The following is a 72,089-nucleotide window of genomic DNA, read 5'->3' as shown; positions in this document are numbered from 1 at the left end:
CCCCTACCTGGTGCTGCGATCGCCTCACCCGGCCTCATTGGTGGTGCGCCCCTGGCACAGGCTGTGGTCAGCCCTAACAGCAGGACTACTGAATGTACAATTCTGGCTCTAGCTCCTCGGCGCTGCCTGCAGCCTCCAATCAGATCGCTGGGACCTGCTGTGGTCATAGACTGCGGCAATCAAAAGGTTAACAGTTGGGATTGGCGCTACCTCCTATCCTGGTTGTAGAGCAGAAGGCTTCTCCAAGTTGTAGTTCATTCATAGAGCAGTAGGTAACGGGGACCCCGACCTTAGACTGGTAACAGATTCTGACAATTCAATTCTAGTAGGTGGCCTTTTTAATACTTAACTTTTAATAATAAATACATTAAAATAATAGCCCTAAAGGTAAAACATTAATTTACAAAAAGTGGCTCACACCAGTGCGTAAATACCAGTGCACAGACAAAAAAGGAGCGGTCTTACCAGATTTGCATCCTGAAATATAATATATAGTTTAGGTAATCAGGAAAGCAAACTAAAGTGCAATTGGGGTTCCACTAACTGGGTCTCTTCCCCTGCAATATCTGAGCTCGGTCCTATTGCCCAGGGAGCAAAAACGCTCATCCTCACAAGGGCGACCGCTCTGAGCAGTACTACCTTCCTGTCTAGGTATCCCTGTCTGTCCCTATGCAGCATTGATTGCCCAGCTTTGTCAGAGAGTGCAACAGGGAAAACCCTAATATTTGTTGAGTAAGACGTCCCAACGCGTTTCATTGGTTAAGTGCCAAATCACCAGGGGACTCACAAGTGCATTATCAAAAACCTCAGCTTTAGTTACCGACTTTGGTCTAATAGATGAAGGCAGGGATCCGGCATTGGCCATACACGATACATCCTTCTACCTCTGTCCACAAATCCATGTGCTGGTGAACATATAGCGGAACTAGGCGTCCTGCATGTAGCAGCTGCCTAGATACAGATAACAGATACTGCACCGATTCTGGTTCAGGCCAGTTTGATGGCAAAATCTGGACACCAATCCCATAGTAATCAGATAAAATTTAGGAAAGATAACATTTCATTTAGTCCTAGCAGATTAGGTTACGCTCACATCTGCGGCACCGGATCCGGCAGGCTGTCGCGGCAGAGCGCAGCCGGCAGGTTTTCCCCGGACTCTACTCATCACCTCCAGTTCCCCATTGACTAAAATAAGGATCTGACGGCGAAGCATCGTCTTTCCAGCATAAATGTCGGGTTTCGGACGGCAGGCAGCAGTTTTTGTCCTTCTGACAGACGCCATTTGTACCGGACCACAGGCGTCTGCCATTGACAGAATCTACAAGCCGAAAAGATGAGGAGACATCAGACACAATTACTGAATAAAGAGACATATTGGATATTCCTTTAATGTCAAGCACTTCAGTCACCTGTAGCAGTTACAAGTCCACACCAGGAGCTCTGCTTAACCCAGCACTGACCGTCTTTCATACTAGTATGAAATATTGGATATTCCGCCTCAAGTCCAGACACCCCCATGGACTGAATCTAAGCACAGAACTATTAATGTATGTTGTCACGCTCATGTGCCTTTCCCTTTTGAATCACGCTTAGATTTTGCTTCGCCGTCAGTGAGTCCATGAGGTGTCTCCGTAGAAGGGGATAAGACAATCGCACCTCGGGCCTGTAACCAGGAGTTATGTATTTCATCAAACCCTTTCTCCTTCTTTCTACACGAGAGATAATGGACTGTTATACTTTTTATCCTTTATTTTTATATTTTTATTTTTCTCCATTTATTAGATTTCTATATTTTAACTTTTATTACATGTATTTCTTCTTATATCTATGTCCGGGAAGCAGGATGTATGTCCCCATATAAAGGGGACTCAGGGCAGCCATCAGATAATGTCTGTGCACAGAGAAGCAGGGAAGACATGGTTGGTGTGTCCTCTGCCTGCCCTCCAGCCGCCTCTATTGAAGGGATTTCCTATGATGTCAGCAGTTCCCTCCAGTGCAGGACCCAGCACCATCTTCATATTCTTCTCCTCTTTGCTGAGATCTTCAGGTGAAGTTCATGGAGTTGCTGAGGACGCCATGAGGACCAGACATCTCATATTTCTCTTATTCGCCGGTGTCGTCATAACTGCAGCAGCAGAAGAACCTGAGGCATCTGCAGGAGATAAGACCGGAGGGAAGTCATGAGAGTGGACAGGTCAAGTGGTGACAGTGGGGACTGATGAAGAGAGGGGTAGTAGGTCCTAGAGATACAAGCTGATTACGGTGAGTCCTGCTGCTGAGTCCCCCCACAATTAGCTGGTATCACTGGAGGAAACATTTAGGGAACTCTTCTGGGAAAGTCAAGTGTTCCCCAGAGGGTAGGAAATGTCCTCTATAGCGAGAGTGGCCCTCTGTGATGCCTCTCTGCTCGGGATGATAGAGAGGATGCTGACGGGGGACCCTCAAATATTTTCTGCATTTGCCCTCATAGAAGGAGTACAAGGGGTCATGTTAATTCGTGTACTTACCTTGTTAGTCTGTTCCTGCTGCTCTTTCTGATGCTGCTTGGAAAAGTAAAAATAGATTTAAAAAAAGATTCCCTGCATCGGCAAACACAGTGGGGTCCTAGTGCCCCAAAAAACAATCTTGCCCCCCTCCCTAGTTCATGAACGTTTAATGCATTAAATCAATTATTTCTGTGGCCAATAGGGGGAGCTCATTGCATGCTGATGTATCATAGAGTTCACTGTGTAAACCCCTATGCAGTGAGCTCCTTCAAGTGGCAGTTACAGGTAGACTGAAGGTAAATTATCACTTACCTGCTGCTCTTGTTTTGTCTTCTCAGACAATTTGGTGTCCACCAACCGCGTCTTGTCCTAAAGGAAAGATTAAAGTAGATAAGATCAGCTCCATGTGATGACAGGATCAGTCTATACAGTTCTGTACACTGAGACTGTCCTGTGGACACTAAATGAGGCAGAGCTCAAAGCAGGAAAGTATGTGACCACTAACATTCAGTCTTACTTATTCTATAAACTTACTGGGTGGTCTCCTCAGTTGGTCGGACCGGCATCGCCTCTATGTCCAATGGTCTATAATGAAAAAAACAGCTCTGACAACAATGTATGGGCTCCGATGACATAGTTATATTTACCTATATCTGGAAATATTATCAGCTCATTATACATAGACTCTGTACTCACCTTGCTGTGTTCTCAGCTCGTTCCTCCACTACAGTCTCTATCTCCTCTACTTCCACCTTTTCCTTTTCCATTTCCTCTCTAGCCTTTTCCTCTTTCACTTCCTCCTCTCCCGCCTTTTCCTCCTCCGCCACCTTCTTCTCCTCCTCTTCTTCCTCCAGTTCTATTTCCTCCTTGCTATTAGACATAGAACACACATTATATCAGGACTTAGTTCTCACCATTATTAGGGGAGGAGTTTAGATGGGATATTTTTTCCTCTTAGAGAAAGGGATAAACCTCAATAATCCTCAATGTGATGCTCTATGGTCTGGTTCTAAGGTAAAAAAGTGTGTGCTCCCCCCCCCCCCTCCCCCTGTTGCCCAGGCTCCAGCATTGCCAGTTCCTCCCTGCCAGGTTTATACACTTACATAGTGTCCATCTTAAAGGGTGGCTCCAATTTCTTCACTGTCCGTATCCTATAATAGAAAACAGCTCTGGTTACTGGAACTACCCAATATACACCCCAAATATAAGATGCGGCAAGACTGGTGTCTCCAGTGATCATTATCACATTTACTAGTAATAATTAATATCCATGACATCACAACATAATTAACCCCTTGCATCTGGAAAGTTTTATGATGAGAATGTCGTCTATATAGCGAGTCTCTCAGATAAATATACTGATATTATATTCAGAAGCTTTCCTTCTACCTTCCTATAAAGGACACAGGAGAATTGTCCTTTCTAGAAATATACATGTCACATATGGTGGGGGACAACTCATCCATCACCTTGTAAGGCAGACGCCTATATCGCCCTATTATTCTATGATATAATCACCTTACTGGCAGCTCGGAGCCCTCCACCGTCCACCACCACCTGTTAGGGAAATACAACGAGATTATATTTACAGGTTAGGAATATTCTCATTCATAGACATGATACAATATGACATCATTTGAGATTTCCATAGTAACAGCCAATCAGATCTCTGTGTTGATTTTCCCGCATTTTTATGAATGAGGCCTGATGACTGTATGAAATGTTTTGTGGTTGCCTGATGTGTGTTTTCTGTGCACTCTGTGTCCTTTCCACTATGGACGTCTCATATATGAAGGTGGAGCTGTGGATGAAGAATACTTTTATCTATTAATATTCAGATCTAGAGATAGAAATATTATATATTATATATGACCTCTTGACCTTAGGGTGCTTTACCTATAGGTAGAATGTGGGGTGATGTTCAGGACAATACATGTTGCATGTTGTGGATCAGTGAGTCTTCTACACAGTGTGGAAGATTTATTAAACTACTGCAAGATCAGATTGTAGCTCTGAAAGCCAGTTGGAAAATGTAAATTGTGACCTGATTAGCTGCTATGGAGAACTGCTCCACAGGGTCTTTGCCATATTCTTGATTAATCAATTCAATCACTGTCCTAAATCAATATACAGAACTTTACATTGATGTACTTACATGAGAGCCTGATATTTTTCCTCCTCACTTTCTTCTTCTGGCTCTTCCTCTTCCACCACCGCACCTTCATTCTCCTCCTCAGTATTGATGACTTCCACCATCACTTCCAGTACTTCTTCTTCCTTGATGTTCTTCTCCTCTACCTCCTTGATTGTATTGTCCTCCACTTTCCCCTGCTTTTCAATGTTTATCTCCTTCTGAATCTTAATCTCTTCCTCCTCCCTGATCATAACCTTCTCTACCTCCTCGATTTTATTCTCCATATTTTTCATCTCCTCCACCTCCACGATCTTAATCTCCACTTCCTTGATCTTAATCACCTCCATCTCCTCGATCTTATCTTCCTCTGCCTCTATGATCTTAATCTCCTCCGCCTCCTCAACCTTAATCTCCTCCACGACCTCCCTGATGTTTATCTGCTCCAACTCCTCCTCAGTGTTAATCTCCTGCAACTCCTCGATGTTAATCTCCTCTATCTCATCCTCCATGGTTATATCCTCCAAGATGTTAATCTTCTCATTCTCCTTCTTGATGTTACCATACTCCACCTCCTCTTCGATGTTAATCTTCTCCATCTCCTTCTCCTCAATCTTAATCTCCTCCATCTCCTTCTCTTCAATCTTAATCTCCTCCTCCTCCTTTTTCTCCTCCTTGACTTCCTCCAATCTAAAATTAGATAAGACAGTGAGAGTCCAGGACATGCTCTATGTGCTCTATTGATATAGAAATTATGAATAGTCGTGCGGAAATGAGTAATGGACAAGCCCCATTTACCAGATCTATCCTCAACTGGTACCCATACCTCAGGACCTATAACGAAAAATGTCTAACAATATTTATGTATTATCTAAACTTCAAGACCTATCTTCAAATCTTCAGTCTTCACTTATTGGTCCTTGCATTTTATCCCTTATCCGACCATCAAAACCCTAACTTATAGCAGCGACTGAGGAACTCCACAGCACTCAAAACCCTAAGGACCCACTTACTGAAACCGATACACAAAAAGTACTGGGGTAATACAGAGATAATAAACACAGTGATGTCACAGTACAGAGACTCTGTATAGGTGAATAAATAATGAAGTTCAGGCACAGGAATGATGTACACAGCAGAGATGACCATGGGGCATCTATAATAACACTGAGGACGGGGCCACATTCTAATTTCCACACCCCCTTCCATCCTCTATAATCACCATTAACTGCACCTTATATCTCACTGGAAATGGGCCTTTAGTTGTTTGACCACATAGCAACTGAAATGTCTGCAAACCCAACAGTTATATTCCTGATCCACATAGCAAAACACAGAGTGTCCCTTCCAATTCTCCTATTTCCCTAACACAGCAGCTGGCAGCCACCACTAGGGGGAGCTCAGTGCATACGGATTTTTAAAACTACAATCAAACGGCATGTGAGCTGAATACAGTGAGCTCCCCCTAGTGACCACGGCAGGAAAAAACACAACAGGAAGCAGAAATAGCAAATGCATATAGCGGCCCCTGTCCCATAGCAGTCACCAAGTCTCCCTCTGCGGTAGGTACACCACTGCCACCCACATCCCTTCTACTGGGCCCATCTGTGAAGCTTCTACATGCAGTTATACTCAGGTGCTGAGAGTAATCAGACATATTGTACACTTACAGGAAAGATGGACTTACCTGACTACGCAATTCACCAACCAAAGCTGCAGAAGAGGAAAAGGAAAGAGGCGGCCATTACTGAAGAGGAGGAGACATGATAGAAGAAGATGACAGACACAACAGGAGCTGAGGACACAGAAGACTTACCTCCAGCACCAACTACAACCCTCAGGGGAATGTCCGCTCTGCAGCCCCTTATATAATGTGTGTGATGTCATAATGTGCGGGGGAGGAGCCAACAGCACAACATTCCATAACATCATAAAGAGGCCGGAGGAGGTAGCCAATCAGAATTTGCGGGGAGGAGCCAAAAGCACAATATTCTGTGACATCATAAAAAGGCCGGAGGAGGCATTCAATCAGAATTTGTGGGGAGGAGCCAACAGCACAGTATTCCGTGACATCATAAAGTGGCCTTAGGAGGCAGCCAATCAGGTGTAATCTATATTCAATGTATGTCAATTTCCCACTTTAGCCCTGTACAATGGAAGACAGTATATATATAATGTATATCTAAGCGGTATATAGACAGGACATTATAGATAATTCTACTGTATAATAGACGCTTGTTTCTGGACCTGCTGCTATTTCTCAGAAAACTTTTTTATGTTTGTCTTTTTTCCCCAAAAAAACTTTATTCATTTTTCCGCAGATACAATACACTGGGGCCTATAGGCACATACCATAGCGTCCCATAAGTGGGTCTTCCCCACGCATGATGGGAGTTATTTCCTATCAGCGGGATATCAGTGGCGGCACCATCCCCTCTCCATATATTATCATTGTATTGTATCTATCACTCTCGACATTGATACAATTTTCTCCTGATTCGTTATTTTGTGTCACTGACAACTGAACCAGTGATGTGTACCCTGCTGTTCTCCAGCTGATGTGTAACTACAACTCCCAGCATGTCATGGAAAATGCAGACTGTCAGCGTATGCTGGGACTTGTAGCTTCACAACAGCTGCAAGTTCCAAATCTGTAATGTTAACAAAGAATTAATATACCATGAAGGCAACAGCTATGGGGTCAGTGATGGGGCCATGGGATCTTGGATGTGGGGTGGCAGGGTACAGTCAGGTTCTGCTCCATGTCTTGCTGCTGCTGTTGGTGGGTGGTTTCTTCAATAGGTGGGTGAAGAAAAGTGTTCATTAGAGACTCCAGATTTTTGCTGCTGATGGAGCTGGTGCTGCTCCTGATCTCCCCCCTGCAGCATTCATTGCAGTGAAGCATGAGCGCAGAGTCCCCCCCCCCCCCCAGTCAGACCTTCATGAGGATGGGCAATGGCGCACATAGGCAGCAGCCAAGTGACTTACATAGGATGTCTCAATAGTAGTTAAGTTTATCCTCCCTCTCATCTGGTGAAAAAAAGGTCCCAATTTTTTAACCTTTAAGTCATCCCTAAAAGCATGCATCTGCCCATTTGTGAAAGGTACTTGGAGGGACTCCCTGCCTCCATCTCCACTGCATACTGCCATAGTGTCTCAAGGTCATCTGCCTGGTCTTCCTCATCGTCATCCAGCTCCTCCTGCTCCTTCTGCTCTATCCTGTCACTTGTGCAGAAAAAACAACAATTTCTGTATGCATTGCTTGTGCGTGAATGTTCTCCTCATCCAGTTCAGCACCCACAGGGCTCAGGTGGCCTTGAGATGTAGATGCCACGTCTCCTGTCCCCTGGTTAGCTAGATTTATCAGCATCTGCTCTAGGACATGAAGGAATTGAATGATGTGATTCATCTCGTAGTCCTGGCGGCTGAGAAATAAAGTGGCCTCCTCAAAGGGCCTCAGGAAACAGCAGTTGTCACACATGAGCTGCCACTGGCTAACTTCGAAGTTACACAGGGGAGTGCTCCTGTCCACCTGCAACATCAAGAAATGGTTAACAGCCTTCGTCTTCCTCTTCAGTCGGTCCAACATGTGGGATGGAGTTCCAACAGGCGGAAACATGGCATATCAGGCGATGTTGCGGAATGCTATTCTGCCTTTGCAGCTCAAGGAGGACGTGTTTTGCTGTGTAAGAGGGGCTGAATTGTATGCACAGTTTCCTGACAATTTGTTTGATGTCTTGTAGTTGGGTGGAAGACTTTAGGAACTGCGTTTGTAGTACCTCACAGCGGGCACTACCATTCCTACACCTTGCTACTGTCTCTAATGGCTAACCAATACGATCATCTGTGTATTTATTCCAGGTTCTTTGATATTGTGCTTTAATAACATGGCTATGTAACCAATGTATTGTAGTACATTTACTGTGCCTGATTGTCCAGCAGGTGGCAGTGTATCTGGCAGTGAGAGATCTAGGGGGAGATTCCATTCTCCCCTTTTGGGCAGAAGTGGGCTAGTCTCTTCCTACCAAGGGAGAGGTTGTGGGAAGCTATAGTCAGTCGAGAGTGAAGTTGAGAATTGGAAGGAGAGCAGACATGTCGCAGTAAGGGGATCTCCCCTCTCTTGCAGCAAGGCAAAGCACCCTGACTTGCAAAGCACCCTGACTCCTTACATTTTAAAGACAGAGTATAACAAGGGGGTCAACAGCCAAAGGCACCCCGCTCAAAGTTACCACTACTTTAAGAAAGTCCAGCTACCAGACCGAAGCCAGAGTCTCAGTAGACAGGCTTAATTCGTGCTGTAATTAAACAGATGTGCGCACCATAGGGTAATTCTGGATAGACAGGATAATATGAAATAAATTGCAAGGCTCACCTTGTTAAGTTGTGCTAGTTATAGGCACAACTCTAATGAAGGCTCATCAGAAGGGTCCTGAAAACCTGGAGGGTGGTGGTCTGCAGCCACAGCAAAGGTAGTCTTCTTATCGGAGATCCCTGGAATCCCCAAGAAGGTGAGTATTTGCAGAGATAAACGTCCCACGGGGCAAAGACCAACCACAGGTCACCAGGATCAGGAATCAAGTATTTTATTGCAGCAATACAACGCATTTCGGGGAATCACTCCCCTTCATCAGGTACAAGAAACTGCACACAGCAGAACAAAGAAAGATAAAGCAAGGTATCCAAGTTTGCCTGCTAGTTTACCTCAAAACCTGCTGGAGCCAAGAGAAAGACAGAGTTTTGTGTGGATGCAAGTTCATTCAAGGAAAGTTTTTGAACGTTTACCAAGTCTGGACTCTTACTCCACCAACTATCACTCTCCCCTTTACTGCTGCAGAGCCTAATCCTGGGGACCGATGGTATCAAGTTAGGAGCACCGTGACACACACAAAACTGTTAAGACCGAAATACCACTCAGCATTTCTAAAAACCCGGGACTCAATCGGCCCTGGGGGGCGTCACGTTGCACTTTACAACCAGATTAAAAATGTGTACCATGCAAAGCGCATGGCTCAGCCCTCTTTCACGCAGTGCCGACACAATATTCTTCCCATTGTCGGTCACCATAGTTCCGATTTTAAGTTGAAAAACAGAAAGAAAGGATTTGATTTTCTCTTGTAGGACGCGGAGCAATTCCTCCCCAGTGTGACTCTGTTCGCCCAGGAAAACCAGGTGCCGGACAGCATGACACCTCCGTGCTATAGGTGGTATGCTGAAGTAGCACTCCGAATTGTGCCTGCAGTGGAGGCTGAGGACAAGGTGGAGGATGAGAAGGCAGAGCAGGACATTGGCACAGCACTCACAGCTTGAGAATGTGTTGGCAGCAGTGCCGTAAACTGGCCAGGTTGTTGGTGTGGATGGGCAGGACCCACATTTACCCAGTGGGCCATAAAGGATAGCTCCACATGTCGGCGCTGCCGTGAACTTTAGCAGACACCGACAGGCTCAAGGACTATCCCATCTTCTGCTCAACAAACGTGTGTAGGGCTGGTACAGCCTTTTTGGAGAAGTAATGACGACTTGGGACTCTCCACCTTTTCTCAACATAAGCCATCAGTTCTAAGAACGGTGCAGGGTCCACCACATGGAAAAGGAGGGACTGTATGTCACGGAAGGTGTTACAGAAAGCTAGAAGACACAAATGAAGATCCGACTGACTTGATCCAAAACTAAGGAACATAAGGGTAAGCCCTGTAACAGCCCTAGATCTCTCCCTTACTGCTCAGCCTATGCAAAAATCTCTATGATAGAAAATTGCATACCCTCGTTCCTCGACTGTATGACACCTGAACACCCTATAATAGTGAGGGGATATGACGACCGGCTCCCTACACTTAATACGGAGGGAGTCAGGGTCACCTAGGATCAAGCAAACAGGAAAACACAAATAAATGAACAGACTTATCTGTAGAAGCATCAGCTGCAGCAACCAGCATGCACACACTCCAGGAAGTTGTATAAACCGCAAAGTGATGCAGTATGGGAGGGGATTTAAAGGGATGCAATCAGTGCAACTAGATGACAGCTGAGAGAGGGAAACGAGATGACAAAACAAAAGCAAAACAAAAGAACCTCAAGCAGGAGGATCTGAAGAACGTCTGTCAGAGCTTCTCAGATGTCTGGCGGTGACACTGTAGTACCAGCAACTTGGCCAGGAGCATGGTCAGCTTCTGCACCGTTGGATGAGTGCATGTATACTGTTGTCTTTTTAGCAATTGTCTCAGTAATCGATTGCTGACAAAACGAGTGATGAAGAGAAGGAGGAGGAGCAGGAGCATCAGGACCAGTAGATGATGGGAAGGAAACACAGCTCCCTTCTGCTGAAGTGGTAGAGCCTTGGCTGCTGGAGAAGGGGTGCAGGCCACTGGGTGAAGCAGCGGTTGCTGCATCAGACTGGACCGCTACATTAGTGCCATGGTTTTTCCAGGCCACTTTATGGTGATGCTGCATGTGTTGACACAGGGCCGTGCCAACATCTTGGCCACGCTTCACCTTCTGCCCACAGATTCTACAAATGGCCATGCTAACGTTCTCCGACGGCTTGATGAAAAATTCCTACACCGCTGTGTATGGCATTATCCCTTTACCACTTCGTGCTGACTGCCTGCTACTGCTGCCTCTGTGAACCAGTGCACCGCTAGTTCTTTCCGGACAGGTAAGGGCCTGAGTAGCAGGCGGTCTACACTGGGCATGTTTTTCTCCAGATCTCACACTGCTGCCACCCTGCTGATTCTCAGCCATGCTACCACCCTGCTGGCTCAGCCGCTGCCTCGCACACAAGCAGCCACCCTCATCCCCTGATGATGATGATGATGATGATGATGAAGCACTCTCTTCACCCGGCTCCCACCGGGATTAGCTACATCATCATCCACTACTGTCTGCATGTCACTGATATCACCCGCACCAGTCTTAGGTCCACGTGCCTGACCGCTCACAACACCAGCTCCCACACAACTCTCATCATCACTACTTGCCTTCCTACCAGAGGAAGCAGTGGATCTCTCCTCCACATCTTGGCTGAGCAGTAGCTGCTATCTCTCCTCTAGAAGCCCGTCCTTGCTAAAAAGAAGAGCCAAGCCGACAGCAAATAATACTACCCAAACAGAAGGAACTGAGAATTGAAGAGGCAGGTTCAGGATAGGTCGGGGCACAGAGCTTGTTCCCGGGCCACATCAACTAAGCGTGGTGTCAGTGGAACCCAACGACTCCTGGCTGGGGGTGTCTGATGGCACTTGAGATGATGTTGAAGACCGAGTCAACCATTCAAGGAAAGCTGGGTTGCTGGTGAAAACACGACCGCTGGAAGACACTGACAGCTCTGGTCTGTCGCTGCGACTGCTGCTACCACCAACCCTTCTTCAGGTGCTACTTCTGCCATCTCCAGAAACATTTTGGCTACTGCCCGTTCCCTTAGAAGGGCCTGTCACCTGTCTGTTCGACATTCTGTACTGTAATTGTGTTACTGTAAAAGAGCAGTAGTGTCAGGCCACAATTTTACCCCTGAAACAAGAATGAATAGATGTACTTAAATATCAGAAAATGAGCACCCAAAAATCTGTAGTATTAGGCTGCAATTTCACCCCAATTACACAATTAGGGATAAACAGATATATTTATGTATAGTAAAATGTGAGCACCATTTTTCAATTTCTCTACTTTTATAATAGATAATAATACCTCCCAAAATTTGTATTACTTTACATTCCTGATATGTCTACTTCATGTTTGGATCATTTTGTAAATAACATTTTATTTTTTGGGGATGTTAGCAGGCTTAGAAGTTTAGACGCAAATTTTAAAAATTTTCAGGAAATTTCCAAAACACACTTTTTAAGGAGCAGTTCAGGTCTGAAGTCACTTTGTGAGGCTTACATAATAGAAACCACCCAAAAATGACCCCATTTTAGAAACTACACCCAATAAGGTATTAAAAACTGATTTTTACAAACGTTGTTAACTCTTTAGCTGTTCTACAAGAATTAATGGAAAATGGAAATGAAATTTCAGAATTTCACTTTTTTGGCAGAATTTCCGATTTAATCTTTTTTTTTTGCTAACAAAGCAAGGGTTAACAGCCAAACAAAACTTTATATTTATTGCCCTGATTCTGTAGTTTACAGAAACACCACATATGTGGTCATAAACTGCTGTACGGGCACACGGCAGGGCACAGAAGGAAATGAACGCCATATGGTTTTTGGAAGGCAGATTTTGCTGGACTGGTTTTCTGACACCATGTCCCATTTGAAGCCCCCCTGATGCACCCCTAGAGTAGAAACTCCAAAAAGTGACCCCATTTTGGAAAGGTGCCAGTTTTGTTGGTACTATTTTAGGGTACATATGATTTTTTGTTGCTCTATATTACACTTTTTGTGAGGCAAAAATATTGAAATTCTGAACGTTCATCTCTATTTGCCATTAACTCTTGTGGAACACCTAAAGGGTTAACAAAGTTTGTAAAATCAGTTTTGAATACAGTACGTTGAGGGGTGTAGTTTCTTAAATAGGGTAACTTTTTGGGAGTTTCTACTCTAGGGGTGCATCAGGGGGGGCTTCAAATGGGACATGGTGTCAGAAAAACTGTCCAGCAAAAACTGCCTTTCAAAAACCATATGGCGTTCCTTTCCTTCTGCGCCCTGCCTTGTGGCCATACAGCAGTTTCAGGCTACATAGGGGGTGTTTCTGTAAACTACAGAATTAGGGCAATAAATATTGAGTTTTGTTTGGCTGTTAACCCTTGCTTTGTTACTGAAATGGTTTAAAATGAAAAATTTGCCAAAAAATAGCTGTTTTGGCATTGTTTTTCTTTTTTATTATTTACAGCGTTCATCTAACAGGTTAGATAATGTGCGGTTTTTATAGAGCAGGTTCTTACTGACGCAGGGATGCATAATATGTTTACTTTTTTTATTTATTTAAGTTTTACACAATTATATCATTTTTGAAACAAAAAAAATCATTTTAGTGTCTCCATAGTCTTTTTTTTTATTTTTTAGGCGATTGTCTTAGGTTGGGGCTCGTTATTTGTGGGATGAGATGACGGTTAGATTGGTACTATTTTAGGGTGCATACGCCTTTTTGATTCCTTGCTATTGCACTTTTTGTGATGTAAGGTGACAAAAGCCGGAATTAGTACTTACCGGTAATTCATTTTCCATGAGATCACCATGACGGCCATACAAGGAGATTGACTCCTGACCTCTGTAGGGGCAGGAAGCAGAGAAAGGTTTAAATGCTCCCCTCCCACCACCAAACACCAGTGCTTCCAAAATATCAGAGTAAAGGGTGGTGGATACACACGTGAAAGAATAAGCAAACAGGAGAAGATATTACATCATATCAACCCCCGGATAAACAATAGGGAGGGAAATACGGGCCGTCGTGGTGATCTCATGGAAAATGAATTACCGCTAAGTACTAATTCCGGCTTTCCATATCATCACCACGACGGCCATACAAGGAGGTATATCAAATATGAATCTATGGGTGGGACACAGACTGAAGGACTTTTTGTCCAAATGCCATATCAGTCTTTTTTAAGTGTTCCAACCTATAATGTTTGGCAAAGGTATGGATACTGGACCACGTGGCAGCCTTACAGATCTCCTCTAGGGAGACACCCGCTCTTTCTGCCTGAGAAGAAGACATTGCCCTGGTAGAGTGGGCTTTGATATTGCCTGGGCCCGAAAGATTCTGTAAGGAATAACAGGAAGTGATGGTAGCTTTGATCCATCTGGCAATGGAGGACTTGGAAACTTTCTGACCCTTGTTTCTTCCTCCAAACTGGATAAAGAGGCAATCTGATTTCCTAAAGTTTTTAGTGGTCTCTAAATAATCCAGTACTGCCCGTCTGACATCGAGTGAATGAAGGGTAGATTCCCGATCATTGGATGGGTTGTCAAATAGGGAAGGAAGGGTGATCTCCTGGTCCTTATGAAATTTCGAGACTACCTTTGGTAGAAAATACGGGTCTAGTTTTAGGACTATCCTGTCATCCAGGACCTGTAAGTAAGGCTCTCTAATTGAAAGAGCCTGTGATGGCAACCAGGAATGCAGTCTTGTTGGATTTGTGCTTCAAGGAGCAGTCACTCAGAGGTTCAAACGGAGGATGAGATAGTCCCCTAAGGACGATGTCCAGATCCCAGGAGGGTACATGAGGTCTTAGGGTCGGACGTAGCCTTGTTGTTGCCTTCATGAAGCATTTTATCCACCTATGGCCTGCCAGCTCCGTGTCGTAAAAGCAACTAAGAGCTGATATTTGTACCCTGAGTGTGGACGGTCTTAATCCCATGTCGAAACCTCTTTGTAGAAAATCCAGGATCATTTGGATGTTTGGGGCCGAGGTATTTGGTGAAGGCGAACCTGACCACGAGCAGAAACGCTTCCAGATTTTTAGGTAAATTGAAAAGGTCACCTTCTTCTTGGAAGTCTTTAGGGTTGAGATTACTGCATCTGATAGACCCTGACGCTTTAGGATCTGGGTCTCAGGATCCAGGCTGCTAGGTTGAGGAAGTCCGGGTCCGGTTGTAGGATCGGACCTTGGTGCAGTATGTCTCGTCTCTTTGGCAGGATCCAAGGGTCTTCGCTGGCAAGGTTCCACAGGATTGGGAACCAGCTCCTCTTTGGCCAGTAGGGTGTCACCAGTATGACTGAAGTACTGTCTTGTTCGATCTTCTGTACCACCCTCGGTATTAAGGGAAGAGGAGGGAAAGCATAAAGGAGACCTCGGTTCCATCTGAAAGAGAAGGCGTCCAGAAACCTCGGGCTGTCTCTGGGGTGTAGGGAACAAAAAACTGGCAACTTTGAGTTTACTCGAGTGGCAAAAAGATCTATTGTAGGACTCCCCCACTTGCCCACTATCATCCGGAAGACGTCCTCGTTTAAGGACCATTCCGAGTGATCTATTCTAGCCTGGCTTAGGTAGTCTGCCTCCACATTTAGAGACCCCTTCAGGTGGACTGCAGATACTGATTGGACGTTCGCTTCGGCCCAGGCGAATATTTTTGTCGACAACTCCAGTAGGCTGCCCGAACCTGTGCCCCCCTGATGGTTTAAATATCTTATCACTGTCGTATTGTCTGACAGGACTCTTACGTGATGGCCCTGAAGATGAATCTTTGCCTGCTTTAGAGTTTTCCAGACTGCCATCAATTCTCGGAGATTTGATGACTGAAGGCTGAAAGATTTGGACCAGACTCCCTGGTAATAAGCTTCTCCGACCTTTGCTCCCCAACCGTACTGGCTTGCGTCTGTGGTGATCTGGGCATAGGGATTCCTTGACCACTGCACCCCCTTGGAGATTTTTAGCTTGTCCTTCCACCAAAGAAGGGAGGTCTTTACTCTTTGAGGGATGATCACCTTTTGGTCTAAGGAAGATTCTCTTCTGTCCCAAACCCTGAGGATCCACATCTGTAGGGTTCGAAAGTGGATCTGACACCACTGAACGGACGGAATGCAGGATGTGAGGATCCCCAGTAGACTCATTGAGTCTCTGATGGAATAGAGATTCCTTGAGTTGAAGATGGAGATCTTCCTCTGGATGTCCTGTATCTTGCTCTGAGGTAAGCAGGTTATCTGTTTCTGGGAATCCAGAATAACCCCCAGGAACTGGATCTTTGTTGTCGGATCTAACTGAGATTTTTTTATTATATAGAGTATACTGGGCACTCACACTGTATGTGGAACCAAATAATTCAGTACCAGGAGCTTCAATTAATAAGTTTATTAGCATAACCATACATTAACATATATAGGAATATAATGCCCCCACAATTAATATAATAAGAACAACCTAAAAACTAAAATTGAGATATAAAAATAATAATTAATAATAATGGTGGATTATTTGAGCCTCGGTATAACCACAGTACTTAATCTTGATAACTGATCTTAAAATTAAAAGGACGATGCCCACATACTACTAATTGTCCATCAGTGTGACCACATTAGTTGCCTTACGGCTGATGACCTTGATCACTTGCGACGATATATAGGGGCAAAAGTCATTAAATTACTGCCAATGTTGTCTAACTGGAGGATAAGGGTCCGCTGGTTGGGACAAAGTCTCTGCGTTTCTAAAGGTCCACTTTACAGGGAGTGTTTAAAGCGGCGTCCCGCTCTTACTCACTGTTCGGTGATTCCTTTTGCAGTATTCCACTGCTGTAGTTCCGGTTCACTGTGTCGTCAATACCTAGCTCCCAGGTTCATCTGCTGCTGGTCTTTATGGCTCTGGGCACCGCTCCGTTGTAGTGAAGAGCCGGTGTCCTCCAAGCCTATAGTTACCCTGCTTCCACGCTGAGTTGACTTTACAGGCACGATGTTAGATGATCTCGTGCTGGGATCTTGAATGATCACTGTTTGTAGTCAGTCAGTTCGCCAGGATCTCTTTGCTTACAGGATACTTCGGTTTTTTGCAGCGTCAGTCTGGGATAATAGTGCGGTATATTCAACACAGATTTAGATAGGTGGACTGGGGGTCTTGAACCAAACGCGTTTCGGGGCTTAGCGTTGCCCCTTCCTCCTGACCACTGAGGAAGGGGCAACGTTAAGCCCCGAAACGCGTTTGGTTCAAGACCCCCAGTCCACCTATCTAAATCTGTGTTGAATATACCGCACTATTATCCCAGACTGACGCTGCAAAAAACCGAAGTATCCTGTAAGCAAAGAGATCCCGGCGAACTGACTGACTACAAACAGTGATCATTCAAGATCCCAGCACGAGATCATCTAACATCGTGCCTGTAAAGTCAACTCAGCGTGGAAGCAGGGTAACTATAGGCTTGGAGGACACCGGCTCTTCACTACAACGGAGCGGTGCCCAGAGCCATAAAGACCAGCAGCAGATGAACCTGGGAGCTAGGTATTGACGACACAGTGAACCGGAACTTCAGCAGTGGAATACTGCAAAAGGAATCACCGAACAGTGAGTAAGAGCGGGACGCCGCTTTAAACACTCCCTGTAAAGTGGACCTTTAGAAACGCAGAGACTTTGTCCCAACCAGCGGACCCTTATCCTCCAGTTAGACAACATTGGCAGTAATTTAATGACTTTTGCCCCTATATATCGTCGCAAGTGATCAAGGTCATCAGCCGTAAGGCAACTAATGTGGTCACACTGATGGACAATTAGTAGTATGTGGGCATCGTCCTTTTAATTTTAAGATCAGTTATCAAGATTAAGTACTGTGGTTATACCGAGGCTCAAATAATCCACCATTATTATTAATCATTATTTTTATATCTCAATTTTAGTTTTTAGGTTGTTCTTATTATATTAATTGTGGGGGCATTATATTCCTATATATGTTAATGTATGGTTATGCTAATAAACTTATTAATTGAAGCTCCTGGTACTAATTATTTGGTTCCACATACAGTGTGAGTGCCCAGTATACTCTATATAATTTTATTATTCCTTAAAGGAGGGGCAATTCCTTTTTACTGTGAGCACCTCCTTCTGTGGGGTCATCCACTCCTGTGTGTCTCATCACTGTAAATGAGATTTTTTTATGTTGATCAGCCAACCCAGACCCTCTAGGGTTTGACGGAAGAAACTTAGATCTTTCAGCAGGAGATGAGCGGAGCTGTTTGAAATCAGGAAGTCGTCTAAGTACGGAAAAACCGTCAGACCTTTCTTTCTTAGATAAGCCACTACCTCGATCATTAGCTTTGTAAAAACTCGAGGGGCTGAAGATATGCCGAAGGGGAGAGAGGTAAATTGGTAATGAAGAATCTTGCCCTGATGGTCTCTGACCGCGAACCTTAAGAACCGCTGAGAGCTGGGATGTATTGGTACATGATAGTAGGCGTCGGTCAGATCGACCGAGCACATTACTGAGTTGCTCTGGAGCAAAGGGACTATAGATCTTAGGGTCTCCATCCTGAATTTCTGGTAGGTGATGTATCTGTTCAGGCGCTTTAAGTTTATTATGGTGAGGTAGGAACCCTCCTTCTTCTTCACTAGGAAGAGGTTTGAGTAGAAACACCCTCCCCTTTCGGATTGAGGAACTTCCGTCACTAGTAATTCCCGGATGCCCACGTACATGGGATGATTGGAGTCTGGGATTGCCACCTTGGTGACTAGAAACCTCTCTGGGGGAGGATCCGAGAACTGTATTCTGTAACCCGACCTTACAATCCTCAGAGCCCAGGAATTTGAGGATATTTCCTCCCAGCGGGGAAAAAACATCCTCAATCTCCCCCCCACCCCGATGTCATTGGTTTCCATTTCCTTTTTGGGGGACAGAAGCGGGAGCCCTACCTCTCCCCCCCTTGGGGTAACTGAAACGGCCCGACTTGCCTTTACCGGTGTATTGACTACCCTGGTTGGAAGGGGCACGAAAGGGATACTTCCTTTTATAGACCTTTTCCTCCGGAAAACCCTTCTTTTTGTCGGAGGCCCTTTCTAGGATTTTCTCTAGTTCAGGTCCGAAGATATGCTCTCCAGAAAAAGGGATACCACATAGTCTGGACTTTGATACTTTGTCCCCCGACCAGCACTTCACCCACAAGGCACGGCGAGCTGCATTGGACAGACCCGCATCCTTTGCTGAAAACCGTACCGACTCCGCGGAGGCGTCTGCCAAAAAAGCTGTAGCGGATTTTAACAGGGGAATGTGTTGAGGGATCACTGGTGGCCCTATTCTCTAACTCAGAGAGCCAGATGAACATAGATCTAGCGACTGATGTGGCTGCTATGTTCGATTTAAGCGTGAGCATAGCTGCTTCCCAGGATCTTCTCAGCAGGCCGTCGGCCTTTCTATCCAGAGGGTCTCTGAGCTGAGAAGCATCCTTCGAATGGTAGGCTGGTTTTCTTATTGACCCTAGCTACCTGGGCGTCAATCTTAGGAATGGTATTAAATGTTTTAGCTTCTTCCTGATCAAAGAGAAGCCGGTTTTGGAAAGATCTGGCGACACCTAGCCGCTTCTCCGGATCTGCCCATTCATCCAAAATCATCCCTTTGATGTTTTCGTTAATGGGGAAGACTCTGGATTTCTTTACCCTGAGGCCTCCAAACATTTCATCCTGTACTGATGGCGTAGAAGCCACTTCTTCTACTCCCATGGTAGCTCTGACGGCTTTTAAGAGCTCGGGCATATCCTCAGAGGAAAAATTAAATTTTCTTCTGTTTTCAGAAAAATCCCGCTCAGAGAGCTTGTCTTCATCCTCCATATGTTTAGAGGAGGAAGCTGAACCCCCATAAACCTAAGAGTCGGATGAGACGTCATCGTCCGGTTTTTGGCGTTTAGCGGGGGGCTCTGGGACCACAGGACAGGGCCGCTCCACAGGTTTCTCTCTTTGAAGAGAGAAAAAGGTCGCAAAAGAAGACAATCTCTTCCTGCATCATGGACCTAATCTCGTCCATGAGGGACGGTTGTTCCTCCCGGACAACTTTAGCAATGCAGTCCCTGCATAGTTTCTTAGGATAGTCATCAGGAAGTCGTTTGAGGCAAGAAACACACTTTAATGACTTCTTGGGTTTTCTCAGAGGATCTTTTGCAGTCTGGAAAAGCCAAGAGAACCCTCATTAATAATAAGCCCTGGTGAGAGAGGAAGAAAAACTCTCCCCTATGGGGAACTTACAGACGGTAGAGTAGAGGCCTCTGTATGGTCCGATGCAGACATCCTGAACACAGCCCAGAATAGGGAATGTACTCACCGCAGGACGTTGTGGTAGGAGAATCTATTTGAATTCTCCCGCCTCCTGAGACCGGCCCCCAATCCGTCCGCGTCACTTCCGGAAACGTCCGGCTACCCGGAAGTGACGAATTTATATAGCGCCGCCCGGCGCTGGGCGCACAGCCGGCATGGCTTCAATGAACCCGCGGGCGTTCCGTGCACCGGGAGCAGGCCCCAGATGAAACCGGAGGCGAGTCTCTCCCTTCCCCCCCCCCCTGTCCGGCGTTGGTGCGGGACCGCGGGCTGACAGGAGGGGGCCCCGCTGAAGCAGGTACGCGACTCCCCACTTCTGGATCTTCATCTCCACGGCAGCTGCCTGCGGAGACCTTTCTACGCCCCTGTCCTCTGTAGGGACAGGAAACACTGGTGTTTGGTGGTGGGAGGGGAGCATTTAAACCTTTCTCTGCTTCCTGCCCCTACAGAGGTCAGGGGTCAATCTCCTTGTATGGTCGTCGTGGTGATGATATGGAAAAATAGCTTTTTTGGCGCAGTTTTTATTAAAAATTTTTTAACAGTGTTCATCTGAGGGGTTAGGTAATGTGATATTTTTATAGAGCAGGTTATTACAGACGCGGCGATACCTAATATGTCTACTTTTCTTAATTCTTTTTATGTTTAACATAAAAAAGCATTTTCTGAGAGACATATTTTTTTTATTTTTGGGGCGATTGTCTTAGGTAGGGGCTCATTTTTTGCTGGATGAGGTGGCGGTTAGATTGGCACTATTTTGGGGGGCATACACCTTTTTGATCGCTTGATGTGGTACTTTTAGTGATGTAAGGTGACAAAACAATTTGTTTATTTAGCACCGTTTTTATAAAAAAATATTGACGGTGTTCATCTGAGGGGTTAGGTCATGTGATATGTTTATAGAGCCAACGATACGGACGCGGCAATACGTTAATATGTCTACTTTTCTTTTTTTCCCTATTTTTTTACAAAAATCTTTTTTTACATAATTTTGGGAAAAAGACACTTTTTTATTTACTTGAAACCTTGAATTTTTTATTGAAAAATGTATTTATTTAACTTATTTTTTTTACACTTTATTTTTTGTTCGACTCTGGGATTTCAACTTCTGTATTCTGATCCCCTTTACAATTCATTCCAATACTTCTGTATTCTGATCCCCTTTACAATTAATTCCAATACTTCTGCATTCTCCACCGGAAGGCAGCCACGATGCCTAAGAAAGGCATCGCGCTGTCTTCCATGCCGTCGGGTCCCCATTACAGCAGCACGGGGACACGATGGCTTCCACAATCGCCGCCGGAATGACCAGTAAACGCTGCAAACCGCAGGTCTGAATTGACCTGCGGTTTGCAGCGATCACCAATACAGGGGGGTCACAGGACCCCTCTTGGCATTGTCACAGGATGCCTGCTGAATTATTTCAGCCGGCACTCTGTTCTGATCACTGCCCGCCTCTTGGCGGTGATCGGAAATACACAGGGCGTACAGGTACGCCCTGTGTCCTAAAGGACTCGGACAACAGGGCGCTCCTGACAAGTGAAGGAAGCACAAGGAGCTCTAGTGCATCAGTTTGTTCCTTTAGTACAAACCAGATTCCAAAAAAGTTGGGACACTATACAAATCGTGAATAAATACTGAATGCAATGATGTGGAGGTGCCAACTTCTAATATTTTATTCAGAATAGAACATAAATCACGGAACAAAAGTTTAAACTGAGAAAATGTACCATTTTAAGGGAAAAATATGTTGAATCAGAATTTCATGGTGTCAACAAATCCCCAAAAAGTTGGGACAAGGCCATTTTCACCACTGTGTGGCATCTCCCCTTCTTCTTACAACACTCAACAGACGTCTGGGGACTGAGGAGACCAGTTTCTCAAGTTTAGAAATAGGAATGCTCTCCCATTCTTGTCTAATACAGGCCTCTAACTGTTCCATCGTCTTGGGCCTTCTTTGTTGCACCTTCCTCTTTATGATGCGCCAAATGTTCTCTATAGGTGACAGATCTGGACTGCAGACTGGCCATTTCAGTACCCGGATCCTTCTCCTACGCAGCCATGATGTTGTGATTGATGCAGAATGTGGTCTGGCATTATCTTGTTGAAAAATGCAGGGTCTTCCCTGAAAGAGATGACGTCTGGATGGGAGCATATGTTGTTCTAGAACCTGAATATATTTTTCTGCATTGATGGTGCCTTTCCAGACATGCAAGCTGCCCATGCCACACGCACTCATGCAACCCCATACCATCAGAGATGCAGGCTTCTGAACTGAGCGTTGATAACAACTTGGGTTGTCCTTGTCCTCTTTGGTCCGGATGACATGGTGTCCCAGATTTCCAAAAAGAACTTTGAATCGTGACTCGTCTGACCACAGAACAGTCTTCCATTTTGCCACACTCCATTTTAAATGATCCCTGGCCCAGTGAAAACGCCTGAGCTTGTGGATCTTGCTTAGAAATGGCTTCTTCTTTGCACTGTAGAGTTTCAGCTGGCAACGGCGGATGGCACGGTGGATTGTGTTCACTGACAATGGTTTCTGGAAGTATTCCTGAGCCCATTCTGTGATTTCCTTTACAGTAGCATTCCTGTTTGTGGTGCAGTGTCGTTTAAGGGCCCGGAGATCACGGGCATCCAATATGGTTTTACCGCCTTGACCCTTACGCACAGAGATGGTTCCAGACTCTCTGAATCTTCGGATGATGTTCTGCACAGTTGATGATGATAGATGCAAAGTCTTTGCAATGTTTCGCTGGGTAACACCTTTCTGACATTGCTCCACTATCTTTCTGCGCAACATTGTGGGAATTGGTGATCCTCTACCACTCTGAGAAGCTCTTTTATACCCAATCATGTTGCCAATTGACCTAATTAGTGTTAATTGGTCTTCCAGCTCTTCGTTATGCTCAAATTTACTTTTGGAATCAACATATTTTTCCTTTAAAATGATACATTTACTCGGATTAAATGTTTGATCTGTCATCTACGTTCTATTACAAATAAAATATTGACATTTGCCATCTCCACATCATTGCATTCAGTTTTTATTCACAATTTGTTTAGTGTCCCAACTTTTTGGGAATCCGGTTTGTAAATCGTTTGAACATTAATAAAACATGGCTCAGCTAATTTTGATTAACCTGAGAAAGGAAAGGGGAAAAAGAATAGCATCACAGGACCTCTGATGCTGAAGCTAAGGCAGCCACTCTATATCCTGCAGCTGTGATACGATAGTGCAGGTTTCCTGCCTGCCTGAGGCTGTGGCCCCTTCTGCCCAGATGATCCTTCTGGAGCAGAGGAGGACCTCTCGCTCCAGTGTTGATGGCAAATAGGCTTCAGGGGGCAATCTGGTACTGTTCTGGTGCTAATACTATGCTTATTTTGTAAATTTCTGATTCTTGGCAAATACATTTTGTACAAAATTATTTCGGCCTATCTGCCGGCGTCAAGGCGATCTCTATAAGATGGGAACCTAACACTAAATACTACCTGGTGTAGTGCCATATGGTCCGCCTTAAAATTCAGGGAATAGAGGTTCCACGTGTATGCTGGGTCCACTCTGCCTTTTAACATTTTTTGTGCCATAATGGCCTCCATTAAATCGAGGGAATGCAGGTACCAACATGTATGCGAGTATGGACCCAGCATGCATGTGGAACCGGCATTTCCTGTATTTTATGGCGGCCAGTATGGTACTAGAACAGGTAGTATATAATGTTAGATTCCTGTCTTATAGAGATTGCTTTGATGTTTGGCAGATGGGCCCAAATAATTTTGTACAATTTTGTACAACCGGAACAGTAGGGTGGTCATACTTACTGTTTTACGTTACGGCTTAGTTGCTCCATGGCTATGCAGGTCTAGGGTCTCTGGGAAACAACAGTAATTTGCTGCAGCGGTCATGTGCCACCTCGTCAACAGGATGCTGATTCTCAAGGACCCCGGACCTGCGGAGGTGGATGTGGAGCGATGAAGCCAGAAACCAGTGGTGGAGACCAGATAAGTATGAACACCACCTCAGGTCTGGACACTCTGAAGGCATCTGTTAAGAGGTTTAAAGCTGGATAACCACTTTAATAATGGGGAGGAGAGCAGAGACTGCCCTGTAGAGGTCTTCATAGTAATCACTGAATAGTTAGGCAATTTATACAGGATTAGCAGTAACTGTGCCAGTCAGAGGGTTCTGCAACTAGATGACTGGCTTATAAAGTTGACTAGATTTATTAAGGGCTGCTAATAATTTACCCGTCTTATTGCCCCAACAATAGAATTTAATTTATGACATCTGCATCTGACAATGAGACTATATATAAAAGAGTCCAGAAGATGTTCAGCCATGAAGAATTCTTGTGGTGTCTCCGTAGAAGGGGATAAGACAAGCGCACCTCGGGCCTGTAACCAGGAGTTATGTGTTTCATCAAACCCTTTCTCCTTCTTTCTAAACGAGAGATAATGGACTGTTATACTTTTTATCCTTTATTTCAGTTTTTCTCCATTTATTAGATTTCTATATTCTATCTTTTATTACATGTATTTCTTCTTATATCTATGTCCGGGCAGCAGGATGTATGTCCCCATATAAAGGGGACTCAGGGCAGCCATCAGATAATGTCTGTGCACAGAGATGCAGGGAAGACATGGTTGGTGTGTCCTCTGCCTGCCCTCCAGCCGCCTCTATTGAAGGGATTTCCTCTGATGTCAGCAGTTTCCTCCAGTACAGGACCCAGCACCATCTTCATATTCTTCTCCTCTTTGTTGAGATCTTCAGGTGAAGTTCATGGTGTTGCTGAGGACGCCATGAGGACCAGACATCTCATATTCCGCTTATTCGCCGGTGTCATCATAACTGCAGCAGCAGAAGAATCTGAGGCATCTGCAGGAGATAAGACCGGAGGGGGGTCATGAGAGTGGACAGGTCAAGTGGTGACAGTGGGGACTGATGAAGAGAGGGGTAGTAGGTCCTAGAGATACAAGCTGATTACGGTGAGTCCTGCTGCTGAGTCCCCCCACAATCAGCTGGTATCAATGGAGGAAACATTTAGGGAACTCTTCTGGGAAAGTCAAGTGTTCACCAGAGGGTAGGAAATGTCCTCTATAGCGAGAGGGGCCCTCTGTGATGCCTCTCTGCTCGGGATTATCGAGAGGATGCTGACGGGGGACCCTCAAATATTTTCTGCATTTGCCCTCATAGAAGGAGTACAGGGGGTCATGTTAATTTGTGTACTTACCTTGTTAGTCTGTTCCTGCTGCTCTTTCTGATGCTGCTTGGACAAGTAAGAATAGATTTTTAAAAAAGATTCCCTGCATCGGCAAACACAGTGGGGTCCTAGTGCCCCAAAAACAATCTTGCCCCCTCCCTAGTTCATGAACGTTTAATGCATTAAATTATGCAATTATTTCTGTGGCCAATAGGGGGAGCTCATTGCATGCTGATGTATCATAGAGTTCACTGTGTAAACCCCTATGCAGTGAGCTCCTTCAAGTGGCAGTTACAGGTAGACTGAAGGTAAATTATCACTTACCTGCTGCTCTTGTTTTGTCTTCTCAGACAATTTGGTGTCCACCAACCGCGTCTTGTCCTAAAGGAAAGATTAAAGTAGATAAGATCAGCTCCATGTGATGACAGGATCAGTCTATACAGTTCTGTACACGGAGACTGTCCTGTGGACACTAAATGAGGCAGAGCTCAAAGCAGGAAAGTATGTGACCACTAACATTCAGTCTTACTTATTCTATAAACTTACTGGGTGGTCTCCTCAGTTGGTCGGACCGGCATCGCCTCTATGTCCAATGGTCTATAATGAAAAAAACAGCTCTGACAACAATGTATGGGCTCCGATGACATAGTTATATTTACCTATATCTGGAAATATTATCAGCTCATTATACATAGACTCTGTACTCACCTTGATGTGTCCTCAGCTTGTTCCTCCACTACAGTCTCTTTCTCCTCTACTTCCACCTTTTCCTTTTCCATTTCCTCTATAGCCTTTTCCTCTTTCACTTCCTCCTCTCCTGCCTTTTCCTCCTCCGCCACCTTCTTCTCCTCCTCTTCTTCCTCCAGTTCTATTTCCTCCTTGCTATTAGACATAGAACATACATTATATCAGGACTTAGTTCTCGCCATTATTAGGGGAGTCTGGTTTTAAGGTAAAAAAAGTTTGTGCCCCCCCCCCCCCTGTTGCCCAGGCTCCAGCATTGCCAGTTCCTTCCTGCCCGGTTTATACACTTACATAGTGTCCATCTTAAAGGGTGGCTCCAATTTCTTCACTATTCGTATCCTATAATAGAAAACAGCTCTGGTTACTGGAACTACCCAATATACACCCCAAATATAAGATGTGGCAAGACTGGTGTCTCCAGTGATCATTATGACATTTACTAGTAATAATTAATATCCATAACATCATAACATAATTAACCCCTTGCATCTGGAATGTTTTATGATGAGAATGTCGTCTATATAGCGAGTCTCTCAGATAAATATACTGATATTAAATTCAGAAGCTTTCCTTCTACCTTCCTATAGAGGACACAGGAGAATTGTCCTTTCTAGAATTATACTTGCCACATATGGTGGGGGACAACTCATCGATCACCTTGTAAGGCAGACGCCTATATCGCCCTATTATTCTATGATATAATCACCTTACTGGCAGCTCGGAGCCCTCCACCGTCCACCACCACCTGTTAGGGAAATACAACGAGATTATATTTACAGGTTAGGAATATTCTCATTCATAGACATGATACAATATGACATCATTAGAGATTTCCATAGTAACAGCCAATCAGATCTCTGTGTTCATTTTCCCGCATTTTTATGTATGAGGCCTGATGACTGTATGAAATGTTTTGTGGTTGCCTGATGTGTGTTTTCTGTGCACTCTGAAACACATGGAGATTTAAACTGTGTCCTTTCCACTATGGACGTCTCATATATGAAGGTGGAGCTGTGGATGAAGAATACTTTGATCTATTAATATTCAGATCTAGAGATAGAAATATTATAGATTATATATGACCTCTTGACCTTGGGGTGCTTTACCTATAGGTAGAATGTGGGGTGATGTTCAGGACAATAAATGTTGCATGTTGTGGATCAGTAATTCTTCTACACAGTGTGGAAGATTTATAAAAACTACTGCAAGATCAGATTGTAGCTCTGAAAGCCAGTTGGAAAATATAAATTGTGACCTGATTAGCTGCTATGGAGAACTGCTCCACAGGGTCTTTGCCATATTCTTGATTAATCAATTCAATCACTGTCCTAAATCAATATACAGAACTTTACATTGATGTACTTACATGATAGCCTGATATTTCTCCTCCTCACTTTCTTCTTCTGACTCTTCCTCTTCCACCACCGCACCTTCATTCTCCTCCTCAGTATTGATAACTTCCACCATCACTTCCAGTACTCCTTCTTCCTTGATGTTCTTCTCCTCTACCTCCTTGATTGTATTGTCCTCCACTATCTCCTGCTTTTCGATGTTTATCTCCTCCTCAGTCTTAATCTCTTCCTCCTTCCTGATCATAACCTTCTCTACCTCCTCGATCTTATTCTCCATATTTTTTATCTCCTCCACCTCCTTCATCTTAACCTCCTCCACCTCCACGATCTTAATCTCAACTTCCTTGATCTTAATCACCTCCATCTCCTCGATCTTAACTTCCTCTGCCTCTATGATCTTAATCTCCTCCGCCTCCTCAACCTTAATCTCCTCCACGACCTCCCTGATGTTTATCTGCTCCAACTCCTCCTCAGTGTTAATCTCCTGCAACTCCTCGATGTTAATCTCCTCTATCTCATCCTCCATGGTTATATCCTCCAAGATGTTAATCTTCTCATTCTCCTTCTTGATGTTACCATACTCCACCTCCTCATCGATGTTAATCTTCTCCTTCTCCTCAATCTTAATATCCTCCATCTCCTTCTCTTCAATCTTAATCTCCTCCTCCTCCTTTTTCACCTCCTTGACTTCCTCCAATCTAAAATTAGATAAGACAGTGAGAGTCCAGGACATGCTCTATGTGCTCTATTAATATAGAAATTATGAATAGTTGTGTGGAAATTAGTAATGGACAACCCCTATTTACCAGATCTATCCTCAACTTGTACCCATACCTCAGGACCTGAGCCTATAACGAAACATTTCTATCAATATTTTTGTATTATCTAAACTTCAAGACCAATCCTCAAATCTGCAGTCTTCACTTATTGGTCCTTGCATTTTATCCCTTATCTGACCATCAAAACCCTAACCTATAGCAGCGACTGAGGAACTCCCCAGCACTTAAAACCCTAAGGACTTACTTACTGTTACCGATACCTAAAAAGTACTGGGGTAATACAGAGATAATAAACACAGTGATGTCACAGTACAGAGACTCTGTATAGGTGAAAAAATAATGAAGTTCAGGCACAGGAATGATGCACACAGCAGAGATGACCATGGGGCTCTATAATAACACTGAGGACGGGGCCACATTCTATTTTCCACACCCCCTTCCATCCTCTATAGTCACCATTAACTGCACCTTATATCTCACTGGAAATGGGCCTCCGGTTGTTTGACCCCATAGCAACTGAAATGTCTGCAAACCCAGCAGTTATATTCCTGATCCACATAGCAAAACACAGAGTGTCCCTTCCAAATCTCCTACTTCCATAACACAGCAGCTGGCAGCCACCACTAGGGGGAGCTCAGTGCATACAGATTTATAAAACTACAATCAAACGGCATGTGAGCTGAATACAGTGAGCTCCCCCTAGTGACCACTGCAGGAAAAACACAACAGGAAGCAGAAAAAGCAAATGCATATAGCGGCCCCCGTCCCATAGCAGTCACCAAGTCTCCCTCTGCGGTAGGTACACCACTGCCACCCGCATCCCTTCTACTGGGCCCATCTGTGAAGCTTCTACATGCGGTTATACTCAGGTTTTGAGAGAAATCAGACATATTGTACACTTACAGGAAAGATGGACTTACCTGACTCTACGCAATTCACCAACCAAAGCTGCAGAAGAGGAAAAGGAAAGAGGCGACCATTACTGAAGAGAAGGAGACATGATAGAAGAAGATGACAGACACAACAGGAGCTGAGGACACAGCAGACTTACCTCCAGCACCAACTACAACCCTCAGGGGAGTGTCAGCTTTGCAGCCCCTTATATAATGTGAGTGATGTCAGCACAACATTCCATAACATCATAAAGAGGCCGGAGGAGGTAGCCAATCAGAATTTGCGGGGAGGAGCCAAAAGCACAATATTCTATGACATCATAAAGAGACCGGAGGAGGTAGCCAATCAGAATGTGTGGGGAGGAGCCAACAGCACAGTATTCCGTGACATCATAAAGTGGCCGGAGGAGGCAGCCAATCAGGTGTAATCTATATTGAATGTATGTAAATTTCCCACTTTAGCCCTGTACAATGGATGACAGTATATATATAATGTATATCAAGGTGGTATACAGACAGGACATTATAGATAATTCTACTGTATAATAGACGCTTGTTTCTGGACCTGCTGCTATTTCTCCCAAAACTTTTTTATGTTTGTCTTTTTTTTTCCCAGTAAACTTTATTCATTTTTCCACAGATACAATACACTGGGGCCTATAGGCACATAACCATAGCGTCCCATAAGTGGGTCTTCGCCATGCATGATGGGAGTTATTCACCAGCAGCGGGATATCAGTGGTATAGCCCTCCGCCCCTGAGGCGGCGCCATCCCCGCTCCATATATTATCATTGTATCTATTGCTCTCGACATCGATACAATTTTCTCCTGATTCACTATTTTGTGTCACTGACACCTGAACCAGTGATGTGTAACCGGCTGTTCTCCAGCTGATGTGTAACTACAACTCCCAGCATGCCATGGAAAATGAAGACGGTCTGCCTATGCTGGGACTTGTAGTTCCACAACATCTGCACGTTGCAAATCTGTATTGTTAACAAACAATTAATATACCATGCAGGCAACAGTTATGGGGTCAGTGATGGGGCCATGAGATCTCGGATGTGGGGTGGCAGGGTACAGTCAGGTTCTGCTCCATGTCTTGCTGCTGCTGTTGGTGGGTGGTTTCTTCAGTAGGTGGGTGAAGAAAAGTGCTCATTAGAGACTCCAGACTTTTGCTGCTGATGGAGCTGGTGCTGCTCCTGACCCCCCCCCCCGCAGCATTCATTGCAGTGGAGCATGAGCGCAGAGCCCCCCCCCAGTCAGACCCTCACGAGGATAGGCAATGGCGCACATAGGCAGCAGCCAACTGACTTACATAGGATGTCTCAATATTAGTTGAGTTTATCCTCCCTCTCAGCGGGTGAAAAAAAAGGCCCCCATTTTTGAGCCTTTAAGTCATCCCTAAAAGCATGCATCTGGCCAATTGTGAAAGGTACTTGGAGGGACTCCCTGCCTCCATCTTCACTGCATACTGCCACAGTGTCTCGAGCTCATCTGCCTGGTCTTCCTCATCGTCATCCAGCTCCTCATGCTCCTCCTGTTCCTATCCTGTCACTTGTGCAGAAAAAACACCAATTTCTGTAAACATTGCTTGTGCGTGAATGTCCTCCTCAGTCAGTTCAGCACCCACAGGGCTCAGGTGGCCTTGAGATGTAGACGCCACGTCTCCTGTCCTCTTGTTAGCCAGATTTATCAGCATCTGCTCCAGGACATGAAGGAATGGAATGATGTGATTCATCTCGTAGTCCTGGTGGCTTAGAAATAAAGTGGCCTCCTCAAAGGGCCTCAGAAAACAGCAGTTGTCACACATGAGCTGCCGCTGGCTAACCGGCACTGCGCTATGGTTAGAGTAGGTTCCCACTTAACAAGAGGCAACCTTGTCGCGGTAAGTGGGCCTATGCTCTTTGATCAAACTGTATACTAATGCCTCTTAATAGTGCACAGCAAATGTTTGATACCAGCGCTGTATAGCCATGGTTTATCAATAGAAATGCTGCAAATTACGTACAGTAGTCATAAGTATAGGAATGAGGATGTGCGATTTAGATTCTCTCTACCAACCATGATTTATATGCCGTCTGTCCATTTTTTCCTCCCCCTAAGTCTGCATTCCTCCCCATGTGGCACAGGTGCTCTTAACTTAAATTAGCAGTAGTCTGCACAGGGTTTTAATTCCTACCACATCTAAGTTGGAGTTCCTGACAAGCTGTGAACAGGTGATCCTTTAGCACCATTTCACATGCGGCGCTGGACGGTGGCCGCCGCTGTTTCTGTGCTGTGCTGGTGGAGTGATGGGATCCGAGGCCTAGGTGGCTCCGCTGTATAGCGGGGTAGCTGTGTGGCTGCTGGGTCCCATTGCCTGCTGGAGCAGTGTGGAGACGCGGTGGTCGCCGCACGGCACTGCGCTATGGATAGAGTAGGTTCCCACTTAACAAGAGGCAACCTTGTCGTGGTAAGTGGGCCTATGCTCTTTGATCAAACTGTATACTAATGCCTCTTAACAGTGCACAGCAAATGTTTGATACCAGCGCTGTATAGCCATGGTTCATCAATAGAAATGCTGCAAATTACGTACAGTAGTCATAAGTATAGGAATGAGGATGTGCGATTTAGATTCTCTCTACCAACCATAACTTCGAAGTTACACAGGGGAGTGCTCCTGTCCACCTGCAACATCAAGAAATTGTTTACGTCCTTCCTCTTCCTCTTCAGTCGGTCCAACATGTGGAGGATGGAGTTCCAACAGGCAAAAACACGGCATATCAGGCGATGTTGCGGAATGCTATTCTGCCTTTGCAGCTTAAGGAGGACGTGTTTTGCTGTGTAAGAGGGGCTGAATTGTATGCACAGTTTACTGGCAATTTTTTTGATGTGTTGTAGTTGTGTGGAAGACTTTAGGAACTGCGTTTGTAGTACCCCAGAGCGGGCACTACCATTCCAATGCCTTGCTAGTGTCTCTAATGGCTAACCAATACAATCATCTGTGTATTTATTCCAGGTTTTTTTATATTGCGCTTTAATAACATGGCTATGTAACCTATGTATTGTAGTACATTCACTGTGCCTGGTTGTCCAGCAGGCAGCAGTGTATCTGGCAGTGAGAGATCTAGGGGGAGATTCCATTCTCCCCTTTTGGGCAGAAGTGGGCTAGTCTCTTCCTACCAAGGGAGAGGTTGTGGGAAGCTATAGTCAGTCGAGAGTGAAGTTGAGAATTGGAAGGAGAGCAGACATGTCGCAGTAAGGGGATCTCCCCTCTCTTGCAGCAGGAGTCTTCCAGGAGAAGCAGCTTGCAAAGCACCCTGACTCCTTACATTTTAAAGACAGAGTATAACAAGGGGGTCAACAGCCAAAGGCACCCCGCTCAAAGTTACCAGTGCTTTAAGAAAGTCCAGCTACGAGACCGAAGCCAGAGTCTCAGTAGACAGGCTTAATTCGTGCTGTAATTAAACAGATGTGCGCACCATAGGGTAATTCTGGATAGACAGGATAATATGAAATAAATTGCAAGGCTCACCTTGTTGGGTTGTGCTAGTTATAGGCACAACTCTAATAAACGCGCATCAGAAGGGTCCTGAAAACCTGGAGGGTGGTTGTCTGCAGCCACAGCAAAGGTAGTCTTCTTATCGGAGATCCCTGGAATCCCCAAGAAGGTGCGTATTTGAAGAGATAAACATCCCATGGCGCAAGACAAACCACAGGTCACCAGGATCAGGAATCAAGTATTTTTTTGCAGCAATACAACGCGTTTCGGGTAATCACTCCCCTTCATCAGGTACAAGAGGCTGCACACAGCAGAACAAAGAAAGATAAAGCAAGGTATCCAAGTTTGCCTGCTAGTATACCTCAAAACCTGCTAAAGCCAAGAGAAAGACCAAGTTTTGTGTGGATGCACGTTCATTCAAGGAAAGTTTTTGAACGTTCACCAAGTCTGGACTCTTACTCCACCAACTATCACTCTCCCCTTTACTGCTGCAGAGCCTAACCCTGGGGACCGACGGTATCAAGTTAGGAGCACCGTGACACACACAAAACTGATAAGACCGAAATACCACTCAGCATTTCTAAAAACCCAGGACTCAATCGGCCCTGGGGGGGCATCATGTTGCACTTTACAACCATATTAAAGATGTGCACCATGCAGGGCGCATGGCTCAGACCTCTTTCACGCAGTGCCGACACAATATTCTCCCCGTTGTCGGTCACCATACTTCAGATGAAAGAAAGGATTTGATTTTCTCTTGTACGACGCGGAGCAATTCCTCCCCAGTGTGACTCAGTTCGCACAGGAAAACCAGGTGCAGGACAGCGTGACACCCCCGTGCTATAGGTGGTATGCTGAAGTAGCACTCTGAATTGTGCCTACAGTGGAGGCTGAGCACAAGGTGGAGGATGCTTAGGCAGAGCAGGACATAGGCACAGGACTCACTGCTTGAGAATGTGTTGGCGGCAGTGCCGTAAACTGGCCAGGTTGTTGGTGTGGATGGGCAGGACCCACATATACCCAGTGGGCCATAAAGGATAGCTCCACATTTCGGCACTGCCGTGAACTTTATCAGATACCGACAGGCTGAAGGACTATCCCATCTTCTGCTCAACATACGTGTGCACGGCTGGTACAGCCTTTTTGGAGAAGTAATGACGACTTGGGTCTCTCCACCTTTGCTCAACACAAGCCATCAGTTCTAAGAACGGTGCAGGGTCCAACACATGGAAAAGGAGGGACTGTAGTACCAGCAACTTGGCCAGGAGCATGGTCAGCTTCTGCACCGTTGGATGAGTGCATGTATACTGTTGTCTTTTTAGCAATCCTATCAGTAATCGATTGCTGACGAAACGAGTGATGAAGAGAAGGAGGAGGAGCAGGAGCATCAGGACCAGTAGATGATGGGAAGGAAACACAGCTCCCTTCTGCTGAAGTGGTAGAGCCTTGGCTGCTGGAGAAGGGGTGCAGGCCACTGGGTGAAGCAGCGGTTGCTGCATCAGGCTGGACAGCTACATTAGTGCCACTTTATGGTGAAGCTGCATGTGTTGACACAGGTCCGTGCCAACATCTTGGCCACGCTTCACCTTCTGCCAGCAGATCCTTCTGCCCACAGATTCTACAAATGGCCATGCTGACGTTCTCCGGCAGCTTGATGAAAAATTCCTACACCGCCGTGTATGGCATTCTCCTCTTACCACTCCGTGCTGCCTGCCTGCTACTGCTGCCTCTGTGAACCAGTGCACCGCTAGTTATTTCCGGACAGGTAGGGGTCTGAGTAGCAGGCGGTCTACACTGGGCATGTTTTTCTCCAGATCTCACACTGCTGCCACCCTGCTGATTCACAGCCACGCTACCACCCTGCTGCCTCAGCCGCTGCCTCGCACACAAGCAGCCACCCCCATCCCCTGATGATGATGATGATGAAGCACTCTCTTCACCCGGCTCCCACCAGGATTAGCTACATCATCATCCACTACTGTCTGCATGTCACTGATATCGCCCGCACCAGTCTTAGGTCCACGTGCCTGACCGCTCACAACACCAGCTTTCACACAACTCTAATCATCACTACTTGCCTGCCTACCAGAGGAAGCAGTAGATCTCTCCTCCACATCTTGGCTGAGCAGTAGCTTCTATCTGTCCTCTAGAAACCCGTCCTTGCTAAAAAGCAGATCCAAGTCGACAGCAAATAATAAGCAGAAGGAACACAAAATTAAAGAGGCAGGTTCAGGATAGGTGGGGGCACAGAGCTTGTTCCAGGGCCGTACCAACTAAGCGTGGTGTCAGTGGAACCCAACGACACCTGGCTGGGGATATCTGATGTCACTTGAGATGATGTTGAAGACTGAGTCAACCATTCAAGGAAAGCTGGGTTGCTGGTGAAAACACAACCACTGGATGACACTGACAGCTGTGCTCTGTCGCTGTGACTGCTGCTACCACCAACCCTTCTTCGGCTGCTACTTCTGCCGGCTCCAGAAACATTTTGGCCACTGCCCGTTCCCTTAGAAGGGCCTGTCACCTGTCTGTTCGACATTCTGTACTGTAACTGTGTTACTGTAAAAGAGCAGTAGTGTCAGGCCACAATTTTACCCCTGAAACAAGAATGAATAGATGTACTTATATATCAGAACATGAGCACCCAAAAATCTGTAGTATTAGGCTGCAATTTCACCCCAATTACACAATTAGGGATAAACAGATATATTTATGTATAATAAAATGTGAGCCCCCCTAAAATCTGTAGTATCAATTTTCAATTTCTCTACTTTTGTAATAGATAATACCTCCCAAAAATTTTATTACTTTACATTCCTCATATGTCTACTTCATGTTTGGATCATTTTGTATATTACATTTTATTTTTTGGGGACGTTAGAAGGCTTAGAAGTTTAGAAGCAAATTTTAAAATTTTTCAGAAATTTCCAAAACCCCCTTTTTAAGGAGCAGTTCAAGTCTGAAGTCACTTTGTGAGGCTTACATAATAGAAACCACCCGAAAATGACCCCATTTTAGAAACTACACCCAATAAGGCATTAAAAACTGATTTTACAAACGTTGTTAACCCTTTAGCTGTTCCAGAAGAATTAATGGAAAATGGAGATGAAATTTCAGAATTTCATTTTTTTGGCAGAATTTCCGATTTAATCATTTTTTTCCGCTAACAAAGCAAGGGTTAACAGCCAAACAAAACTTAATATTTATTGCCCTGATTCTGTAGTTTACAGAAACACCACATATGTGGTCATAAACTGCTGTACGGGCACACGGCAGGGCACAGAAGGAAATGGACGCCATATGGTTTTTGGAAGGCAGATTTTGCTGGACTGGTTTTTGACACCATGTCCCATTTGAAGCCCCCCTGATGCACCCCTAGAGTAGAAACTCCAAAAATTGACCCCATTTTGGAAAGGTGCCAGTTTTGTTGGCACAATTTTAGGGTACATATGATTTTTGGTTGCTCTATATTACACTTTTTGTGAGGCAAAGTAACAAAATATTGAAATTCTAAACGTTCATCTCCATTTGCCATTAACTCTTGTGGAACACCTAAAGGGTTAACAAAGTTTGTAAAAACAGTTTCGAATACAGTACGTTGAGGGGTGTAGTTTCTTAAATAGGGTCACTTTTTTGTAGTTTCTACTCTAGGGGTGCATCAGGGGGGGCTTCAAATGGGACATGGTGTCAAAAAAACTGTCTAGCAAAAACTGCCTTCCAAAAACCATATGGCGTTCCTTTCCTTCTGCGCCCTGCCTTGTGGCCATACAGCAGTTTCAGGCTACATAGGGGGTGTTTCTGTAAACTACAGAATCAGGGCAATAAATATTGAGTTTTGTTTGGCTGGTAACCCTTGCTTTGTTACTGGAATGGTTTAAAATGAAAAATTTGCCCAAAAAAGCTGTTTTGGCACAGTTTTAAATTTTTATTATTTACAGCGTTCATCTAACAGGTTAGATCATGTGCGGTTTTTATAGAGCAGGTACTTACTGATGCAGGGATACATAATATGTTAACTTTTTTTTATTTATTTAAGTTTTACACAATTATAACATTTTTATAAAAATAATTTTAGTGTCTCCATAGTCTGAGAGCCTTATTTCTTTTTTTAGGCGATTCTTTTATTATTTGCCGGATGAGATGACGGTTAGATTGGTACTATTTTAGGGTGCATACGCCTTTTTGATTGCTAGCTATTACACTTTTTGTGATGTAAGGTGACAAAAAATTGCTTTTTTGACGACGTTTATATTTAATTTTTTTAACAGTGTTCACCTGAGGGGTTATGTAATGTGATATTTTTATATAGCAGGTTATTACAGACGCGGCGATACCTAATATGTCTACTTTTCTTCATTTTTTCTACGTTTAACATAAAAAAGCATTTTTTAAAACAAAAAAATCATGTTTTAGTCTGAGCGCCATATTTCTATTTATTTTTGGGGCGATTGTCTTAGGTAGGGGCTCATTTTTTGCGAGATGAGGTGGCAGTTTGGCACTATTTTGGGGGCATACGCCATTTTGATCACTTGGTGTGGCACTTTTAGTGATTTAATGTAACAAAAAAAATTGTTTATTTAGCACAGTTTTTATTTTATTTTTTTGACGGTGTACATCTGAGGGGTTAGATCATGTGATATGTTTATAGAGCCAACGATACGGACGCGGCAATACATTAATATGTCTACTTTTCTTTTTTCCCCTATTTTTTAACGAAACTTTTTTTACATTATTTTGGGAAATGGACGCTTTTTTTATTTACTTGAAACTTTGAATTTTTTATTGAAAAATGTATTTATTTAACTTTTTTTTTTACACTTTATTTTTGGTGCCACTCTGGGACTTTAACTTCTGGGGTCTGATCCCCTTTACAATGCATTCCAATACTTCTGTATTCTGATCCACTTTACAATTCATTCCAATACTTCTGCATTATCCACGTGTCGGGGTTAATAATTCAATTAAGAATTATTAATTATGGTCATAAAAATAATAAACCATAAAAAAATTAAATTTATAAAATTTGTCATAAATTCTTAAAATCATGACCTGGTGAATTGTAGACAACCTAATTGATACAATTCACATCTGAGTCCGACTATTTCCTCAGATAAAGAAGTTCTTTTTGACGTGAGATGACGTTAATGATAAAACATGTAGTTCTGCATTATACAATAATACGAAGGTATTATAAAAATATGCAGATTTATTGGTTACAAGATTATAAACATATATAAGTAAATAAACACAATGATACAGGCAAATGAATATATATAGCATTGATATAAAGCATTACAAGCTTAACAATACATGTGAGTGGAAATAACTTGTCACATTATAGCCAAGCTATTATTAGGTTAGGATATCAAAATAGGAACATAAGTTATATACATTACTGCTGTTCAGAGGAAACCTCATGATATCAGGACGGGCCTGTCTAATCCTAGACATCAATATGGAATGCTAAATACATTCCGCCCCCTCTAACCAACTACACATCACATGACCTCAAGATGGGAAAATCCATCCAAGGATATAACTTAAAAGAAATAACTGTATCCTTCCGCCCCATCCTGGACTATTTTCCACCTATAACTTTGGTAAGACCATTAAGACAAATAACAGGGATCTAGGATCTTTCCTAGACCATATCTTAAATGGGACGGACTTGAAACAAGTCTTTCCTGTGGGAATCCATCACTTAGCTTGGCGAAGAATGTTCTATCAATATATATATATAAGCAAATCATTTAATGCTTTGCTAGATTATGAGTCTTGATTCTTCTGCAGGTAGAATGAAGTCTCACAATATCCTAAGACTACATCTCAATACGGAGATGATCAATTAATTAATTTATTTATTTATTCGCCAATCTAGATGGTATAATTTTACCCACACTATCAAATTAGTCTTAATAAAATGAAATATTATTTTCTGTGTCTCTTACCAAGTCCTAGTAGGAATCTCACTTCTGCTCCTAGGAAAGCTGGGTGGTCCATCATAGCGCATCTCCCCATGGCTTTCATCCTGATAGACCCCTCTAGAGAGCTCAACTTGTCTCCTTCTCCTCCTTTTCTGTGTGTGTGTGTCCTTTCTCCCCCCCCCCCCCCCCCCCCGTGTATGGTTTATGATCACAAACGTATCAGTTAGACACACCTTCCTAGTTTGGAACTTTCCAATCATTGTCGGATGGGTGTGACTATTGATAAGAAATATGACATCATAACCTTACCCAGAATGCACTTTTGCTACTGTTGTAATGTCACCTACTCATACCTAGGTGGCACTGCTGTGTAAGCTATTTGCATTATAGTATAAAGGGTTAACTTGTGTAAGTCTGAATAAAACATATTCTATACATTTTTACCTTAAAAGCTTTAATTCAAAGCTATAGGGATTAAATCTTACACGTGTAGCAATTAGAGACAGACCTCTAGGCGTCTCTCTGAATGTTTCTCACACTGTTTATTTATGTATCATAAATAACTTCAATGGCCTTGTTTTCTCACAGAGATATCAGTACCTCCGGTCATACTAAAGAGGTGAATAATTGTTACAAAACACACATCTTCACAGACACTCTTTTAGAGACGAATATTCTCCTAATGAGAAATATATATAATATACTGGATACATGTCTTCATAACATATAACAATATAATATAAAGTAATATATATATATGTCCTACTGATTGTCTTATGCTAAGGACTAACTAAGGCTCATTAAATGAATACATGAATATTATATATTTTGCTTCATTAATAAATGCCTAATTGTATAGGTAATTATCATAAGCTGCATAGAGCTTATCTTTATCTCCCATCATAAATTTAAAAGTAGACAAGGAGGCCTCTTCTCAGACTGGTACATTCATGAGAAGAATAACACTAAAAAGCAGAAACCTTTGTGTGACCTTACCTTGGCCTACTCAAGATATACTGTACAAAATTGTAAATATAGTCGAGTATGGCTCTTGAAGGCAATGAACATTCATCTTGACTAGAATGAATTGAATATCAATGCATTTACCTATGAAAAGGCACAACAACTGGAAGGCAGCCACGATGCCTAAGGAAGGCATCGTGCTGTCTTCCATGCCGTCGGGTCCCCATTGCAGCAGCACGGGGACACGATGGCTTCCACAATCGCCTCTGGAATGACCAGTAAACGCTGCAAACTACAGGTCTGAATCGACCTGCGGTTTGCAGCGATCACCAATACGGTGGGTCACAGGACCCCTCTCGGCACTGTCACAGGATGCCTGCTGAATTATTTCAGCCGGCACTCTGTTCTGATCACCGCCGCGCCGATCGGAAATAAACAGGGCGTACAGGTTTGCCCTGTGTCCTAAAGGACTCGGACAACAGGGCGCTCCTGACAAGAGTCCTGTAGACACAATTGAGGAAAGCACAAGGAGCTCGAGTTTGTTCCTTGGGTAAATTGTTTAAACATTAATAAAACATGGCTCAGCTAATTTTGATTAACCAAAGAAAGGAAAGGGGAAAAAGGAATAGCATCACAGGATCTCTGATGCTGAAGCTAAGGCAGCCACTCTCTATCCTGCAGCTGTGATACGATAATGCAGGTTTCCTGCCCGCCTGAGGCTGTGGCCCCTTCTGCCCAGATGATCCTGCTGGAGCAGAGGAGGACCTCTCGCTCCAGTGTTGATGGCAAATAGGCTTTAGGGGGCAACCTGGTACTGTTCTGGTGCTAATGCTATGCTTATTTAGTAAATTTCTGATTCTTGGCAAATATATTTTGTACAAAATTATTTGGGGCCCATCTGCTGGCGTCAAGGCGATCTCTATAAGATGGGAACTTAACACTAAATACTACCTGGTGTAGTGCCATATGGTCCACCAAAAATTCAGGGAATGTAGGTTCCACATGTATGCTGGGTCCACTCTGCCTTTTAACATTTTTTGTACCAAAATGGTCTCCATTAATTCCAGGGAATGCAGGTACCAACATGTATGCGAGTATGGACCCAGCATGCATGTGGAACTGGCATTTCTTGTACTTTATGGCGGCCAGTATGGTACTATAACAGGTAGTATATAGTGTTAGATTCCTGTCTTACAGAGATCACCTTGATGTTTGGCAGACAGGCCCAAATAATTGTGTACAAATTATATTTGCCAAGAATCTCTAACTTACAAAATAAACAAAGCATTAGCACCAGAATATTTTCTGTAACTATGGCATTATTGTACTTTATTTGTGTTTGAAGAGTGCTGTTGCATTGTGTTTTTTTCTTCGTGTGTGCAGCCATGGCGTTGGGATGAGCTAACTGACCCCTATTTTTATGTAAAAAAGGCCACACTGCATTGCTGAAGGTCTTCTAAGCATTAGTGTTGAGCGCGAATATTCGAATATCGAATTTTTTTTGCGCATATCGGCACTTCGCTAATTCGCGAATATTTCGAATATTCTTTTTTTTTATTTTTTTTTTTAATTGTTATATTTTTTTCTTTCCCACTTCCCTAAAGTTGTTCTTACCTGTCCTTTGGATTCCTGGCTGCTCCAGTTAGTGCCCGTTGCCGCTTCTGCCGACTTCCGTGCTCATGGAGTGTCCATACTAGAATGTACTGTCGGATTTGAGAATTACGTTGAAATCGCAATTCGATTTTTTTCAAGTTATAATAATCGAATTTCGATTTTAACCCTTTCATGACCAAGGGTCATTGATGCCCCAATGTCCAGGTCAAAATTTACAAATCTGACATGCGTCACTTTATGTGGTAATAGCTTTGGAACACTTTTACTTATCCACGCCATTCTGAGACTGTTTTCTCGTGACACATTGTACTTCATGACAGTCATAAATTTGAGTCAATATATATCACCTTTATTTATGAAAAAATCCCATATTTACCAAAAATTTTTAAAAATTAGCAATTTTCTAAACTTCAATTTCTCTGCTTCTAAAACAGAAAGTGATACCTCATAAAATATTTATTACATAACATTCCCCACATGTCTACTTTATGTTGGCATCATTTTGGAAATGTTATATTTTTTTTTTAGGACATTACAAGGCTTAGAAGTTTAGAAGCAATTCTTAAAATTGTTAAGAAAATTTCCAAAACCCACTTTTTAAGGACTAGTTCAGGTCTGAAGTCACTTTGTGGGGCTTACATAGTGTATACCCCCATAAATGACCCAATTGTGGAAACTACACCCCTCAAGTTACTTAAAACCAATTTTACAAACGTTATTAACCCTTTAGGTGTTCCACAAGAATTAAAGGAAAATGGAGATGAAATTTCTAGATTTCACTTTTTTAGCAGATTTTCTATTTTATTACATTTTTTTCTTTAACACATTAAGGGTTAACAGCCAAACAAAACTCAATATTTATTACTCTGATTCTGCGGTTTACAGAAACACCCCACATGTGGTCGTAAACTGCTGTACGGGCGCACGGCAGGGCGCAGAAGGAAAGGAATGCCATACAGTTTTTGGAAGGCAGATTTTGCTGGATTGGTTTTCTGAACGCCATATGTTTTTTATTTTTCTACCGATCGTCTTGTGCAGGGGCTCATTTTTTGCAGAAAGAGTTGAGGTTTTTATTGGTACCATTTTTGGATACATAGGATTTTTTGATCATTCATTATTACACTTTATGGGACAAGGTGGCCAAAAATTGGCTGTTTTGGAACATTTTTTTTTTTTTTTTTTTTTTACAGCGTTCATCTGAGGGGTTAGGTCATGTGACAGTTTTATAGAGCAGATGGTTACGGACGTGGCAATACCCAATATGTATACCTTTTCTTATTTATTTAAGTTTTACACAATAATAGCATTTCTGAAACCAAAAAAATGATGTTTTAGTGTCTCCATAGTCTGAGAGCCATAGCTTTTTATTTTTTGGGCGATTGTCTTAAATATGGGCTAATTTTTTGCGGTATTAGGTAACGGTTTGATTGGTACTATTTTGGGGTATATACGCCTTTTTTGATCGCTTGGTGTTGCACTTTTTGTGATGTAAGGTGACAAAAATGGCTTATTTTTTTACACCGTTTTTATTTTTTATGGTGTTTATTGGACGGTGTTGATGATGTGATATATTTATAGAGATGGTCGTTACGGACGCGGTGACACCTAATATGTGTGTTGTTTTTTGTTGTTTTTTTTTTATAGGAAAAGGAAATTTATTTTTTACATTTTTATTTATTTATTTTTACTTTTATTATTTTCACTTTTTTTTTTTTTATCAGTTCCCTCTTGGATCTTGAAGATCCAGTGGGGCTGATGGCTGTACTATACTTTGCAATGCTCTTGCATTGCAAAGTATAATACAATCAGATGCCTGTAGGTGGCAGCACTGGACGCCTATACCATGGCAACCGGACGCCTTTGCAAAGCGTCCGGTTGCCATGGCAACCATCGGGCGCTGCGATCGCAGCAGCCCTGATGGTTGAGAGAGAGGGAGCCCTCTCCCTCTATTAACCCTATGGATGCCGCTACTGCGGCATCTATGGGGTTATAGCAGTGTCAGCATAGAGCTGACACACGCTGCTGATGGCGGCGGCTCAGGAATGGAGCCGCCGCCATCACACACAGAAGGGGGACCTCATCGGGGGCAGGGGACGGGGCATCGCTGGAAACTGGGGAGAGGGGGGCAGCATTTCACTACTTACAGGAAGGGGATGCAGGAAGGGGCGGACCGCATCGGGAGGAAGTAGCAGGAGATTAGGAGAAGATGATGGACAAGAAGGGGGCGCAGGTCGGGGCAGGAGGAGGCGGACCGCATCGGGGGCAGGACAAGAACGGGGCACAGATCGGGGGCTTCAAGGGGGCACGGGGGCTTAAGGACACATTACCGATTTCAGGCTCTGATCTGCAGACCGCAGATCAGAGCCTGAAACCGGCATTTTTTTCACTGCCGCGATCCGATTGGTTAGTCTGCACAGACTAACCAATCGGATCGATTGCCGGCAAGGGGCCACTCTGATTGGTCCCTTGCCGGCATTACTGCACTGTATGCTGTCCGTGACAGCATACAGTGCAGGGGCAGAAGCTTTAATCCAAGCGCTTTGCAGCGCTTGGATTAAAGAGCTGCCAGAACGTATATACGTGGTAGCTGCACGGGGTATGTGCAGCTATCACGTATATATACAGATTGCAGTCGTGAAGGGGTTAACTTAGCACTGCTATATTCCATATTCGTTAATTCTAGCCTAATATGGAATATAGCAGTGCTAAGTTAAAATCGAAATTCGATTATTATAACTTGAATTAATCGAATTGCGATTTCAACTTGGACCTGGTTTACTATGGTTGGCTTGGTAGAATTAGCGAATATGACGAATGTATTCGTCATATTCCACAAAACGAATATAACAAATGTATTCGTCATATTCCACAAAACGAAGATAACGAAGTATTCTGCATCTTCGGTTTAGCTACCTATTCATCAACTTCGCTAATTCTAGCAATCATATAGGAAAGTTTACTATAGAGACAGCTAAGTTTAATTCGCTATGCGATTATATTACTGCTTTTTTTTTATAAATAGATTAATTATAATAATTATCAGGTATTATAATTATTCTATTTTTATTTATTTTTTTAAAGCAGTCATATAATCGCATAGCGAATTAAACTTAGCTGTCTCTATAGTAAACTTTCCTTTATGATTGCTAGAATTAGCGAAGTTGACGAATAGGTAGCTAAAACGAAGATGCAGAATACTTCGTTATCTTCGTTTTGTGGAATATAACGAATATATTCGTCATATTCGCTAATTCTACCAAGCCAACCATAGTAAACCAGGTCCAAGTTGAAATCGCAATTCGATTATTTCACGTTACAATAATCGAATTTCGATTTTAACTTAAAGGCTACTCTCCTATTGAAATAGCAATGCGATTAATTCAAGTTATAATAATCGAATTTCGATTTTAACTTAGCACTGCTATATTCCATATTAGGCTAGAATTAACGAATATGGAATATAGCAGTGCTAAGTTAAAATCGAAATTCGATTATTATAACTTGAATTAATCGCATTGCTATTTCAATAGGAGAGTAGCCTTTAAGTTAAAATCGAAATTCGATTATTTAAATCGCATATTAATCGCGATAACAAGAATAATGACGAATATTCGATTTCGACGAATATAAAACGAATATTCTATTGAATATTCGCGAATTTCCTAGAAATCGAATATGGCACCTGCCGCTCATCACTACTAAGCATCAAGAATCCATAAGCATAGTCGGTGGTTGCGCTGGGTTTTGGGCCAGTACTGTGGACTCAATGGCCAGTCTAAGAGTTGAAAAGTTGCTTCTGCCCTAAGTAAGGTCTGTCTGAGCATCGCAGAGAAAACCGGGGAGCATTAGATGGAAACGATTGGCTAATGTTATTACCTAGAGTTTATAGTCGTGGTCAAGCAATGAAATCGGTCAGAAAGATTGAGTCTTCAAGGGATCTCTACCAGATTCATGGAGATCTGTCCAGGAGTCAGATGAGTAAAGACCGAGTTAAATAGTAACAGTAAGGACAGGTATTGTGAGGGGATGGGATGTTTTGTAATACCTCCTCCTCCTTCATGATAGCAGAATCCAATGAGTATAGAAAAGAATTAAAGGAGTTATCCAACTTAAAACTTTTACTCAGTCCCCATTAGAGTAGCCGAAACAGTAGGGTGGTCATAATTACTTGGTACCTGCGTTACGGCTTAGTTGCTTCATGGCTGCCTATGCAGGTCTAGGGTCTCTGGGAAACAACAGTAATTTGCTGCAGCGGTAAAGTGCCACCTCGTCAACAGGATGCTGATTCTCAAAGACCCCTGACCTGCGGAGGTGGATGTGGAGCGATGGAGCCGGAAACCAGTGGTGGAGACCAGATAAGTATGAACACCACCTGAGGTCTGGACACTCTGAAGGCATCTGTTAAAAGGTTTAAAGCTGGATAACCACTTTAATAATGGGGAGGAGAGCAGAGACTGCCCTGTAGAGGTCTTCATAGTAATCACTGAATATTTAAGCAATTTATACAGGATTAGCAGTAACTGTGCCAGTCAGAGGGTTCTGCAACTGGATGACTGGTTTATAAAGTTGACTAGATTTAGTAAGGGCCGCTAATAATTTACCCATCTTATTGCCCCAATAATAGAATTTAATTTATCACATCTGCATCTGACAATGAGACTATATATAAAAGAGTCCAGAAGATGTTCAGCCATGAAGTATTCTTGTGGTGTCTCCGTAGAAGGGGATAAGACAAGCGCACCTCGAGCCTGTAACCAGGAGTTATGTATTTCATCAAACCCTTTCTCCTTCTTTCTACACGAGAGATAATGGACTGTTATACTTTTTATCCTTTATTTTTTATTCCTGTTTTTCTCCATTTATTAGATTTCTATTTTCTATCTTTTATTACATGTATTTCTTCTTATATCTATGTCCGGGCAGCCGGATGTATGTCCCCATATAAAGGGGACTCAGGGCAGCCGTCAGATAATGTCTGTGCACAGAGATGCAGGGAAGACATGGTCGGTGTGTCCTCTGCCTGCCCTCCAGCCGCCTCTATTGAAGGGATTTCCTCTGATGTCAGCAGTTTCCTCCAGTGCAGGACCCAGCACCATCTTCATATTCTTCTCCTCTTTGCTGAGATCTCCAGGTGAAGTTCATGGTGTTGCTGAGGACGCCATGAGGACCAGACTTCTCATATTCTTCTTATTCGCCGGTGTCGTCATAACTGCAGCAGCAGAAGAACCTGAGGCATCTGCAGGAGATAAGACCGGAGGGGGGGTCATGAGAGTGGACAGGTCAAGTGGTGACAGTGGGGACTGATGAAGAGAGGGGTAGTAGGTCCTAGAGATACGTTATGGTGAGTCCTGCTGCTAAGTCCCCCCACAATCAGCTGGTATCACTGGAGGAAACATTTAGGGAACTATTCCGGGAAAGTCAAGTGTTCACCAGAGGGTAGGAAATGTCCTCTATAGCGAGAGTGGCCCTCTGTGATGCCTCTCTGCTCGGGATGATAGAGAGGATGCTGACGGGGGGACCCTCAAACATTTTCTGCATTTGCCCTCATAGAAGGAGTACAGGGGGTCATGTTAATTTGTGTACTTACCTTGTTAGTCTGTTCCTGCTGCTATTTCTGATGCTGCTTGGAAAAGTAAGAATAGATATTATTTTTTATTAATGCATTGGCAAACACAGTGGGGTCCTAGTGCCCCAAAAAACAATCTTGCCCCCTCCCTAGTTCATAAACGTTTAATGCATTAAATCAATTATTTCTGTGGCCAATAGGGGGAGCTCATTGCATGCTGATGTATCATAGAGTTCACTGTGTAAACCCCTATGCAGTGAGCTCCTTCAAGTGGCAGTTACAGGTAGACTGAAGGTAAATTATCACTTACCTGCTGCTCTTGTTTTGTCTTCTCAGCCAACTTGGTGTCCACCAACCGCGTCTTGTCCTAAAGGAAAGATAAAAGTAGATAAGATCAGCTCCATGTGATGACAGGATCAGTCTATACAGTTCTGTACATGGAGACTGTCCTGTGGACACTAAATGAGGCAGAGCTCAAAGCAGGAAAGTATGTGACCACTAACATTCAGTCTTACTTATTCTATAAACTTACTGGGTGGTCTCCTCAGTTGGTCGGGCCGGCATCGCCTCTATGTCCAATGGTCTATAATGAAAAAAACTGCTCTAACAACAATGTATGGGCTTCAATGACATAGTTATATATACCTATATCTGGAAATATTATCAGCTCATTATATATAGACTCTGTACTCACCTTGCTGTGTTCTCAGCTTGTTCAACCTCTACATTCTCTTTCTCCTCTACTTCCTTCACTCGCACCTTTTCCTTTTCCATTTCCTCTCTAGCCTTTTCCTCTTTCACTTCCTCCTCTCCCGCCTTTTCCTCCTCCACCACCTTCTTCTCCTCCTCTTCTTCCTCCAGTTTTATTTCCTCCTTGCTATTAGACATAGAACATACATTATATCAGGACTTTGTTCTTACCATTATTTGGGGAGGAGCTTAGATGGAGATCGGGTGGGAATTTAGTTTTTCTATATGTTTCCCTCTGAAAGAATGGGATAAACCTCAATAATCCTCAGTGTGATGCTCAATGGTCTGATTTTGAGGTACAAAAAGTTTGTGCCCCCTTCCCCCCTTGCTCAGGCTCCAGCATTGCCAGTTCCTCCCTGCTCGGTTTATACACTTACATAGTGTCCATCTTAAAGGGTGGCTCCAATTTCTTCACTGTTCTTATCCTATAATAGAAAACAGCTCTGGTTACTGGAATTGCTCAATATACACCCAAATATTAAATGCGGCAAGACTGGTGCCCCCAGTTTTTATTATCACATTTACTAGTAATAATAAATATCCATAACATCACAACATAATTAAAACCTTGCATCTAAAATGTTTTATGATAAGAATGTCGTCTATATAGCGAGTCTCTCAGATCATTAGACTGATATCAAATTCAGAAGCTTTCCTTCTACCTTCCTATAGAGGACACAGGAGAATTGTCCTTTCTATAAATATACTTGTCACATATGGTGGGGGACAACTCATCCATCACCTTGTAAGGCAGACGCCTATATCGCCCTATTATTCTATGATATAATCACCTTACTGGCAGCTCGGAGCCCTCCACCGTCCACCACCACCTGTTAGGGAAATACAACGAGATTATATTTACAGGTTAGGAATATTCTCATTCATAGACATGATACAATATGACATCATTAGAGATTTCCATAGTAACAGCCAATCACATCTCTGTGTTCATTTTCCCGCATTTTTATGTATGAGGCCTGATGACTGTATGAAATGTTTTGTGGTTGCCTGATGTGTGTTTTCTGTGCACTCTGTGTCCTTTCCACTATGGACGTCTCATACATGAAGGTGGAGCTGTGGATGAAGAATACTTTTATCTATTAATATTAAAATCTAGGAAAATAAATATTATAGATTATATATGACCTCTTGAACTTGGGGTGCAACCCATGTAATAAATAGCCTGCAAAATTGATACCAAAATCTTTATTAAATACATGATTGATACATATTAAAACACATAGAAAAAAAAATAGGAAAAAAGATAGCAGCAAATGAAACCCCCCAAATGAGGACTAAGAGGGAACCGCAGAGCCAGCCAACCACAACAAATGGAAAGTAGAAAATGGAAAAACAATACCACTTAAACAGAGCCCCTTATATATACATTACATAATTGTTAAGGCAAAATACCCGGAAGAAGCCTGTGAGGCGAAACGGCGTCGGGAGGAGGTGGCTGCAGAGTCGGCGTGCCCCACATGGTAGTATAATTTTTCTGCCACTTTCCCTTTTTTACTTATTCATCTAGTTTTACTGTAGGTGGCTTTTTGCCTTAACAATTATGTAATGTATATATAAGGGGCTCTGTTTAAGTGGTATTGTTTTTCCATTTTCTACTTTCCATTTGTTGCAGTTGGCTGGCTCTGCGGTTCCCTCTTGGTCCTCAATCATGTATTTAATAAAGATTTTGGCATCAATTTTGCATGGAGGCTATTTATTATGTGGGTTGCCGTTCAGTGAGTAGCATTTCCTCCAGTTGTATATGTAGGGGCATCCGATATTTTTATTTGGTGAACATTGCTTTACCTATAGGTAGAATGTGGGGTGATGTTCAGGACAATAAATGTCGCATGTTGTGGATTAGTAATTCTTCTACACAGTGTGGAAAATTTATCAAACTACTGCAAAGCGAAGGTGGAACAGTTTTCCAGTGTGACCCATCAGATTGAAGCTCTGAAAGCCAGTTAAAAAATTCAAAATGTGACCTGATTAGCTGCTATGGAGAACTGCTCCACAGGTTCTTTGCCATATTCTTGATTAATCAATTCAATCACTGTCCTAAATCAATATACAGAACTTTACATTGATGTACTTACATGAGAGCCTGATATTTTTCCTCCTCACTTTCTTCTTCTGACTCTTCCTCTTCCACCACCGCACCTTTATTCTCCTCCTCAGTATTGATGATTTCCACCATCACTTCCAGTGCTTCTTCTTCCTTGATGTTCTTCTCCTCTACCTCCTTGATTGTATTGTCCTCCACTTTCCCCCGCTTTTCGATGTTTATCTCCTCCTCAGTCTTAATCTCTTTCTCCTCCCTGATCATAACCTTCTCTACTTCCTCGATCTTATTCTCCATATTTTCAATCTCCTCCACCTCTTTGATCTTAATCTCCTCCACCTCCACAATCTTAATTTCCACTTCCTTGATATTAACCACCTCCACCTCCTCGATCTTAACTTCCTCTGCCTCTATGATCTTAATCTCCTCTACCTCCTCAATCTTAATCTCCTCCACTACCTCCCTGATGTTTATCTGCTCCAACTCCTCCTCAGTGTTAGCCTCCTGAAACTCCTCAATGTTAATCTCCTCTATTTCATCCACCATGGTTATATCCTCCAAGATGTTAATCTTCTCATTCTCCTTCTTGATGTTACCATACTCCACCTCCTCATCGATGTTAATCTTCTGCATCTCCTTCTCCTCCATCTCCTTCTCCTCAATATTAATCTCCTCCTCCACCTTTTTCTCCTCCTTGACTATCTCCAACCTAAGAGTAGATAAGACAGTGAGAGTCCAGGACATGATCTATGTGCTCTATAGATATAGAAATGATGAATAGTCGTGTAGAAATGAGTAATGGACAAGCCCCATTTACCAGATCTATTCTTAACTTGTACCCATACCTCAGGACCTGAGCCTATAACGAAAATTTTCCATCAATACTTATATCTTTATGCATTTTATCCCTTATCTGACCATCAAACCCCTAACCTATAGCAGCCACTGAGGACCTCCCCAGCACTCAAAACCCTGAGGACCCACTTACTGTTACCAATACCCAAAAAGTACTGGGGTACTACAGAGATAATAAACACAGTGATGTCACAGTACAGAGACTCTGTATAGGTGAAAAAATAATGAAATTCAGAAACACAAATGATGCACACAGCAGAGATGACCATGGGGCATCTATAATAACACTGAGGATGGGGCCACATTCTATTTTCCACACCCCCTTCCATCCTCTATAGTCATCATTAACTGGACCTTATATCTCACTGGAAATTGGCCTTTGCAGGAAAAAACACAACAGGAAGCAGAAAAAGCAAATGCATATAGCGGCCCCTGTCCCATAGCAGTCACCAAGTCTCCCTCTGCGGTAGGTACACCACTGCCACCCGCATCCCTTCTACTGGGCCCATCTGTGAAGCTTCTACATGCGGTTATACTCAGGTGCTGATAGTAATCAGACATATTGTACACTTACAGGAAAGATGGACTTACCTGACTCTACGCAATTCACCAACCAAAGCTGCAGAAGAGGAAAAGGAAAGAGGCGGGAGCTGAGGACACAGCAGACTTACCTCCAGCACCAACTACAACCCTCAGGGGAGTGTCCGCTCTGCAGCCCCTTATATAATGTGTGTGATGTCATAATGTGCGGGGGAGGAGCCAACAGCACAACATTCCATAACATCATAAAGAGGCCGGAGGAGGTAGCCAATCAGAATTTGTGGGGAGGAGCCAAAAGCACAGTATTCTGTGACATCATAAAGAGGCCGGAGGAGGTAGCCAATCAGGTGTAATCTATATTGAATGTATGTAAATTTCCTACCTTAGCCCTGTACAATAGATGGATGACAGTATAGATTGAATGTATATGTTGGCGGTATACAGACAGGACATTATAGATAATTCTACTGTATAATAGACGCTTGTTTCAGGACCTGCTGCTATTTCTCCTAAAACTTTTTTATGTTTTTTTTTATTCCAATAAACTTTATTCATTTCTCCACAGATACAATACACTGGGGCCTATAGGCACATAACCATAGCTTCCAATATGTGGGTTTTCCATATGCATGATGGGAGTTATTCCCCAACAGTGGGATATCAGTGGTATAGCCCTCCGCCCCTGAGCCGACGCCATCCCCGCTCCATATATTATCATTGTATCTATTGCTCTCGACATTGATACAATTTTCTCCTGATTCGCTATTTTGTGTCACTGACACCTGAACCAGTGATGTGTAACCTGCTGTTCTCCAGCTGATGTGTAACTACAACTCCCAGCATGCCATGGAAAATTCAGACTGTCTGCCTATGATGGGAGTTGTAGTTCCAGAACAGCTGCACGTTGCAGATCTGTAATGTTAACAAAGGGTTAATGTACCATGCAAGCAGCAGCTATGGGGTCAGTGATGGGGCCACAGGGCGACGGGGCAGTTCGGGTATAGACCCCACATAAGATAGGAATTCATTGCAGTAATATCTCTGGTGGTCCAGGCAGGCTCGGACTGGCCCACAGGGGTACAGCGGAATCCCCCGATGGGCCCCTGAGCAAGGTGGGCCCCTAGACTCCCACCCCCTGCACAAGTGGCACATAACACAGTAGACTTACTGCACTACAGACATATATTCAGTGTACAGCACCTCAACCAGCCGATGGTCATATAAGAACTTGTTAGATAATTTATTATATTTGAATGTATCTGTGCGGTGGGCCCTCGGTATCCGGGTCCGACACTGGGTCCAGGGGACGATCATCTCTATGTAACACCCCTGTATATCAACATATGGTAACCCCTGGTAACAGGAACCAGAGCACAAACCGGGGTGTGGCCTCTCCTTGTCCCCCTTTTATGACCTGTGCCCCCCGTGTCTGTGTAGACATATACCATGGTGCAGTATTATATAGACACTGCATACAGGGGGCACTTAGAGATATCCAACGACCCAAAAACAACACTTCTTCCTCCTCGAGAGAAACTAAGAAGCATCGCTCAATAAAAATCATATTTCTGTAATTATACAGGGGGCACGCCATACATAATATACCTCTAGGTGGTGCTCCATGTAAATGAATGAATGCAGTGGGTACTGAGCGGTATTATATTATCTGACGCTGTATGTCAGTATTATTACACTAGAGAACCGTATGCATTGAAGGCAGTGGACAACCTCAGTGCAATGTTTTACTATAGGTCACTACATTAGGTTCCTGGCTGCAGTCTTCATTCCTTCCTTCCTTCATGTTCAGACCCCTGATATTCAGTTCACAACCTGCCGCTGCTTTCAGACTTTATGACATTACATTCACACATAGAAAGCTTCATTCCAACATCTTCTTGGAGCAGGATTATTTCTATCAGTGTGTGTACATGCTAAATGTGAGGTCTGTGTTTCCAGGATGCTGCTGTTGGCACTAGCTCTCATATAAACACAGCTTCATTTGTGAACTGGTTTCTCCTCTGCAGACACTGATAGTGTCCCTGTGTTTCTCAACTCTTTGCAGACTGCCGATTCTGGTTTGTGATTCCCCACAGGGGGCAGTATTGGAGAGGTCAGTGTTAGTAGTGGGGTACCACAGGGGGCAGTATTGGAGAGGTCAGTGTTAGTAGTGGGGTACCACAGGGGGCAGTATTGGAGAGGTCAGTGTTAATAGGGGGTACCACAGGGGGGCAGTATTGCAGAGGTCAGTGTTAGTAGTGAGGTACCACAGGGGGCAGTATTGGAGAGGTCAGTGTTAGTAGTGGGGTACCACAGGGGGCAGTGTTGGAGAGGTCAGTGTTAGTAGTGGGGTACCACAGGGGGCAGTATTGGAGAGGTCAGTGTTAGTAGTGGGGTACCTCAGGGTGCAGTATTGGAGAGGTCAGTGTTAATAGTGAGTACCACAAGGGGTAATATTGGAGAGGTCAGTGTTAGTAGTGGGGTACCACAGGGGGCAGTATTGGAGAGGTCAGTGTTAGTAGTGGGGTACCACAGGGGGCAGTATTGGAGAGGTCAGTGTTAGTAGTGGGGTACCACAGGGGGCAGTATTGGAGAGGTCAGTATTAGTAGTGGGGTACCTCAGGGGGCAGTATTGGAGAGGTCAGTGTTAGTAGTGGGGTACCACAGGGGGCAGTATTGGAGAGGTCAGTGTTAATAGGGGGGTACCACAGGGGCAGTATTGGAGAGGTCAGTATTAGTAGTGGGGTACCTCAGGGGGCAGTATTGGAGAGGTCAGTGTTAGTAGTGGGGTACCACAGGGGGCAGTATTGGAGATGTCAGTATTAGTAGTGGGGTACCACAGGGGGCAGTATTGGAGAAGTCAGTGTTAGTAGTGGGGTACCACAGGGGGCAGTATTGGAGAGGTCAGTGTTAATAGGGGGGTACCACAGGGGGCAGTATTGGAGAGGTCAGTGTTAATAGGGGGGTACCACAGGGGGCAGTATTGGAGAGGTCAGTGTTAATAGGGGGGTACCACAGGGGGCAGTATTGGAGAGGTCAGTGTTAATAGGGGGGTACCACAGGGGGGCAGTATTGGAGAGGTCAGTGTTAATAGTGGGGTACCACAGGGGGGGCAGTATTGGAGAGGGCAGTGTTAATAGTGGGGTACCACAGGGGGCAGTACTGGAGAGGTCAGTGGTATTAGTGAGGTACCACAGGGGGCAGTATTGGAGAGGTCAGTGTTAGTAGTGAGGTACCACAGGGGGGCAGTATTGGAGAGGTCAGTGTTAATAGTGGGGTACCACAGGGGGGGCAGTATTGGAGAGGGCAGTGTTAATAGTAGGGTACCACAGGGGGCAGTACTGGAGAGGTCTGTGTTTCCAGGATGCTGCTGTTGGCACTAGCTCTCATATCAACACAGCTTCATTTGTGAACTGGTTTCTCCTCTGCAGACACTGATAGTGTCCCTGTGTTTCTCAACTCTTTGCAGACTGCCGATTCTGGTTTGTGATTCCCCACAGGGGGCAGTATTGGAGAGGTCAGTGTTAGTAGTGGGGTACCACAGGGGGCAGTATTGGAGAGGTCAGTGTTAATAGTGGGGTACCACAGGGGGCAGTATTGGAGAGGTCAGTTGTTAGTGGGGTACCACAGGGGGCAGTATTGGAGAGGTCAGTGTTAGTAGTGGGGTACCACAGGGGGCAGTATTGGAGAGGTCAGTGTTAATAGGGGGGTACCACAGGGGGGCAGTATTGGAGAGGTCAGTGTTAATAGTGGGGTACCACAGGGGGGGCAGTATTGGAGAGGGCAGTGTTAATAGTGGGGTACCACAGGGGGCAGTACTGGAGAGGTCAGTGGTATTAGTGAGGTACCACAGGGGGCAGTATTGGAGAGGTCAGTGTTAGTAGTGAGGTACCACAGGGGGGCAGTATTGGAGAGGTCAGTGTTAGTAGTGGGGTACCACAGGGGGCAGTATTGGAGAGGTCAGTGTTAATAGGGGGTACCACAGGGGGCAGTATTGGAGAGGTCAGTGTTAATATAGTGGGGTACCACAAGGGGCAGTATTGTCTGCAGACATTGTCATGTGTGTTCCCTCCTCTCTCCATAGTAGCGATTAGCAATCTTTAGAACTCAAGCTGTTATGAAACTACAACTCCCAGCATGCAAACTTGCTGCTCTTAGAACTCCCACAGAAGTAAATTGATCATGATGGGAGTGGTAGTTTCACAACAGCTGGAGTGCCAGAGGTTGCTGACCCCTTCTCCATACTGATTGGACTTGACTCCGCCATAGGCCGGTAAGTCTTACCTCTATTGTGGGTAAACTGAGTGAAGGTTTTCTAAGAGATGCTATCCTGGAGAATCTCAGTGATAATCAGTGTATAACGCTGTACCAGCGGCGTCATGTGGGATCGGTCCTGTCAGACTAATCTAATCAATTTCTAAGAGAAGGTAAGGGAGGATGGGGGTCGTGGATGTCGTATGGTTTTGCTAAATCATTTGATACTGTGCCGCATAAAAGGTTAGAAATCAGCGAATTTCATATTTTGAAATTTGTTCACGCTTCGTTTGGTGGCAAAATCAAAATTGCGTTATGGATTCCGTTACAACGGACTATAACGCAATTCTATGACTGAATGTCTTTAGAGGCATTACATTATTCATTCCGTCATAATACAAACCGGATTCCCAAAAAGTTGGGACACTAAACAAATTGTGAATAAAAACTGAATGCAATGATGTGGAGATGGCAAATGTCAATATTTTATTTGTAATAGAACGTAGATGACGGATCAAACGTTTAATCCGAGTAAATGTATCATTTTAAAGGAAATATACGTTGATTCATATTTTCACGGTGTCAACAAATCCCCAAAAGTTGGGACAAGTAGCAATAAGAGGCTGGAAAAAGTAAATTTGAGCATAACGAAGAGCTGGAAGACCAAATAACACTAATTAGGTCAATTGGCAACATGATTGGGTATAAAAAGAGCTTCTCAGAGTGGCAGTGTCTCTCAGAAGCCAAGATGGGTAGAGGATCACCAATTCCCACAATGTTGCGCAGAAAGATAGTGGAGCAATATCAGAAAGGTGTTACCCAGCGAAAAAGTGCAAAGACTTTGCATCTATCATCATCAACTGTGCAGAACATCATCCGAAGATTCAGAGAATCTGGAACAATCTCTGTGCGTAAGGGTCAAGGCCGTAAAACCATACTGGATGCCCGTGATCTCCGGGCCCTTAAACGACACTGCACCACAAACAGGAATGCTACTGTAAAGGAAATCACAGAATGGGCTCAGGAATACTTCCAGAAACCATTGTCAGTGAACACAATCCACCGTGCCATCCGCCGCTGCCAGCTGAAACTCTACAGTGCAAAGAAGAAGCCATTTCTAAGCGACATCCACAAGCTCAGGCGTTTTCACTGGGCCAGGGATCATTTAAAATGGAGTGTGGCAAAATGGAAGACTGTTCTGTGGTCAGACGAGTCACGATTCAAAGTTCTTTTTGGAAATCTGGGACGCCATGTCATCCGGACCAAAGAGGACAAGGACAACCCAAGTTGTTAAAAACGCTCAATTCAGAAGCCTGCATCTCTGATGGTATGGGGTTGCATGAGTGCGTGTGGCATGGGCAGCTTGCATGTCTGGAAAGGCACCATCAATGCAGAAAAATATATTCAGGTTCTAGAACAACATCTGCTCCCATCCAGACGTCATCTCTTTCAGGGAAGACCCTGCATTTTTCAACAAGATAATGCCAGACCACATTCTGCATCAATCACAACATCATGGCTGCGTAGGAGAAGGATCCGGGTACTGAAATGGCCAGTCTGCAGTCCAGATCTTTCACCTATAGAGAACATTTGGCGCATCATAAAGAGGAAGGTGCAACAAAGAAGGCCCAAGACAAGACGATTGAGCAGTTAGAGGCCCTGTATTAGACAAGAATGGGAGAGCATTCCTATTTCTAAACTTGAGAAACTGGTCTCCTCGGTCCCCAGACGTCTGTTGAGTGTTGTAAGAAGAAGGGGAGATGCCACACAGTGGTGAAAATGGCCTTGTCCCAACTTTTTGGGGATTTGTTAACGCCATGAAATTCTGATTCAACATATTTTTCCCTTAAAACTGTACATTTTCTCAGTTTAAACTTTTGTTCCGTGATTTATGTTCTATTCTGAATAAAATATTAGAAGTTGGCACCTCCACATCATTGCATTCAGTTTTTATTCACGATTTGTATAGTGTCCCAACTTTTTGGGAATCCGGTTTGTAGAAGTCTATGGGCTGCAAAATGGATCCGTCCCGTTTCTGTTATGCAGGGGAGTACTCTCCTGCCTCTAAAGGCATTCCGTTTTGCATTCTGTTATAGAATTGCGCTATGGTCCGTGGTAACGGAATTCATAACGCAATTCTGCCTTTACCACCAAACGAAGCATGAACGAATTTCATAACATGAAATTTGCTCATCTCTAGTGAGAATTCCTGAAATTTAGAGAAAAGGTCTGTATGTGGGTAAGTAACTGGCTTAGGCTACATGCACACGACCGAATGTGTTTTGCGGTCTGCAAATTGAGGATCTGCAAAAAAAAACGGATGACATCGATATGCCTTTAGTTTTTTGGGCGGATCCATTGTAACAATGCCTAAAACGGACAAGAATAGGACATGTTCTATTTTTTTTTCCGGGGCTGAGTAGGTAACACTACACCAGTAGCAAAAGTGCATTCTGGGTAGTGTTATGACATCACGCTCTTATCAATGTACACGCCTATCCGACAATAATTGGAAAGTTCCAAACTAGGAAGGTGTGTTCATCTTATAAGTTTTGCTTAAGAAACCACATAGGGGTGGTGGAAAAAAAAAAGAACCACAAAAAGGGAAAACAGAGAAAGAAAGGGAGATCTCTAGAGAAGGATTTGGATTATCAGAAAAACTTTTAAGAGCTGACTTCCCGAGACTCTGCACATAACTTGACCCTTGGGTAACGTATATTTTTGTTTTATGTAGTATTGATATAAATTAATTGGCTTGATAATTAGCCAAATCCCGCTTATTGCTGACGTATAGTGTTAGTACTAAGTCAGTATCGGCGACATTTAGTGAAAATGCATATCATTGAATACCAGATCTGATATTGATAACAAGAGAGCTTCTCTGTTGGGAATCTTTATATTCCTTAGTTTTAAATAAAGCCGATAATTTATACGTTTTATTGTAATACTACTTATACAATCCAAGATTGGTCATCATTTTGGGCAGAGCAAGGGCGCGTACCTGTCATTTTCTTGATTGAGTTTCTGTGCATAATCAACTGATTTAATATCTCTCATAATTTTATTACAAGACACGGAGGCTCATATTTGCTTAACTCTTTCTTTACTGAAAAATAGCAGCAAAGACAATTGAAGAAAAAACCATAAGAATATCCATGGTAACAGCTCCACCCCTTCTACCCCTATATAAGGGACATCACTGGCTGGACACTTCCTCTTTCTTTGCTGCTCCAGCTCAGATAAGTGGTCTAAAATTTCTTTCATTTTAATTGTCTTATTGATTTCTCCTTTTTAGTTTCTGAGGGGTACCTTTTTGAGTTTGTGTTTGGATTATATCCTTTCCCCAGTTCCTTCTGGAACAGGGGTTCTTAGAATTATCTTTTAGGGCCATTTCCTTATTGTGTACCCTGTTGAATTGTCCCGACTTGCAAGGGTTAATTGTGCCGCTTGCGGTCCCTCTCGCTTCACCCCTGTGACACCGGGTCGGTCTCCGGCTGTTCGGTGCCGTTTTTTCGATAGCCCCTTATTATATTTCGGCCATTTTGACTACTACTTCTCCTTCTCCTTACCTGTGCCTTCCAGCGCTGTTTTCCCGGGCTTCGGCGTCTCAGATCTCGTCAGACGAGATTCTCAGGCGCCATCTTTGTTTTCTCCCCTCAGACGCCGAGATCTCGCGTTTCTGTGCGAGATTCTCGGACGCCATCTTTCTCCTCCCTTTCTTCCGATTGGTCTTCTCTTGGAGGGGGAGGAGTCTTACTCCTGCTCTCCTCGTCGGCTGATTGCTCCACAGTGCGCTGTCCGCATCGCTCGTCGGGTTTCCTGCTCTCTTGCCAGCGTTCTCTTATCCTGCTATCTGTTGGGGTGACCTACTCCTCAGGTACATATCTATAAAATGTCTTTGGTCCCTGTGTCCCCTGCCAGTTCGGTACCGGTGAGAAGATCCAGTCAGGTCTCACCTTCCCCCCCTCATAGGGTTAATGATGCCCCTGTCCAGGAGTTGCAGGCTGCTAATCTCCAGCAATCTATTTCAGATGCAATAGTTGCTGCTATGGGGACAGTTTCAGAGTCCTTATCGCACACTATATCCCAGGCCCTAAGGGCTCAAACTAACCCTGTTATGCCCCCTCCTGCCTCCAGAACAAATGTGAATGTGGGTTCTGGCCCATCCAATGAATGCGCTGTCAAATCGCGCAAAAGAGCTAATTCACGCCCGGCAGAAAGGGCACGTGCATGGAAGACCGCCCGGTCCTTACCGGAGCAGGTATCTGATTCGGACGCAGAGTCCGTTGAGGAGGCGTATGATGATTACCCCCTTTATCCTGGGGATGATAATTTAAATGATGTGGCAGTAGATCCTGCTATTGAGGAGGACCCGTCTAAATCAGCGGGGACCGATATAGACCCTTTAGAGTCCGGCAAGGACACTATTCTGGATCCCATGGGTGACCCCCTATTTAATCCGGACCAGTTACACCATCCTAGGTCCTCAGAATGGCTTCCCGCCACTCATGTGGCGCAATACTTGGAAGCAAGGATTCGTACTCCCCTCTCCAAGGAAGCTCGCAGTAAGCTTCGGGCAGAGTGCCCACGACCCCTGATTCCCCACAGGATTTGTGAGACACCTAGTGTGGACCCAAAAGTGGTGCAATTTCTAGCTAAAACGGGGTTCAACCCGCGTAAAGGCTTGGACTCGGCATTAAAAGCCTGTCAGGATAAATTATTGGATATGACAGGTCCGCTGGCCAAAATTTTTGACCTAGCCGAATCTGCTAAGGCAGCGGGCACCCAGGTAGATCCTGAGGATCTTAGCGGTTGGGCCCAAAGAGCGATTTGCCTAGCAGGCAATGTTAATACTTCTATAGCCATTGAAAGAAGAAAGGCCATTTAAATGAAAATTGAGCCTAAATTGGCAAATTTATCCCTGACGGAATCCGGGAAAGAGGCGCAAGGCCTATTGTTTGGGGACCCCTTCATAAAAGAGTTGGGGAAGTATGTTGGCGCCTTTACGGCCCTTGATAAAGCGCAGAGCTCTATGCGCCGCGTCTTTCAGGCGCGTTTTTCCTCCAGGGCCGGCAATCCTAGGGGCCGATTGTCCGGCCGCTCCAACTTTCAGCCCAAAGGCACGGGCCGTGGCTCCTTTACTTATCGACAGTCGCTGCAGGACTCCAGGTACCAACCCACCTTCTTTCCGTCCCGTGGAGGTCCTTCCCGTTCCAGAGGTTTCCGTGGCACTCCGGGCTCAAGGCGCCCATATGGTAAGTCCTCCTTCTGTGCCGCCCCTGAGTTCCCAGCAGGTTGGGGGAAGACTCCGTCACTTTTTCCATGTGTGGTCAGGGATCACCTCAGACCAGTGGGTCCTGTCTACGGTCCGGGGTTTTACCATCGAGCTAGTATCCACCCCGCAGGGCCTTCCCGCTGTTTGGGGGGGTCCGACCTCGGACCGGTCGCTCCTAAATTCAGAACTGTCATCCCTTCTATTCAAAGGGGCCATAGAATTGTCTCCCCATCCCTTCACAGGGGTTTTGAGCAGTATCTTCCTGGTACAAAAGAAAGGTGGCCAGTTTCGGCCGGTCATAAATCTCAAACATCGAAATGTCTTCGTTCGCTACAGGCATTTCAAGATGGAGGGCATCCATCTACTCCGGGATATGCTTCTGCCGGGAGACTGGTTCGTCAAACTGGATCTGAAGGATGCATATTTAACGGTCCCGGTAGCTCCTCCATCTCGAGATCTCCTTCAGTTCTTATGGAACGGCCGGACGTGGCGGTTTACGTGCCTCCCGTTTGGCCTGTCATCCGCCCCGTGGTGCTTTACGAAGATCATGAAGCCGGTAGTGGCTTGGCTCAGGGCGAGAGGGGTGCGTCTAATTATTTATTTGGACGACATCCTGATCATGGCCCAGAATCTTTCCCTTCTGTTGTATCATTTAGAGATGGCCAAGTCCCTGCTTCAGGGACTGGGTTTTGTTCTCAACCTGGAAAAATCATGTCTGGTTCCGGACACCTCGGTAGAGTTTCTCGGTTTCTCCGTGAACTCTTTGGATCAGTCCCTCAGTCTGCCCTTAACCAAGGTCAAATCAATACGCAAGGAAATTCGGCATGCTCTCTTGCTTCCTCAGTTATCTCTCCGTCACCTTGCTCGCCTGATCGGTCTCCTCACTTCCTCCATTCAGGCGATATTCCCTGCCCCTCTTCATTATCGGGCTCTTCAGAGGCTGAAGATTGCTCACCTTCGAGCAGGGGCCTCTTATTCAGACACTCTTGTCCTGGACACAGAGACCAGGGACGAATTGATGTGGTGGATACACAACTTGTCTGTATGGAATGGTCGAGCGATATTCGGTCCTCTTCCGGATCTGGTCATCGAGTCAGATGCCAGTCTGAGGGGGTGGGGAGCACACTGTCAGGGAGTATCCACGGGTGGAGCATGGTCTCCGGAGGAGGCTCATCTTCACATCAATGCCCTCGAACTCTTAGCGGGCTCTTTCGCAATCCGCAGCTTTGCTCAGGGGTCCGTACGGGCGTGTATTCGCCTTCGTATGGACAATGTCTCTGCGGTCCGTTACGTGAATTGCCTGGGGGGAACGCGGTCCAGGGTTTTGGCCTATCTGGCCAAAGATTTTTGGGAGTTTTGTCTTTCCAGGGGAATTTCGGTGGTGGCGGAGTACATTCCAGGACTCCACAACACATTGGCCGACTGGAGTTCTCGTTGCATTTCGGACTCCAGCGACTGGAGGTTGGATCCGGGGGTCTTCCGAGATATTGTGTCTCTTTGGGGCCCATGTTGCATCGATCTGTTCGCATCTCGCCTGAACACGCAACTACCCAGGTACTTCAGTTGGCGTCCGGATCCTCAGGCAGAGGCCGTGGATGCTTTCCTCCAGAACTGGGGGGGTCCCCTCCATTATGCCTTTCCTCCTTTCGCTCTCATCCCTCGGGTACTCGCCCAGGTCCGTCGCCAGATGGCTCAGTTGGTCCTTGTGGTTCCCTTCTGGCAAACACAATCGTGGTTTCCTCAGTTGCTGCATCTTCTCGCGGAGGAGCCTCGACTCCTGCCGTCGTTTCCGCAGCTTTTGCTCGACCCTTTTGGTCGCCTTCATCCCCTTCTCCTAGACGGCTCTCTGCAGCTTCTAGCTTGCCGGGTTTCAGGGGGCCCTGGGATCCCTCTGAGTTTTCCACTGCAACCAGACAGCTGTTGGAGTCGGCTTGGGCTCCAGGCACTAGACGAGCCTACCAGGCGGCTTGGGACGTCTGGGTTCGTTGGTGCAATCCACGGGACTTGGATCCCGTTCAAGCCCCTGTAGTCGCGGTTCTTCAGTTCCTCACTTCTCTCTTTGAGGCGGGTAAAGCTTACCGTACCCTGAACGTCTACCGCTCGGCGATTTCTGCTAGACATTCCGGATTTGATGGTTACCCCGCTGGTCAACACCCGTTGATCTGTCGTCTGTTGCGTGGGTCTCGATTGTCGCGTCCTCCTAGGCCGCGTTTCTCTACCACTTGGGACGTTGCGACGGTTCTCCGGTTTCTGGAGGCTTGGCCCCTCAATTCGTTGCTGTCTCTTCGGCAGTTATCCGCCAAGTTGGTGACCCTTTTTTGTTTAGTATCTTGTAAGCGCGTCTCGGACGTACGGGCTTTAGATATTGACGCGCGTTATTTTACGCCTCAAGGGGTGCTGTTCAATATATCCCGTCGCACTAAGACGGGTATGAAGTCAGTTACTTACCCGTTTTTTCCTTCTTCTCTGCAGCTGTGCCCCGTGGCTTGTTTACGGGAGTACGAGTCTCGCACTGTAGCTTTTCGCTCTCGAGATTCCCCGCAGTTGTTCATCTCTTTTCGTCGCCCTTTTTCCCCGGTTACCAGTGTTACGCTTTCCCGTTGGGTTAAGTGGATCCTTTCCCTCTCTGGTATTGATACTTCCATCTTCACCGCGCATTCGGTTCGGGGAGCGGCGGCTACCTCTTTGTCGGTGGCTGGGGCCCGTTTGGAGGATGTCATGCAGTTGGCGGATTGGTCCCGAGTCTCTACCTTTCGGGAATTCTATTTCAGGCCAGATCCTCACGTTTTTGCTTCAGTTATTGCCCAGCTTTAAACTTGCAAATATGAGCCTCCGTGTCTTGTAATAAAATTAAGGATTTTCCTAAGTCATGACGTAAAGTCATGATTTTATTAAAGACACGGAGGCGAGTATTTCCCGCCCTTTGCTGTTTCACCCTCCCTGCTGGGTTTTAGAGTCTTTGTACTGTTCGTTATTATTTATCTGTCTGTTACGGAATGTGAAGTACTTGAGCTGCTGTGCTTGTTCGGGAACAATGCAGTGGGGTGAGTTGCTGCCATGATGTTGTTTTTCTCTTCCCTCCAGGTTGATGCACTTTGGTCATCCATCGTCTGATGTTCACCTTCCAGAGGTTCCGTTTGATTGTTCTACGGCTGCTGTTCCGGTTGTTATTGTCCGTTCCAGAGTCCAGTTTTCGCCGTTGAAGACTGCAAAGAAAGAGGAAGTGTCCAGCCAGTGATGTCCCTTATATAGGGGTAGAAGGGGTGGAGCTGTTACCATGGATATTCTTATGGTTTTTTCTTCAATTGTCTTTGCTGCTATTTTTCAGTAAAGAAAGAGTTAAGCAAATACTCGCCTCCGTGTCTTTAATAAAATCATGACTTTACGTCATGACTTAGGAAAATCCTTAATTTTACGCAGAATTGCATAATATTCTTGTGTTGGTTGAATAGTGTTTTGTTGGCACCATCTAGTGGTGAATTTTGAGTACTGCATCTCATTGTCTATCATTGAAATTTACATTGATTAATTTTATTTTAAATTATTGTATAATAAATCATTTATATTTTTGCATAAACACTTGTACCCTGTTCTTACTGATTGCCCAAAATAATTAGGTTCTCGATCAAACTATTTTAGAGGTGTCTATATGTCCACCTCATGGATCAATATCATTTGAATAATTTTTCTTTTGATCCATATATATATATATATATATTTATATATATATATATATATATATATATATATATATAAACCATTTGCTTTAGACCAGGGCAAGGCAACCTCCAACATTCCAGCTGTCGTGAAACTACAGCTACCAGCATTCATACTTCCTATTCCCTTCTCAGAACTCCTAGAAATAAATGAAGCATGCTGGGATTAGTAGTTTCACAACAGCTGGAGTGCCGAAGGTTGCTGATCCCTGCACTAGACTATTGAGACCCCCAGTGTTTTTCCTCATATGTGTAAGTTTTGGGGTACCTCAGTCATAACCTATTGTTTCCTACATATTCCATGAGTTATTACATTTTTCATACCCATGACCATGATCTCACAGCAGTAGTGACAGATTCTAGTACCTGTGTTTGAAAAGATCTAGGCAACATTTATCCTAGTGACATGGGACTGGCTGAGACACCCCTTGCATGAAGTCGCTGTTACCCTCAGACTCCCCCTGGTACCTTCCAGATCACAATTGTTCAGGTCCTGTTTCCAAGTTTCACGGTCTCATTAGATTGGGGTTTTTTTGTGTTCAGGTCAAGCAGACCCTGATCTAAGCAAGATGTCTGTGGTATATGGAAGTCCTAAATTGGTGGTACATAGACAGGTAGATATCTCGGTAGATATTCGGCAGCAGGGCTATCCTTAGTCCTCTGTAGTGGCCAATCTCCATCTGCAAGCCACATATGTACAGCTCCTTCCTGCACAGATTGAGTTCACAAGAGCATTGCCCATTCTTTCTCGCTCGTATCATTGGGGGACACAGGACCGTGGGTATAGCTGTTGCTGCCACTAGGAGGCGACACTAGGCTGAAAAGTGATAACTCCTCCCCTGCTGGCTATATCCCCTTGGAGAGAGCATATACATTTTTAGCTTAGTGTCGTAGGAGGCAGACCTCCCTGCTTCCTTTTGTTACTTTTTCTCTTTTCCCTTTTAGGTATGGGAAACAGAGTCTCCTAGCCTCTCTGTCTACCCGGGGGAGCAAGACCTGTGTAGTTTTCCCTCACCGCCCGACCTCCCCAAAGAAGAGAAGGTGGACCAGGGCAGCCTCGCTCCCCTGCTTTCCGCCAGCCAAAGGGTCACCTGGATCCATGAAGACCCTCCCGTGATTACAGACTCCAGCCACATCGGTGCCAGCTGCTGAAGAGTTAACCCTGTTGGTCCATTAAGGGAGGGTGTAGAGAAGAGGATGAAGATGGAGTGAGTAATCGGGACTGGGTGAGTATTTTACCCTCCCTTCTCCCTCCGGGTCTCAGCCTCTCCTCTCCAATTTCGGCAAGCGGGCGGCCGCTCGCACCGCTCCGGGTCCCTCTGTTCCCCGGCCGACCGGAACTGCATCACGGTTGGCCGCAGGTAGCTAATTTAGGCCGCGGCTTCTCTGGAAATGCAGGCCACACATCTCCGTCTACCTCTATGACAGAGGGGGCGGGGCTAGGCTTCCCGCTGTGGCCCAGGGGGAGGATCCTTTGATTCCCCGTGCTGATTCAGGCTCCCTCACCCGACTCATGCTGCTACTGGGACCAAGGGACCTGTAGTTCCCTGCAAGCTGGTAGGACAATTGTACCCATCTCCTGCCTTGAGTCCAGTATTGGGTTTGGTTGGCAGCCATGTCCGAGCCACCGGCCATTACTTATTGTGCATGCACTAAATGCAAGATTAAGTCCCTCGCAGCCAGCCAGACTCCATATGCTGATACCGCAGGCTGTGCGCCAGACAGGTTCTGCCCCCCGAGCCTACGCAACCGCATGTCCACCCTGACCGAGTGGAACTGAACTGGGCCCGTGCCTTATCCCGGGCAGTGGAGGACCACTCAAAAATATCCCAATCCACCCTCTCTTCATGGGTCGTATGGTTGATGAATCCCCACCTGCGCAGTCCGTACCTTCCTCGTAGCGGTGAACTTATGGGCAGGTCTTCGCACAAGCGGCCCAGAGCAGGACTTCATTCCTCCTGACGCTTCGGCATCTACACCCTCACCGGGGTTGTGCTCAGATGCATCCTCCCTTTCAAGGGAAGGTCTGTCCGAAGGGGAGATTGGGGACTCTGGCACTGATATGGATCCGGAACAATCTTTTAAGATTGCTTCCATGGTGGACAGTCTAGTTACTGCTGTCAGTGAAACCTTCCAGGTGCAGGGTGACTTCCCCTCCATGAGCCACCAGGAAGTATCTTTTCTCCGCTCCATGTAGTCACCTAAAGCCTTACATGATGGCTTTTCGGTGGTCATTGCGAAGGCGTGGGATCGTCCAAATCGTCTCTTTACCACATCCAAACGACTTGATCTACTTTATCCCTTTCCGGCGGAGTGTGTGACTAAGTGGTCCTCTCCTCCTAAGGTGGATCCTCTGGTTGCACGTCTCACATACCGCCATTCCTGTGGCCCATGGCTCATCCCTCCAGGACCCCGTGGATCGCCATATGGAGTCCTTTTCTAAGTCCGTTTTTCACAGCATTTGGCTCAACACTTCCCATTTTGGCTTCGGCCTGGGTAGCTAAGGTGGTCTCGGAGTGGGCACACCGGTTAAATCAAGACTTGGCGGCGGATCTCCCTCTAACTGGGCACCAAGTCTTGGCCCTGCAAATCTCCCAAGCGGGGAAGTATCTCTGTGAGCCTTCCTTGGACGTGAGTGCGCTCGTTGCCCACTCATTGTCTCTTGCTGTAGCCTTACGGCGCGAACTGTGGCTTAAAGTTTGGGCAGCGGATTTACTATTTCTGAGGCTACGGGCAGTGAAAGTACACACCTCCCACACGGCAAATCAAAGCGAGTGTTTTTCGGGTACACGTCCGGTGGCAGGAGCCCCTCCCAAGGCCTCTACGCAAGACCAGCGGAAGAAGCCATTCTTTAGGCCTCAACCAGCCTGGCGCCCGCGAGCACAGCCCCCTCGTCCATCAGTCAACAAGCAGTCCTCTGCATGAAGGAGCACCCCCACCCCTTTGATGGGGGGTCATCTCCTCCTTTTTAAGGAGATTTGGCGGGCCCACATCTCAGACGCATGGACACTCGAGTGGTAAGCTCGGGTTACAAGATTGAGTTTGCTTCTCCTCCTCTGGAACGGTTCTTTCTGTCCCAGCCACCCAGAGACTCAGATCGGACCGTTACTTTTTTCCAAGCAATTCAGTCTCTCCTTACTCGAGGTGTGATCTCCCCAGTTCCCCTAGAGGAACAGTACACAGGGTTTTATCAAACCTGTTTGTCATCCCCAAGAAAGAAGGATCCGTTCGACCTGTTCTGGATCTCAAGCTGCTGAACCGGTTTTGCCGGGTTCAACATTTCAGAATGGAGTCCCTTAGCTCCGTTGTTGCTTCACTAGAGTGGGGAGAATGCCCCTCATCAATGCACATTCACGACGCGTACCAACACGTACCCATTGCTCCGGTGCATCTGCGCTTCCTCTGCTTTGCGATAGGGCCCCGCTACTACCAGTTTTTTGCCCTTTCCTTTCCCTATCTGGACGACATCTTGGTCAAGCAGCAACTTTCAGTCAAAACAAGGACAGTCTACATAACACTCTGGATCACTCTAGCACGCTTAGCCCAAACTTTAGAGTCGGGGAAATCCTTTCTCCCGGACTTATGGACGGTCATAACAACTGATGCCAGTCTTCAGGGTTGGGGCGGAGTCTTCCTGCCCCAGACAGTCCAAGGCGTATGGTCGGAATCCAGACTGCCAATAAACATCCTGGAGCTCTGGGCCATTCATCTGTCCCTCCTCCATTGGACCCCTCCTGAGGGGCCGGCTTATTCGGATCCAGTCAAACAACGCTACGGCTGTGGCTTACATCAATCATCAAGGGGGAACCCGCAGTAAAGCGGTGATGGAGGAATCTGACAGAATCTTGCAGTGGGCTGAGACACATGTTCCAGCTCTATCAGCCTTAGTTGGACGACCGTGGACCTGGGAGGGTGGTCCCTACACCCGGAGGTGTTCGACTCCATTTGACTCCATTGGGGTCAACCGGAAGTGGACTTGATGGCATCCAAGCTCCCCGCCTTCTTCTCTCTGACCAGAGATCCCCAGGTGTGCTCCGTAGACGCACTGGTGGCGCTATGGGACGGGTTCTCTTTACTGTACATCTTCCCTCCTATTCCCCTCCTGCCCCGAGTTCTGAGCAGGATCAGGATGGAGGGCATCCAGACGATTCTCATCGCTCCGGATTGGCCCGTCACACGTAGTATGCTGATATCAACCTCCTTCTAGGAGACACACGCCGTGGCCTCTTCCGCTCCAAGTCGATCTTCTCTCTCAGAGACCTGTCTTCCACCAGCATTTAGAGTCTCTTCGTTTTTGACGGAGTGGCTGTGGAAACCGACATTCTAAAGCAGTGGGGTTTCCCTCACAATGTCATCCACACCATGATTAAGGCCAGGAAACCAGTTTCATCCACGATTATTATAGAACTTGGGGGTCCTTTCTGCGCTTCTCAAAAGTCCTTAAAGGGAAAGGTGTCGGCACTGTAAAAAAATTTCCAGCGTCCTTTAGCAGAACAGGCCCCGGTCAAGACCTTTCTACTAGGGGTGGCTCACATTGTTCTTCCGTATCGCCCCCCCCCCCCCCTTTACCCTCTGGGGACTTAAACCTTGTCCTTGGTTCCCTCCAATCTGCTCCTTTGGAGCCTCTTGTCGCAGTTTCCCTCTGTATCTTTTCCTTGAAGGTTGCGTTCCTGGTGGTGATCACATCCATCAGGCGTGTTTCGCATTTGGCGGCGCTTTCTTGTAAGGAGCCTCTTCTTATTCTGCACCAAGATAAGGCAGTGCTCTGCCCGGTACCTTATTTTCAGCAGGAGGTAGTTTCTGCATTCCATGTCAACGAAGACATTGTTCTCGCTTAGTTCTGTCCCTCGCCCCTCAGTATTATGGCCAACTCGACTAGGGCGGTGGGTGCTTCTTGGGCTCGTTTCTACCATGCTTCCACTTCACAGCTGTGTAAGGCAGCGACTTGGTCTTCCTTGTACACATTCACCAGGTGCATACTTTTGCATCAGCAGGCGCTGCTCTGGGCTGCACAGTTTTGCAGGCAGCAGTGTCTTAAACTTCCGAGAGGATGTTTTCTATGGGCGTATGGTTCTTTCCTCCCCGTGGACTGCTTTGGAGCATCTCACGGTCCTGTGTCCCCAATGATAAGAGCGAGAAAACAAGATTTTGTGAACTCACCTGTAAAATCTCTTTCTCGCTTTGTTCATTGGGGCGGACAGCTCCCACCCATTGATTTCTATGTTACCGCAAGTAATGACGGTTGAGTTGCCAGTATGGTCCTCAGCTCTGATTCGGTCCGACTGGCATTTGTTGGGTTATTGGTGGTTTTACGTATGGTATTTTCTCCTACTCCTACTGCTTGGGCACAAACTGATATGCTCTCTCCAGGCTAAAGGGTTATAGCCGGCAGGGGAAGAGTTATCACTATTCAGCCTAGTGTCGCCTCCTAGTGGCAGCAGCTATACCCTCGGTCCTATGTCCACCAATGAACTAAGCAAGAAAGAGATTTTACAGGTGAGTTCACAAAAATCTATTTTTTTACCCTTCTCCAAGTCAAGGTGATTCTGCATCAAGTTGTAACGACTGTTATAAGAGCTGTGTGGCCTCTGCTGAAAGCCATCTGGCTTTGTCTGCATCTTTTAAGGCACGAGGGTCTTCTCACCCCTCCAGGATAACAGCAGGTTGCTGGACTTCAAAGCTCCCACCCCCCTAGTGAAGCTGCGAGGTACAATTCATACCATGAGGACTGCACGAGAACTGTCTCCAATAATACGTACGAGAAAAGTATTTTTCATATTAGACATCCATTAATTTGTGTTTCTCCTCCTTTGCAGTAGACCGATTAATTCCAAGCCTGTAGGCTGGGTATAGTCTGCAGATTTTCCTTAGTGGCATCAGCCCATACCCATGGTTTCCTGTATATCTCTCCCCCCCTAAGAACGATTTTACTGTCACTGAGAACAAAAAAGAAATTCCTCTAATTCCTTATCCATAAAGAATAATTAGTCAAACAGCAAATATTTCCAGCTCACCTGCTCCACTCCATAGGCGTGCAGGGAAGCCCGGATAAGGGAAACAATCCACCACAGATAAAATCCAACTTTTTTATTGGAATTCTTTTAAAAATTCCATGAAATGATCAGAATACTTTACGCTAAGCGCTCTGATCGGCTCATGGAATTTTTAAAAGAATCACAATAAAAAAGTTGGATTTTATCAGTAGTGCATGTGCTGGATTTTTCTGTTCCTGAAGAAATAAAGAATTGTCACATTAATGGAAGTCCGACCGCCGGGACACTAATGCTCAAGAATGGAGGTCCGGTGACCCCGATTACAATTGATTGATGGTCAAACAGGTGCACTGCCGCTCAGGGGCGTAACTAGAAGTGACTGGGCCCCACAGCAAATATTTGTAAGGGCCCCCCTCAGCGCGCTTCGCACCTCCCTCCTCCTGTGTAAACCCCACTCCTTTGGCACAGTGTAGCGGTATACTGTATATTGTGTGGCACAGTGTAGAGGTATACTGTATATTGTGTGGCACAGTGTAGCGGTATATTGTATATTGTGGGGCACAGTGTAGAGGTATACTGTATACTGTGTGGCACAGTGTAGAGGTATACTGTATATTGTGTGGCACAGTGTAGAGGTATACTGTATATTGTGGGGCACGGTGTAGAGGTATACTGTATATTGTGTGGCACAGTGTAGAGGTATACTGTATATTGTGGGGCACAGTGTAGCGGTATACTGTATATTGTGGGGCACAGTGTAGAGGTATACTGTATATTGTGTGGCACAGTGTAGAGGTATACTGTATATTGTGGGGCACAGTGTAGAGGTATACTGTATATTGTGGGGCACAGTGTAGCGGTATACTGTATATTGTGGGGCACAGTGTAGAGGTATACTGTATATTGTGTGGCACAGTGTAGAGGTATACTGTATATTGTGTGGCACAGTGTAGAGGTATACTGTATATTGTGGGGCACAGTGTAGCGGTATATTGTGGGGCACAGTGTAGCGGTATATTGTGTGGCACAGTGTAGCGGTATACTGTATATTGTGTGGCACAGTGTAGAGGTATACTGTATATTGTGTGGCACAGTGTAGAGGTATACTGTATATTGTGTGGCACAGTGTAGCGGTATACTGTATATTGTGGGGCACAGTGTAGGCTATATGTGTATAACATAAACATATTTCACATGAACACTTACAATTACTTGGCTCGGCCCTTGGGGATCTCGGACGCCACTTCCACACTTGGCCGGGGGCTCGGCGGAGCTGATGATGTGTTTTATCCTAATGAGAAAGATTTCATAATGAGGATTTGGAGAAGGGGCAGAGGGATAGCAGAGCAGGGAGAGGCTGGTGCTGCTACTAGGGGGTCATACCATGGGGGAGTAATAAAGCCCACCATAATGCCCCCCCCCCCCCAGTAGTAATAATTCTCCTTATAATGTGACAGTGCAAAAATACCCCCTTGTAATGCCCCCAGTTGAGCTAATGTCCCCATAGTGCCCCCATAATGTGCCAGTATAAAATACCCCAATATAGTGCCCCCAGTAAATTCCCCCATAGTGCTCCTCTCCCCCTTCCTGCTAGTGCCCCCCATAATGTACCAGTATAAAATGCCCCATATATAGTGCCCCAGTAGATGCCCCTCAGTGTCCGGCCTCTGATAGGCTGCTGGCCTAGTGTCCCCCATAATGCCCCCCAATAATGTGCCAGTAAGTGTCCCCATAGATGCCCCCCCATCATGTGCCAGTATCAAGTGCCTCCCCCCCCCCACATGTCCCAGTATCATAGTGCCATCTCCCCCCATGTGCCAGTATCAAGTGCCTCTCTCCTTCCCACCCCCCATGTGCCAG

The 72,089-nt window shown here is 45.0% G+C and overlaps 1 protein-coding gene across 1 annotated transcript; it reads right to left on the bottom strand.

Moving 5' to 3' along the window:
• Positions 1-19,862: 19,862 nt before the first annotated feature.
• On the bottom strand, positions 19,863-50,247 carry LOC122935202 (cilia- and flagella-associated protein 251-like). Its single transcript, XM_044290966.1, has 13 exons — positions 49,634-50,247; positions 48,329-48,367; positions 47,482-47,664; positions 47,098-47,154; positions 45,963-46,015; positions 29,263-29,290; positions 27,578-28,261; positions 26,918-26,956; positions 26,176-26,349; positions 26,040-26,064; positions 25,792-25,848; positions 25,498-25,530; positions 19,863-20,120 (listed from the first exon to the last, which is right to left on the bottom strand). The coding sequence occupies exons 1-13, from the start codon at positions 50,245-50,247 to the stop codon at positions 19,863-19,865; spliced, it is 2,244 nt and encodes a 747-aa protein (XP_044146901.1).
• Positions 50,248-72,089: the final 21,842 nt, after the last annotated feature.

Source organism: Bufo gargarizans, chromosome 4 (genome assembly GCF_014858855.1).
Source record: "Bufo gargarizans isolate SCDJY-AF-19 chromosome 4, ASM1485885v1, whole genome shotgun sequence".
In the NCBI taxonomy this organism is placed as follows: domain Eukaryota; kingdom Metazoa; phylum Chordata; class Amphibia; order Anura; family Bufonidae; genus Bufo; species Bufo gargarizans.
The sequence above is the reverse complement of the archived record's forward strand: the minus strand, read 5'-3'. Positions and strand labels throughout refer to the sequence as shown.

Coding starts and splice junctions, on each gene's coding strand:
- LOC122935202 (XM_044290966.1), bottom strand. CDS start 50,247: ATGGAGGAGAAGGAGATGCAGAAGATTAACATCGATGAGGAGGTGGAG. Junction 26,350..26,917: donor GGCTCCGAGCTGCCAGTAAG/GTGATTATATCA, acceptor TATGTCTAATAG/CAAGGAGGAAATAGAACTGG. Junction 25,531..25,791: donor AGACAAAACAAGAGCAGCAG/GTAAGTGATAAT, acceptor TTGTCCAAGCAG/CATCAGAAAGAGCAGCAGGA.